The sequence below is a fragment of the Vicia villosa genome, unplaced genomic scaffold (genome assembly GCF_029867415.1).
Source record: "Vicia villosa cultivar HV-30 ecotype Madison, WI unplaced genomic scaffold, Vvil1.0 ctg.005136F_1_1, whole genome shotgun sequence".
NCBI classification, from domain to species: Eukaryota; Viridiplantae; Streptophyta; class Magnoliopsida; order Fabales; family Fabaceae; genus Vicia; species Vicia villosa.
This window is the reverse complement of record NW_026706580.1, coordinates 51,540-123,628: the sequence shown is the minus strand read 5'-3', so window position 1 is coordinate 123,628 and position 72,089 is coordinate 51,540. Positions and strand designations below refer to the sequence as shown.

The window sequence follows — 72,089 nt, the reverse complement described above, 5'->3', positions numbered from 1 at the left end:
GCACAAGGCTCAAATTTATTTAATAGGATGGTAATCAGCTAAAGGCGTGATTCCATGGAGTATTTACAAAAGTTGGAAATGGTAATTATGCGGAAAAGGCTACATTGAAAGCAATAACCACTATTCCCCCTAACAACTTTGAGTTCCAACTGTGCTTGTCGCTTCAGATTGACAATGATTTGTTTGAAGATCCTTTGATGAGAAAGACTCCTCAGGTGACGAAGTATGGACTGATGCAGTTACTTTGTCATAAATCCTTAATTTTTGCCTAGATTGCCCTTTCAGGTTTTCAATCTACCAGGATGAATTTTTTCTGTTTATTGTCTCTAATTTTTGCCTGGACCGCCCTTTCGGGTTTTCAGTCCACCGAGACGCTCATTTTTGCCTAAGTCGCCCTTTGCGGGTTTTCGACTTACCGAGCTGTTCTTTTGTATTTTTTTAGACAAAGTATTTCTTGACTGCATCAGCATTCACAGGATGTGGGAGTTCATCACCATCCATGGTTGCAAGAGTCATGGCGCCGCCAGAAAATGTTCTTTTGACAACATACGGGCCTTCGTAATTAGGAGACCATTTGCCCCTAGAATCTGGTTGAAAAGACAAGATCTTTTTAAGCACGAGGTCGCCTTCTCGAAATTCACGAGGTCGAACCTTTTTGTTGAAGGCTTGTTTCATCCTTGCTTGGTATAACTGTCCATGGCATAGAGCAGTCATACGTTTTTCTTCGATTAAGTTCAATTGATCGTATCTGTTTTGACACCATTCAGCCTCTGATAACTTGGTCTCAATGAGGACTCTCATTGATGGAATTTCAACTTCTACGGGGAGCACAGCTTCCATGCCGTATACTAGAGAAAAGGGAGTTGCCCTTGTTGAAGTACGCACTGAAGTACGGTACCCATGTAAAGCAAATGGCAGCATCTCATGCCAGTCTTTGTAAGTGACGACCATTTTCTGGACAATCTTCTTAATGTTCTTGTTGGCAGCTTCAACGGCGCCGTTCATTTTTGGTCTGTAAGGAGAAGAGTTATGATGCTCAATCTTGAATTCCTCACACAATTCTTTCATCATTTTGTTATTCAAGTTTGAACCATTGTCAGTAATGATCTTGCTGGGAACACCATATCGGCAAATGATGTTATTCTTGATAAACCTCACAACCACTTGTCTTGTAACGTTGGCGTAAGATGCTGCTTCGACCCATTTGGTGAAGTAATCAATTGCTACTAAGATGAAACGATGACCGTTTGAAGCTTTTGGTTCGATCATTCCAATCATGTCGATACCCCACATGGAGAAAGGCCATGGAGATGAGAGAACGTTGAGTAGAGTCCGTGGCACATGGATCTTATCTGCGTAGATCTGGCACTTGTGACATCTCTTCACATGTTTATAACAGTCAGATTCCATTGTCAACCAATAGTATCCTGCTCTTAAGATTTTCTTGGACATTGCATGCCCATTTGAATGAGTTCCAAAGGACCCTTCATGCACTTCATGCATTAACATGTCTGCTTCGTGTCTGTCCACGCATCTGAGCAAAACCATGTCGAAGTTTCTTTTGTATAGCACATCTCCGTTCAGGAAGAAACTGCCAGAAAGTCTCCTTAGAGTTTTCTTATCTTTGTTTGATGCCCCAAGCGGGTATTCTTGAGTTTGAAGGAAGCGTTTGATGTCGTGGAACCACGGTTTATCATCGATGACTGCTTCAGTTGCAAACACATAGGCGGGCCTTTCAAGGCGCGTAATTCTGACTGTAGGCATATCGTTCCAATGATTGACTTTGAACATGGAAGATAGAGTAGCCAAGGCATCTGCCATTTGATTCTGATCTCGAGGTATATGATGCAATTCCACCTTGTTGAAGAAAGTCAACAGACGTCTTGCATAATCTCTGTAAGGAATCAAGCCGGGGTGGAAAGTTTCCCATTTGTCTTTGATTTGGTTGATCACGAGGGCTGAATCTCCATATATGTCAAGGATCTTGATCCTTAAGTCAATGGCTTCTTCGAGACCCATGATACAAGCTTCATATTCTGCGATGTTGTTGGTGCAATCAAATAGCAATCTGGCGGAGAATGGGATATGAGTACCCTTGGGAGTGATGATGATTGCCCCAATTCCATTGACAAAAGCGTTTACTGCTCCATCAAAAATTAGGCCCCATCTTGATCTAGGATCAGGACCTTCTTCAGGTAATGGTTCGTCACAATCTTTCATTTTCAAGTATAAGACATCTTCATCAGGAAAGTCAAACTTGAGAGATTGATATTCATTAATTGGTTGATGCGCCAAGTGATCGGCGAGAATGCTTCCTTTGACTGCTTTTTGAGCACGGTATTCAATGTCATATTCGGATAACAGCATTTGCCATCGGGCAATCCTTCCTATTAAGACAGGCTTTTCAAAGACGTACTTGATCGGATCCATTTTGGAGATTAACCAAGTAGTATTGTTGATCATGTATTGGCGGAGACGTTTTGAAGCCCAAGCCAAAGCACAACATGTTTTTTCGAGCATGGAGTAACGAGACTCACAGTCTGTGAATTTCTTACTCAAGTAATAGATGGCATGCTCCTTCTTACCGGTTTCATCTTGTTGTCCAAGCATACAACCCATGGATTCTTCTAACACGGTAAGGTACATGATTAATGGTCTTCCTTCAACTGGAGGAATCAATATCGGTGGTTCTAACAGGTATTCTTTGATACTGTCGAACGCTTTCTGGCAATCTTCAGTCCATACAACCCCTTGATCTTTGCGGAGAAGCTTGAAAATTGGCCCACAAGTAGCAGTCATTTGAGAGATAAATCTGGAGATATAGTTCAATCGTCCGAGAAATCCTCTTACTTGCTTTTCAGTTTTTGGTGCAGGCATCTCTTGAATAGCTCTGACTTTGTCGGGATCTACTTCAATACCTCTTTGGCTGACAATGAAACCCAAGAGTTTTCCAGATCTAACCCCAAAAGTACATTTGTTAGGATTCAAGCGAAGCTGATATTTCCTTAGTCGTTGAAACAATTTCAAAAGGTATTCAATATGTTCTTCTTCTGTGCTGGACTTGGCTATCATGTCGTCCACATAAACTTCGATTTCTTTATGCATCATGTCATGAAAGAGAGTAGTCATTGCCCTTTGGTAAGTTGCACCTGCATTCTTTAATCCAAACGGCATCACTTTGTAGCAAAATGTACCCCATGGGGTGATGAAAGATGTCTTCTCCATGTCTTCAGGAGCCATCTTAATCTGATTATAACCGGAGAACCCGTCCATGAAGGAAAAGACGTTGAACTTAGCGGTGTTATCAACCAGCATGTCGATATGTGGTAAGGGAAAGTCATCTTTTGGACTGGCCTTATTCAGGTCACGGTAGTCAATACACATTCTGACTTTGCCATCTTTCTTCGGAACTGGCACTATGTTGGCCAACCATTGAGGATACTCAGAGGTGACTAGAAAACCTGCGTCGAGTTGCTTTTGAACCTCCACTTTGATCTTGTTAGCCATATCAGGGTGAGTCCTTCGCAATTTCTGCTTAACTGGCGGACATTCTGGCTTCAATGGCAAGTAATGCTGAACAATATTGGTATCCAACCCAGGCATGTCTTGGTAGGACCAGGCAAACACGTCAACATATTCTTTGAGAAGGTCTGTCAACTTACTCTTGATATCAGCATCAAGCAGCGATCCAATGGTCACTTCTTTTTTGTCTTCTTCAGAACCCAAATTGATCTTTTCTAAAGGCTCTTTGTGAGGCAGAATGGCTCTTTCCTCGTGCTTAAGTAATCGAGAGATCTCGTCCGGGATCTCCTCTTCTTCCTCTTCTTCGGCTTCGAACACAGGAAACTCAAAGTTGGGAGAGGGCATAGGGTTATTGCATTCAATGGGTTTATCAATAGTAAATCTGCACATGTGATTTATATTTATTTCAGAAAATTTATGAATGCAAGAGTGTATGCAGATTTTTTTTTGAAAAGTTTTTTTTTATTTTGGTTTTTTAGGATTACCATTTCCAGAAAAAGCAAAAATAAAACATATAATGTAGGGAATTCAAAATGACACTTTATTTATGATTCATTTTTGAAACAAAGCCCTAAACACAAACTCATTTGTCTTGGGCAGGACAAAGAGGGAAACTTTTAAAACAAAGCCCTATACACAAAGTTATTTGGGCAGAACATTTAAAAGCAAAGCCCTATAAAACATCTCTCTGCTTTGGGCAAGGCAGGAGGTCAAAATAACAGCGAGGTGATTACTTTGAGCGGCGAACAACATTCGGAACGTCGACAGCCTTCCAGTAGCAACGAACTCCTCTGTGCATTATGTATTCAGGAAAATTCTCCCCAGAATTATCTTCAGTTTTGACATTGACCGCTGGTCGAGCAGGATTTGAAGGTCCTGGTTTGTCAACCTTGTTCTTTGTAGAGTTGAAACGGTCTTCTTCTATTTCTTGAAGAGCATAAGATGAGTCACAATCTTCAGAATCTTCAGGATGTAATTCCCAATCTTTAGGATGAAGAGACTCATTGTCAGCGACACTTTCCGAGTCAGTTGCGGGGCCATCTCCCCCTTCATCTTCAAAAATGGCATTTACGTGATAATAACCATCTTCAGGATTATGAACCTTGGCAGATGCATTGAAGCTGAAACCTTCAGTAATTTCAAGCTGCTGAGGAAATTGACAGGGCTGATAAGCCTCTTCTGGTTGACTATTATATTCGAAGGAATCTCCCCATCCAGTTGGTTGGATATCCTCAATCGCAATCTTGTAACTTTCAGGTGCAGTGTATTTCACCATATAATCAAATTTTCCACTTGGTTGTCCCAAGGTGTCCCAAACCTCTACAGGAATAGGCGGAATTTCTTTAGCGCTTGTTTTCTCTGAAGGAGGATATGGTTCTTCCTGAGATATGTATCCCGAGTCATTGAGATAACATTTCCATTCTTCTTCAGGATCAGGTAGACCTTCTTCAATGCATTCTTCAATAAGGACATTAACCTCTTGAGGAATTGGGTTAAGGAACCCTCCACTATGGAACGTTTCTTTGATCGGACGAAGGATTTCATCCTTCTTGGTGCAGTTTGAGGATGTTGGTGAACATCCGAGACCTGCTCTAGTTTCATTCTTGGTAGGGATCACAACTTGCCCCCAGCCAGTGGTAGTTCCATCTTTCACTACTTTCACTGCCTCTTTGTAAGAAGAGATCGATGCTTTCTTCTTGGAAGATTCGTCTTCTAAAGAGAGACCTTGGAACTGAGTTCCTTCCACATCATCAGCACTGATGAAAGAGAAATTAGATAAATGGCTCACCATCAAGGCTTGTTCTCCACTTATTATTACCAATTTTCCATTTGTTACAAATTTTAACTTTTGATGGAGCGTAGAAGTTACTGCCCCTGCTTCGTGGATCCATGGTCGTCCTAACAGACAGCTATAAGCAGCTTGAATGTCCATGACCTGGAAAGTGATTTGAAATGTATGTGGACCAATTGTCATGGGAAGGTTGACTTCGCCGATAACAGATTTTCGCGATCCATCAAATGCTTTGACAACTACACCACTGAACTTCATAGGCATTCCTTGGTAAGACAAGCGAGCAAGAGTCGTCCTTGGCATCACATTCAAGGAAGATCCGGTGTCTACCAACACATTGGACAAAGAGTCTGACTGACAGTTCATAGAAATGTGCAAAGCAAGATTGTGATTTCTGCCCTCCTCGGGGAGTTCTTCATCACAGAAGCTTAAATTGTTGCAAGCAGTTATGTTGGCTATTATCCCATCAAAATGGTCAACAGTCACATCATGATCTACAAAAGCCTGATCCAAGACCTTCATCAGGGCTTCCCTGTGGGCTTCTGAGTTTAACAGCAATGAAAGTATTGAGATTTTTGAAGGAGTCTGCATAAGCTGATCCACAATCTTGTATTCACTTCTTTTGATAAGCTTCAAAATTTCATCAAAATCTGGATTGACATTGGTTCCACTGGATTGACCAATATCAGTGTTTGTATTACTGACAAGAGTTTCCACAGGATTCCCCACTGGTGTATTAACAGGATTTTGCCCAGTTACAGGAGCAACAGGCTGCTTTGGAGGTAGTGGAGTATACACACGTCCACTTCTTGTTACTCGACTCACATCAGCGATGTTTACGACAGATGAGAGAGTTGGTAAAGGAACTTCTTGTCCATCCTTTATCATTGTTGCATTGTAGTTGTATGGAATTGCCTTGTCAGAGCCATAAGGAACAGGTCCAGGTAGACAAATGATCAAAGGAGCAACAGGAACCCTTGGCTTGTTGTAAGTAACTTCTATGCGCTCAGGCATGTTGAAATGAGGAACGATGACGTTAACTGTAGGCATTTCCGAGTTGATATCTGAGACTAAAAGCTCATGCGGATAACATCCTATCATGTTAACTTCATTTTCATCCCTATTTCTGTAGATCTCAATAGTACCATTATCTAGCAAAACTTGGAGATCTCTTCTCACAATCGAACACCCGTGAGGATCCACACAACATATTCTACAGGAACCGTATTGATGCTGGCGAAAATTCTGCCCTCGACAGAGAGTGGCGTGCATTTGTACCAAATCTGCTCTTGAGAAATTGATATTATAGACTCGATATGGACCAGGACATCCATACACCATGTTTACAACATGCCCTCCATGATTGGGCAGCGGATTTTCTTGCACATTTGGATTCAAATTTCTGAAAGAGAGGAGATTAGATCTAACCAACCTCTGAACTTCATATCTCAAAGCTATGCAATGCTCAAGATCATGGTCAGGTGCTCCTTGATGATAAGGGCATGAGACCTCAGCTTTGTACCACCATGGGAGTTTCTCAGGTACTGGTGGTGGTGCTCTAGTTTGAACGAGACCTTTTTCAATCAAAGCAGGGTACAATTCTGTATAGGTCATCGGAATCGGATCAAACTGTGGAGCTCTTTGCACACGATTCTGATTGTTGTTAAGTTGTTGAGCCTGTTGTCGAGGCTGTTGTTGTTGAAACTGCGGGGTAAATCCCGGATTTGGCGCTGTATTAACGACTGGCGCAATAGCAGCAATCTGTTGTCGACGATTGACGTTTCCTCTTGGCTTCCCTTGGGACACCATGTCAACACTTTGTTCTTTCTTCTTTGGGAAACCACTTCCGAACTTTTTGGTTCCACTCGAAGATCCACCTTCTTTAGTTAGACGTCCGGTTCGGACCCCTTCTTCTAGACGCATCCCCATGTTTACCATTTCGGTGAAATCACTTGGAGCACTAGCAATCATGCGTTCATAATAAAAGGGACTGAGAGTATTCAAGAAGATCTTTGTCATCTCTTTCTCTTTTAACGGTGGATTAATCTGAGCAGCAGTTTCTCTCCATCGTTGGGCATATTCTTTGAAAGCTTCATGGTCTTTCTGAGCCATGGACCGAAGCTGATCTCTGTCCGGAGCCATATCCGAGTTATACTTGTATTGTCGGACAAAGGCCTCACCTAGGTCATTGAATGTTCGAATATTAGTGCTATCCAAGCCTGTGTACCACTTCAGTGCGGCACCAGTCAAATTGTCTTGAAAGTAATGGATAAGCAACTGATGATTATCTGCATAAGTAGACATCTTTCTGGCATACATCACGAGATGACTTTGTGGACAAGAACTACCTCTGTACTTCTCAAAGTCTGGGACCTTGAATTTAGCTGGTATTTGTACACTGGGAACCAAACATAGCTCCTGGGCATTCTTTCCAAACAAATCTTTGCCACGAATAGCTTTGACTTCCAGTTGAATCTTGTTGAACTGTTCTTGGAGATCTTCCACAAGGTTACGCTGATTTGTGCTATCACCTTGATCATGATAAATCTCATTGCCATCATAAGGAACAGTGTGAACCGTAGGGGTCGGAACTGTCATAGTGGGTTGAGAAAGTGCCATAGTGATTTGGGAAAAAGTTACCCCTGAATGTGGAATAAATGCTGAACCTTGTGCAGCAGGTGCTTCAGTTGTAGCTGTTTGAACCCCAGAGAAATTATGGCGGAAACTTGTACCAAAACTGAAAGGCGGGCCCCAACCTTCTGGCATGGAGAAAGATGGAATGCTGAATGCAACTGTAGAAACTGGAGTAGTGACTTCAGATGTTACCGCTGCTTGACTGTTGGGTGGTGGCGGCTGATTCTGTGCGGCCATTAAAGAGTCAACCAGAGTAGTGAGACTTTCCAACTTTTCCTGAAGGGTGGTCACTGTACCACGGAGCTCAATATTCTCTTGTTCAGAGTGTTCCATTACTCTTCTTCTGCTTGAACGAGTATTGTATCTGTGATCTGATTGCGAGCGCGGTCGAGAAACTTTGAGACGCGACAGCTTGACGATCTATTGGAGAAAGATCCAAAAGATGAGACTCTATACAACAGACTCGATATGCAGAATGATGTATGCAAAAAGAAATTTATGATTTTTCCAAACATTTTAAAGATTATTTCCTTGCAAACATTTGAACACAAACAATTCTTTTATTGAAATAATGGGAAATGTTACAACATTGGAGCGTAGCTCCTTACAGAATCAAATGATACATGAAAATCTAAACAAATCCTAAACATCTTCATCAGACGAAGAACCAAATGCGTTGTGCAGCTTGAGCTTCATGATTTCTTTCCCATAGTAAGCTTTCAACTCGGCCTTTTCAGCTCTCAGCTTGTCAACAACATTCTTCCAATTGTCAGGCATCGGAGCGTTGCTTGTCGAGGCTTCAGGATTTTTCTTGCTTTCTTTGATGTATCTTCTGATTGCGGCGTCTTTCCGACGGATCTTCTCATCTTTGCTCATGAGCCATCCATCCTGATAATAGAGAGTTTCTTCGTGATCTTTCACCCTTTTCTTCAACTTCCTATTTTCCTCATCAACTTTACGAAACTTTTCTTCCCAAGAGTCCTTTTCTAACCTTATCTTGGCTAAGATTTCCTGGTACTCTTCTACAGTGTTAATGGGAACATTGGGTAGTTGAGACACTACAGGGAACATGGGTTTTTCATAATCATAAGGCATTCGAAACTCCTTTGCTCTTTTCTTCACCCAGCTGGTGTAGGCGTTCGTAGCAATGCAGTTCCTTATCTCACCTTTTCCTTTCCATCGGACGTCGTACCAAGCTCTCACCATTCTTGTTTTCAACCCTTGAGGATCCTCCCCTTCTTGGTAGAAGTAGCTTTCCACTGCGAGACCAACAGGTTTAACTGAATTTGCATACCCGAGTTGTCGTCGGGCTAGGACCGGATTGTAGTTAATTCCTCCTTGTGTACCAATGAGGAGTACATTGGCGAATTCTCCACAACTATCAATGATTTCTGTGCCGCAGCGAGCCAGAGCATACCAATGGATATCATTATTAGTAAGGGACATAAGTCTTCGAGGCCAATGCAAACCTTCTCGGTTTTCCGTGAAAATAGGAGACTTAGGTAAGTGTGAAACAATCCATTTGTACAAAAGAGGTGCACAACATACAATGATTCCACCACCTTGGCGATTTTTGTGATGAATAGAGAAATACATGTCACCAAGCAAAGTCGGAACAGGATTTCCATTCAGAAAGATCTTTATGGCGTTGATATCAACAAAGTCGTTGATGTTGGGAAACAGAACCAACCCATAGATGAGCAAGGCTAATACAGCTTCAAAAGCTATCATGCTACCAGTGTCAATGAAATCAAAAGCTTTCTTTATTAGAAACTGCGAAGTCAAACCCGGAAGGTTTCCTTTGGTAGTCCAATTACTTTCTATTTCAGATTTCTTCAAGTGGATACCTGCTGCAATGGCTGGTGACTTAGGAATGGCTTCCAAACCATTGAAAGGTATTTTGTCAGACACAGGAATACCCAAAAGATTGGCATATTCTTCCAAGGTTGGTACCAACTGATAGTCTGGAAAGGTGAAACACCGGTAGACGGGATCATAGAACTGAACCAGAGTTTTGAGAAGTCCTTCATCAACATGAGTGTTCAAGATAGGCAAAAGCTTTCCATGGCTTTTCCTAAAATCAGAAGGATCTTGTACAAAAGATGCTAACTCTTTCAGTCTTTCTACATTAGGAGCTTTGAAACCGTACTTCTTGGTATGCCTTTTTACCCATTCCATAACTTAATCCTATAATGTTTGCAAGGAAAATTTCTAAATTTTTTTTTGGAAAAATCATGTTTTTATGGAAAAAGATGGGTTTTTTAATGAATGTATGAATGCATGGATGCATGGATGCCACATATTCAAACATGGTAAAGCAAACATGGTAGTTCAAACATGGTAACGCAAACATGGTACTACAAACATGGTAACACACACAAGTTCAACGGTCCAGCGTCACGAGCATGAGGTCAGAGAACCAAACATGGGATAGTACTAGGGTTTATCACCTGCAAAACATGTTCTACTGATACGTCAGAGTCCACATTTTTCTTTCGGATATTACCGGCTTGCACAACTGAACTTGTGAGCCAGCAATATTCTCAAGAAAAACTCGTCTGAGTGTGGTTCTCCGCATGACAACTAATCCAAGTCTACACCTGAATAGTTTCTGCACCACAACCTAATAAGGCCAGGATGGGTTGGGGTTCTACAGCCAACTCAGCTTCTACAGTTCAATGAAAGCAATAATGTCTTCGCAACTGAACTTGCTAAACATATACTACCAACAAGGAACCTCCACTGAGCGGAAGGATTCTCATGCTGACTTTTTAAGGACTGAACTCCTTGTATGCCATACATGACTATACCCTCCACCTAATTCTTATGTGTACTTAATCCGGGTTAGGATTTGTCCATAATGTATCACTTGTAACAGAATCACACAAGTAACAGGACCAAGGAACCACACATGTAAATAAAATAAAAACAAAACAAATAGAAATAACCCTTTCTTTGGAAACAACAAAAAGTACTTCTCCCCAGTGAAGTCGCCATTTTTCTGTCGCGGGGAAAAATCGTTCGTCCTTTTTCGGGATGAGACACCTGATGCCTTCTTTGGGCTCGAGTGCTCAAAAAATGATTTTTCTTTTGTACCGACCAAACTTTTTATTGTTTCCAAAGTAGGAAAAGGAAAAAAGCTGCAATAACCTAAAAAGTGGGGGAGAAATTCCGGGTAAGAGGGTTGGTTATACGAAGGGAAGGTATTAGCACCCAACGTATCTATAGTACTCTATAGGTTTCTTTGTTTTGTTTATTCCATTCTTGTTGTGGTGGAGGTTCTTGTGAAATAGGTGGGACCTAAGGTGTTTGTTTGATTATGCTCGCAAAGATCATCGCGATCCTCTGCATACATATCCCTTAGAGGGAATCAGAGCATCTGTAGCTCGGGGTCTACGGGTGCTAAGGTTTGAGTGGTTTTTTGTTTTGTTTTGCTCGCCAAGGATCGACTTTGTGCCTACGTATTCTCAAAGGGATGTTGAGAAAGTCAGAGCAATCGTAGTTCCCACTTATGCTAGTGGAAGCAAAGGAAAAGAGACAAATGTCATCTAAATGTTCGATGTATCTAATCTATATCATCACATACATCTGTTTGATTTTTGTTTGAAAATCTTTTCATTATAAGCCCGGGGCCATGCCACTTAGGGTGCTTAGAATGATAAAGATGTTTTTGTTGTTTAACCAGCCTTGTGGCAAAAACTTTCAATGAAGTCAGCCTTGTGACAAAAAGTTTTGATTAATCAGCCAGCCTTGTGGCAAAAGTTTCAATGAAGTCAGCCTTGTGACAAAAACTTTGATTAATCATCCAGTACGGTGGTAAAACAGTTTGATTGATTAGCCAGCCTTGTGGCAAAAAAAAGTTTGATTGATTGATTGATTGATTGCTTGTGATGATATAGAAGAGATACTCCTATCATAGAGATGATAAATGTCTAATCTCCTAGGGTATTTGATTTGGATATTGGGGATGCTTATAAGAAGCCCGTGGGTCCTTGTACGAAGCCCAAGAGGAGGCTATCCGAGGGTCCTTGCATTGTAAGCCCAAGAGGAGGCTATGGGAGGGACAATCCAGGGTCCTTGCATTGTAAGCCCAAGAGGAGGCTATGGGAGGGTCACTCGTTTGTACAAAGCCCAAGGGGAGGCATGGTATAGTTGGTTTGAGCTCTTAGAGCGATTTCACCGGGAAACCATACTCTATGTCCTAACCTAAACTAGGGAGATTCTTTGCACGAAGCCCAATAGGAGGCTATGGGGAACCTAGTGTTGTACTAAGTTGAATAAGCACACATATCACACATATGAACAAACATGAACAAGTATGAACAAACATGAACAAGTATGAACAAGCACATATATATGACAAAGTATGTGTATATAATGGAGTTTATGAAGGAAATATACCTGTAAGCATGATCCATTTGTATACACAGGGCTCGGGACTCATACTCGGGGAGAGGTCCACTTGAGTTTATTCAAAGCTATGTAAACCGGTATTTACAAAAGGGCTTGGGACTTATACCTACATGGAGGCCCATGGTATTTTTGGGAAGATTTAAAGAAACCTTCATTTTTGGTTTGTTATTCAAAGTTTAAAAAACACAGATTGAGATATGTACAAAAATGTGTGTGTACAATGAAATACCTAATTTCATGTACTGGAATGGGTATGTACAAAAGGGGCTTGGGACTTATACCTACATGGAGGCCCGTGGTATTTTTGAAAAGTTTTGTTTCTTTGAAGTTTTGAAAATGATTTGAAAATGATTTGAAAACTGTTTTGAAAATTGTTTGAAATGATTTTATTTTGAAAAAAAGTTTTATTGTTTAAAAAACTGTACAAAAAGAAAAGAAATGGTACTTACACTCTCTAATATTCGAGAGGCCCCACTTCATTTTGAAAATCGATTGATTAATCAAAAAGGATTTAAAAAAGAAGTGGTTTATCGTTTTGAAAAAGAATCGCGATTGCTCGTCTTAAAACGATTTGAATTTGAAAGAAAACAACTTAATTAAGTTAAAACAAGTTTCAATACTCAATTAAGACCTAAATGATTAGGGTTTGATCACAAAAAATATTTACAAGTGATTAGGTTAAAAATTAAATGAAAAACAATATTTAAAGTATTTAAAAACACTTAAAAATGTATCACTTTAAACCTAATTAAAAGCATATTAAATAAATCTTTTTTTGTGATTTTTTTTGATATTGTCAAAATATGTATATTAAATAAGAGGTGTGTAAAAAATGAATCAAAAATAAGTTGATTTGATTGGTTAAATTAAAGGATGAATTTGTGAAAAATAATGAACAAAATAAGTGATTAAAAAAATGGTTTTGTCTTCACTAAGACTTGAACCCACGCCCTTGTGTTCACCAGCCAAAACACTTGCCAACCCAGCTGCGCGCGCAGCTTGTTACTATAACAACTCCATTTAATTATATTTGAAAATTAACATTTGAAATTTCTGAACAGAAAATGGCGCCAAGAACACCATCCCCATTTGATTTTGAAAATTCTTGAAACTGAACCAAATTGATCAAGTAAAGGGTCTATCTTGCTCGGTTTTGGACGAGGAACATGATGATAGCATTTAATTTCATTTATTTTAACCCTAAGGCCATTGATTCTCTGATGAACACGAAGAACCCTAATTCTATGATTCATTCTAAAATCGTGTATGTGCAAGTTAAGATGCAATTGATTGAGGGTTAATGATCCTCATAGGTGCAGAAACAAGATGGTATGCTCACATTTCATTTATGATGCGTGCAAGTATGAGTTTGAAGTTCATGAGGCTTACCTTCAAAAACGGCCAAAGTGGAGATTGAATTCTTCAGTAGAGGTGTTACAGATGCTTTGCAATGATCTGGATAGCTTCAATGGTGATTATGGAACATGTCTGGATGCTTGGAGTGAACTGAATTCATCTGAGCATAGCCATGAGACCCGATCTGCAGTTGCTTGGAGTGAGGATCGAATTTGATGATGGAGGTGTTTCAGATCATGGATGATGATTGGTATAGCTCATATATGATATATGGAATGTGTTTGGATGATTAACTTGGACAGATATGGGCTAGTGTGAATTTTGGCATGATAAGGCTCTCTTTATGCAAACATGGTGGTTGAAGAGTGATTCTGAGATTTAGGTGTTTTTGGGGTGTGTGGATGGATCAAACACATCACATTTGATGTTTATGAGATGTTAGAACGCTCACTTTGGCCAGAAATTGCAAGAGATGGAAATTGCAATTCTCCCTCTTTGAAACTCATGAAACTTGCAACTTAAGAAAGAAGAGAGAAAACCTATGATTATGAGGTTTTGGTGTGAATTGAAGAGTGGAAATGACCTCTATTTATAGGCCAAAGTTTCTGAATACAAAGCTCTTGCAAGTTGATCAAGAATGATGATTTGGCTTAAGAGATAAAATGGAATCTTTCACATTAAATGCAAATGGTTAAAGTAACTAAACCATGGTTATTTTGGCCAAGCTTCTTATCTCTTTCCATTCTGATCTCAAATCAGAAAATATCATTCAATCATTGCTTTGGTGTGTCATTGCTTGAATTATAGGCCATATAGTATTGAACTTAGTGAAAATGGCTTGTAATTTCATGCATAATGACCTCTAATTGCAAAATTCAAAACCATAGCTACACTCCATATTTTTTCATGCTCTTGGACATTTTGGAAAGCTCATATTACACACTTCAAAACCCTAGTTGAAAGTTTCTTCAAGATCCTTAAGGAAGTGGGTGAAAAAGATCCATGAACTTTGAGAAAAATGAAGTTTCAAGTGAAATTTTCCAAAGATGCCAACTTTGAAGCTCCATATCTCTTAAATGGTTGATCTTATGGAAAACATTTATATGTGTCAAAGTTGTTTATTGGATCAAAATCTACAACTTTCATGTTGGAAGTTTTTTTCAGTTTGTAGGTGAAATTTTGAGTTATTCCCCTCCAAAGTTTGGAAAAAACCATGAAAAACACTTAGAAAAATTTTCTAAGTATGAAAGTCAAACTTTTGACTTTTTGATTCTTGATTGATTTTCTTGATTTTTCTTGATCAAATAACTTCTCATATCATATATTGATGATTTAAAACTTCAAAAGTCATGGTTAACCAAAATTCCCCAAAAGTCAATGGCGATCTTGTACAGTTGACTTTTTCAGACGAATCGCGTTTCTGGAGATTTCAAATGAAACAGGCTACCCTCATCAAATGAATGGTATGAATGGATCACATTGAAGCATTAGAGGATATTGAGCCATGGTTTGAGTTGTGGCACCATGTCCTGATTAAAAAGTCAGTGGTTCAGTGAATTAGGTCAAAAACCCTAATTGTCGATCTGATGAAATTGATGACTGTGGATCTTGAATTGAGACACAATCTTCATTGGATATTGTCATAGGGATTATTTGAAGATGATTGAAACCTTTGATTGACTTCCTGGGGATTTTTAGGGTTTCCCAAATGTGATCCCTGATTTCAGTCCCTGATAGTTCAAAACCCTGATCTGAGGATTTGTCTGATCAATCTTTGTGTAGGAGATGTTATGATCCAATGGATTAGGTCAAAATGATGCACTTGAGGTCTTGAGGTCATGTCCCAAGTCATTAGGTCAAGTCCTGAGCAAAAGTCAGGAGTGTGCTATCTTCAGTCAAAACCCTAATTCAGTCGATTCAGAGCCTTTGAGCTTGTTGAAATGAATCTCTGAGGACCAAATGTTGATTGTTGATGAAGATGGTTCATTTGAGATGAAGGGGGAACAAAACCCTAATTGATTGTTACTTGTACTGATGAGTGATTTCCTGATTAAATCCTGCTGAGTCACAAGTAGCAAACACAAGCTATGCAATTTGTTAGGGATGCAAATGATGCATATGCTAATGATATGAGGTGGTATCTTAGGTCAAAAATTGGGGTATGACACTTAGCAATTGGGACAATCATCATGTTTTACCGAGGCAACTTCGAGGGACAAGATTGATGATTTCAATGATTAAGGCGACCTTTGCTTTGGGTATCCTCGGAATTGAGGGACTTGACTATTTTAAGGCATAATTAATAAGGCAACAAGGCAACAGTAATAAGGCAACAAGGAAACTAGAGGGATTACCCTAAAGGTGTGTGGGTGCACAATCACGTGGTTAACTTCGATTACATTTATCTTGTAAAGTTAGTGATTCTATGTTCAATTCATGGCTTGCACTCCCTAAGATTACTAACCACGCAGTTTAAAAATGCAGGAATTAAAGGCAGAAAAATAAAAGTCCTACGCTATTACAATAAACACCTGCGGGATGGGGGAAATTAAAAGGCAGAAAATAAAAGGGAGCGATAATTAGTTTTAAACATCTTTGAATGCCTTGATCTTCCTGAACCCTCGATTGATCTGAAACTTAAAATGAAAATAATAGGAGTGAGTGCAGGAGAGATTCATTGACTATTTGAAGTAAACCCTATTTTGATCCTCAGGGCAAAAATAAAGGTAAAATGATATTTAAATGAGAAAATAATTAGAAACTTAGATTTTCGATTGGTACGACGCGTGGCTGGGGATCTTTGATTAACCCTGAAAATTAGGTACGAAGAAGAAAAATGTTAGTGCATTAAAGATCTCAACAATCATAATGTAACATATCAAAAATTAAAATTAATCAGGCGAAACCCCAAATGGGGAACAAGTTAATCAGGGTTAATGGGCAACACCTGCCAGCGAACCTAAGGCTATTAGGGTTTATAAATGAATCGAGGTTAACAAACCTAAATATTAATTATTGGTTTTCAACCTAATTAATTAAATCGACAAGATATATTTTCGATTAAATTACCTAACCCTAATTAAATAATTAAACATCTTTACTAACAACTAAATTAATCTAATTTAAGTTAATTATTAAATATATAAATAAAAATAATAAACAAAAAAATTTAATCTTACTTAAGTAGAAGAAATATTTTTATTATTAAGTAAAAAGGATTTTAAAGAAAAAAGAAAAGAATTTGGGTGAAAATTAAATAAAATAGTAATAAATAAATAAATAAATAGTAGAAATTGAATTAAATAAATAAAAAAGAGGAAGGAACATAGCGTTCAATCTGGTGTGTATGCATCCTGAGGGTTCAGGGTGGGGCATCATCTTGGATGCGTCAGATTTGAATTAGTGAAGATCCAATGGTGACTGAATAAAGGCGCATCATGAACCCTGGATGGCCGTGAGTACTGGATCTGTGAGTGAACAATTTGTAAAAATTAAAGGCCCTGAGCAGAATCGAACCCATGCCCTATGATTTACAATCCTTCCACAATTACCAAGTGTGCTGTACGCATTAGTTGACATATATATGAAAAGAATAAGATAAATATTTATCAATGAAACAAATGGAAAAGTCAAACTATGATCAATCTGGGCCCACGCGCAGCCAATGGAAGTGAGAAAGAGGAAATTCATGTTGACCGGCGAATGAACACGCGACATCTCATCATCTTCTACCTCCAGCAGTGGTATTAGGTGCCTGGGTTATAGCGACGGTTGTGGCTCCGTTGCCATAGATCCTGAAAATTAAAACTAAAAAAATTCGACCGATCCAATAACCAAAGGTACCCTTCCCCCATGTTTTGGACCTCCTAAATCCATTGATGATATTTTCATGGCCTAAAAAAACCTGCAAACATGAACCCGAAGCCAAAACTTTTCGCCCTAAAGATGGCGAATCGAGATTTTTACGTGAAACTTCATCACCAACGCATCAAAATCAGGCTAAACATTCATAAAAACATATATGTAAACATTTCATGGACTGGAACGGAGAAAACATGAGGTTTCACGTTTGAGAAAAAACTTACCGAAAACGGAAAGCTCGAGGGAGTGTGATCCTGGGCGTCTTGTCCTCTGATAACGACTGGGAATTCCTGCTACAGCCCTCTGGAGTAAGGAACGATGTCTGGAATGGAAGGAGAATGGCTCTGGAGATATGTCCGAGTTGCGCTAGCTTTGAATGTTTTTCTCTCTTCTTGAAACCCTAGCCTCTTCACCTGATTTTTTTCGTCCCCTAAAACTCTGAGCATGTTTGGTATATATAGTAGCATGAATTAGGTTAAAATATTGGAAGGAGATCACATATATTGGCCCATGGAAATTTGATTGAAAATATATGAAAAAAACCTTCTATTTTTGATTCAATCACATGCCAATTAAATCTTAATGAGTTCCTTGGACCTCAATATCCTATTTTATTGATTATATTCTGATTCATGCATTAAACAAGATTTATTTGTGGTTTATTTAATTTATTTTGATTTAATTTGATTTTATGTGAATAAATTCAAAGTTAAATAAAATAAAATCACAAAATAGATGGGGATTGACTCATGGGCTTCCTATAAGGTTATGATCACGTGGAAATCCCAAAGTTATAGGCCCATTACTCAAAAACACAAAAATCACCAATTAGGATTTTATGCAATTCTCAAAAATCGACCAACTTGTGCAAGCCATAACTAATTCAATTTTTATCATAAGGAGATGATATAGGACTTTTTGGAAAGCCCAAGATGTCCTCTAAAAGCCACTTTGGAACATATTTTCCATTTGGAGATTTTATCTTGATGATATTGCTCCTGGAAAAAAATAGCTTTTGCAATCTTCAAGAAGGACCTGTAATGTTTTGGCTCATATCTCTTATGCGTAAGCATTTATTGACCTTGGGCCCGACATAAAAGTTGTAGAGAATGAAATTTCCTTGAGAATAGGCTTCGGTTGGGGATTTTTTCTGAGAAAATATGAGAGAGATATGATCAATCAAAGTTCAGTTGACTTTTGGTTCAAAACCCTAATTTAGAAACTTGGACTTTTGAGGATTTCTGAGCTTTCCTTGATGAATCATGATCAAACCTTGATCAAATGATGAATATAACATTTGAATGTTGATGTTGACCAAAAATCAGGAATTTTGACTGCAATTTGACCATAGTTGACTTTTAGGTCAAACTAGTCGACTATTGATCATTTGAGTAGTTGACTGAGCAATCCTATGAATCAGAGCTTGAAACTTGGCATGAGGATTATTTGAATCATGTGAGAGGCCAAGAGGTCCACTTGAGGGGTCAGAACCTGATTTTACCTTGAGAGGTGCAAAACCCTAGTTGGAGGGTTGTTGTTTAAGAGAGAGAGAGTGCATGCCTCCTTCTTGTGTATCTTTGAGTATTTGAAAGCCAGAGGGACTGAAATATGAATAAATATGATGGGAAAATTTTGGGGTATGACAGCTGCCCCTATTCAATCTTCTTACACTTGAAGATGTAGATTGTGCCTGTCGGAATCTCAAGGTGGAAGAGGATTGAACACTAGAATACCAAGAAATTTGCCCTTGCTGATGGTGAAGGGACTTTTCGGAGATGGGACTGGAGACACCATCCAGTCAGAGTATAATCGGAGATGGGCTTGAAGATGCCATCCGGATGTTGAGAGACTTGATTTAGATGGGCTTAAAGATACCATCTAGATGTTAGGAGTGTGAAGTGAATTAATTGTAGTGACTCTATTGTCATGACTCCATTGTCGTATTGTTGTAACTCGATTGCCGTGACTTCATCGTCGTGACTCCATTGTCATGATCGCTTCTGAACTGAATACTGGGATTAGATATGTGACTCAATCGTCGTGACTCCATTGTCGTGATTCCATTATGGTGAATCAGTTGTCGTGATTCCGTCATCGTGACTCAGTTGTCGTGACTTCATTGTCGTGACTCAGTTGTCGTGATTCCATTATGGTGACTCAGTTGTCGTGATTCCGTCATCGTGACTCAGTTGTCGTGACTTTATTGTCGTGACTTTATTGTCGTGACTCAGTTGTCGTGATTCCATTATGGTGACTCAGTTGTCGTGATTTCATTATCGTGACTCAGTCGTCGTGATTCCATTATCGTGACTCAGTTGTCGTGATTCCATTATCGTGACTCAGTTGTCGTGATTCCCTTATCGTGACTCAGTTGTCGTGATTCCATTATCGTGACTCAGTTGTCGTGATTCCCTTATCGTGACTCAGTTGTCGTGATTCCATTATCGTGACTCAGTTGTCGTGATTCCATTATCGTGACTCAGGTTTCGTGATTCCATTATCGTGACTCAGTTGTCGTGAGTCCATTATCGTGACTCAGTTGTCGTGACTCTATTATCGTGACTCAGTTGTCGTGACTCCATTGTCATGTTCTTTTTTGAATTGAGTGTTAAGTATGTCTCTTTCGTTGACCGTGTTAGTACCGTTCATGGTGACCGAATTAGATCTTTGAAGGATGATCCTGTTTACACCGTTCGTGGTGATAGAATTAGATCTTCGAATGTTGATCGTGTCAGCACTGTTCGTAGTAACCGAATTAGACATTGGAAGATTGGAGATTTTGTTTGTCTACTTGTACCTGTATCCTGAAAAAGGTAAAGTTAGTACTTATGCAATGTCATGATGCATGTATTACGTGACGAGTCTCTCAAAATAAATGAGAAACTTGTATGTTTATTATGAAGTAATGTATGCAATGTATGAATATGTTTATGCTGTTTGGAGTATATTAATGATTTTTCTTGATTGAGAAAATAAATCTCTATATCATTGTGAATCCGATGCCTGAGCTGGGGATTTATGATTTCTGTTTGGGGATGAAAGCAATTTGAATGATTGATCTGGACGTACCCTGACTGGGGATAAGAGAGATGAATAACCCTGTTTGAAAAAAGAAAAGTATCGGGAACCGGCAGTGTCGAAGATGTAAACTCCGTTGGGGAGCTAAATCTCTGTTGGAAAGAGAACATTTGAAGATATCTTCTCGAGGACTACTCTGTGGGGATATGATCCTGTGAAACCGACACTGTGAGAAGGCATGGATGCTTTGAACGTTGCCCCCTAGTATTATAGTAGGTGCCATTCCTGGATTTGTAATGAATGTTGGTTGAAGTGTCAAACAGGTTTTGCACAGCTTTGCCTCTAGTAGTAGGGAATTTGAATAGATTCGCCTTGTGAGGACCTTATGAGATGTGTACTATGGAAGACCTGCCCCTAGTAATGATAAACTGAGGATGATGCCCCTGACTGATCGAGAGGTAGCTTCAGACCCACTTGGGTGCATGCCCCTGATTTATTTGTATTCTTTGAGAGATTCTCGGAATTTTGACCTGATTGCCCCAGATTGATTGGACAAAGCACGTCGTGCCCCTTGTATTCATTAATTTCTAATCAACTGAGTCAGTGTAAGAGATGTTATTGCTGAAGTGGATTCGTCCGTCGGGATGATTTTTAGTCATTAGTTGTACCATGTGCAGAATCTTCCTGATGCTAACATTCGAAATTATGTAGCAGAATATGTTTAATAATGAATTCATGAGATGCAATGCATATGTCTGTCTTGGGTTTTTTTTTAAAAACATTAAAACAGGAGATGTAAAAGCGTGATATTTGTAAAAGCGCGATGTTTGTAAAAACGAGATATCAACTCAGTATTTTTGGTAAACCTTAAGGAGTCAGGATACCTTTTTTGGGATAGTATGCTTTCGAACTAACCATGCTTCAGTTAGGACTTTCAAGGGTTGTAACGTGGCTTAGTTCACGGTTTAAGAAACAAAGGATAACGGCTCAAAATTTATTTGTACCCATCCCAATCTTCGTGATGTTCTTCGATCCTATGCTCAGTTAATTTTGCGTTTAAGCCTTAGCAAAGCTTTGAAGTTGTAACATTGATGTTTGATGATGGTTGAAGCACCAGAAGTTCATTTGGACAGTCAGTCATCCTTCTTTGTAATTCCTTTTTCTTTGGTCGAGGATTTGTAGTGACCTCTTTTTTTACTTTGATTTTTTTTATCCCTAACTTTTGCCTGAACTGCTTATTTTGTGATTACAGTCAGCGGGATGTTTCGACTTTTCGATAAGTCTCCTTCATAGGTTTTGACTTAACAGCTTTTTCTTTTTGGTGGATATTGACTGCATGACTTACTGGTTGCGGGAACCCATCATTATTTGTATAAACAACAACTAGTACAATTGAGTTAACTGAGTAACAACCCTGCCCCAGGTTGTGATTAAGGGTTTAATTTGTATGAGAAAGAAACTTCTACTTCTTAGGCTCAAAGGGGTTTACAAGGGATTAACATCCTTATATCTCCAGTGTATGGGAATTGAAACAATGCCTGTACATCATCAGCATAGTCTGTTCAAAAGCATTACTGTATGTGATTGCGGTATCATTTTCGTCATCCTCCCTCGAAAGGCGTACAACTTTAGCAGGAGTTGAGTATAACAAAACATATGCGAACTAAAGACACAATTTAAAATGAGTGATAGCAAAATAATTTATTCAAGACAAACATATGCAATGCACTGATGATGATTATTGAAACAGATAATGTCTATCATAATTTGAATGTTTAAACAAACAGAATAGAAATTTGCAAATGAAAGTAAAACTAATGATCTGAAAGTCCCTCCTTCTAGCCATCCACAACATTAGCAGTTACGTTAGGAGTCTCAGGAGGATCAAATTCAATTTCCCCAGCATCGATCATATCTTGGATCTTGTTCCTCAATGTCCAGCAACTATTCATATCGTGACCAGGACTATCAGAGTGATATGCACACCTCACATTGGGATTATAGCTACGAACAAAAGTACTAGGATTCTTAGGGGGATCCTTTAAAGTGATCAACTCTGACTTCAATAGGTGCTGTAATGCTTGAGCCAATGACATATTGATCTTTGTGAATTGTCTTTTAGGCGCGTCTTGCTTATTTTGACGACCTTTTTGAGGCGCCGGTGTGGAGATCAAAACTGCCCCAAAAGATTGGTCATGGTTACTCCTTTTCTGACCATACACCTCATTTGAAACTGACTTCCCATTGAAATGCTTCTTTGTAACACCTGGGGATGTAGCAGCTTGAATCTTTCCACTTCGGATGTGTTCTTGACACGTTCCCCAGTTAGTATAAGCTCAGTGAATCCAGATGATGAACTTCCCAGCAAATGACTATATAAAGGACCAGTAAGTGTTCTCTGTCTACACATCCATTCAGCACCGTTTCAAATCTTTCCGATTCTTCAGCGAAGTGTTATTTCAGCAACAAGAACAACTCAACAGATTGAATCCCACTCCCTCCTAAATGCTCTCTCCAGCAACTGTAGCCTACGACTATAAAAGCAGAAGCAACCAACTTGATTAGGTTCGCCGTTTTCAACCCAGATTTGAGTGCAGAGCTTTTGTTTTTCCATTCCTGCTTTTGATTTCTACACCGGAAATCAAAAGCAATTTAGTTTGTTTCTAGACTTTAGAATTCCTTAGGTTTTACTGTTAGCTTTAATTTTTCTTCAATTGTTTGTTCTCTGAGAGATAAAGAAGCAAAAGCCTACCGGTCTGTGGAGGATTTGCGTCTGATACTCAAAGCTTATTTCAACCGTCAATTTAATTTCCAGGTTTTTAAATTTACATGCTTCTAATATTAATTTTAAATTCAGTTGTTATGCCGGAGTTTATGTCTACTTATTACTATTATTATTATTTTGGAACTGTTATTTATACCATGTCTAGCTAAACGTATTAATACCGGTATGTAATCTTAAACGAAGGAATTCAGTAACGAATTGACATAAATATATTTTTACAATCAAATCTATTTTCTTGTTCGATTCTTAATTCGAATATTATAACTGTTTATTACGAGAGTAAAAGCAATATAGAGGTTAGAATTAATAAGAACGAGAGTTTGCAATTTTAACTAGACAGTGAGAATGAAACGTTGGTTTTAAATACAGCGAGAGCGCTTTAAGATTAACTTAATTTTATTTGTTTTCAAAAAGAATTTTTGAAGTGTTAAGTGATACAGCGAGAGCGCTCATTTAGGTTCAATTTTGTAGTCGGAGTCAATAAACACGAGAGTGTGAGATAAATATTTTTAAACAAATAAATTTCACTGAAAAAGGATTTGTAATATTAGGACTCAAATGCCAATAAGTTAACGAATCCCTGAAGTTAGATAATTACATACCGGTGTTTCCCTTAATTAATTTTAGACTCTATTAAATCACTTCGCCCACCTTATTTGTTAACCGAACATCATTAGCCTTAGATTTACACCGCAACATTAGATAAAGGTAGGTTGATTATTAGTCCTTTGGGTTCGATAATCTTTAAAGCTACGCGGTACGACTGTGCTCTTACAGTCACGAATCTATAGACATACTAAGTCGCGATCAAGTTTTTGGCGCCGTTGCCGGGGATTAATTTAGTCAATATCGTAACTCCGCTGTTGCACCGTATAGACTAAGGCAACATTTTTCCTTTCTTTGAATGATTGTATCCCAAATACTCGTTTAATAGGAGGGGAATTAATACAACGAATTAACGAAATCGAACATTTTAATAACTTAAGGCATCGAATTCATCATCTTCCCGAAGTACAAACGATTCCAGTTTCTCAGGAATTGATTATTTCTAATCAACAAACTCTGAAGTTAGAGATGGCTACCGCTCGTCCTCTTAGGGACTACGCCACTCCTTCACGAGCTGAACCGCACTCAAGTATCGCACCACCCGCGATTGAGGCAAACAACTTCGAACTAAAAACTTTGTTGGTACAAGCTGTCCAGCAGAACCAATTCTCTGGAAGCCCTGCAGACGATCCAAATCTCCATTTATCCATGTTCGTGCAATACGCCGACATCGTCAAAGCTAACAATGTCAGTCCCGAAGCAATTCAATTACGTCTTTTTCCTTTCTCCTTGAGAGATTGAGCTAGAGCGTGGCTTCAATCTTTACCCTCTAACTCCATAACTACCTGGGACGAATTGAAGAGAGTTTTCTTAGCGAGATATTTCTCGCCCAGTAAAACCGCTATGCTAAGAGGTCAAATCAACGGATTTACCCAAAGAGACAACGAATCACTCTTCGAGGCCTGGGAGCGATATAAAGATATGCTAAGACTTTGTCCTCATCATGGGCTTGAGCCAGGTTGATCATCCATACTTTCTATGGTGGTATATTATATAACACCAAAATGACTATAGATGTCGCTGCTGGCGGAGCTCTAATGGACAAACCTCACGACAAAGCCTATAACCTCATAGAGAACATGGCACAAAACCATTACCAATGGGGAGGAGAACGAACCGCTGTAGAAAAATCCCAAACCAAAGGAGGAATGTACGAAGTCAGTGGTATAGACCGCGTTAACGCCAAAGTAGACGCCTTGACTCAAAATATCGAGAACTTAACCATAACTCTTGCAGCCACCGCGGCTGCTGTAACTCCTAATTGCGAGATATGCGGATTAACTGGACATGTCATTGCTGAATGTCAATTGTTGACAGGTGTTCCACCTGATTAAGTGAATTACGCTCAAGGAAACCCTTACTCAAACACGTACAACCCTAGATGGAAGAATCATCCTAACTTTTCATACAAGAACAACAATGCGTTATACGCACCTGGACAAGCACCTGCTGTTCCACCTGGATACCAAAAAGCACTTGTAGCTGCTCCAAATGCCCCTAGGAAGTCGAATATAGAAATCATGATGGAAAACTTTATAGCTTCCCAGCAGCAAACTAACAAAGACTTCCTAAATCAAAACATTCACAATAGTGAGCAACTAAAACAATTAGCAAATAAAGTAGACGCTTTAGCTACGCATAAAAAAATGCTCGAAACACAAATTTCTCAAGTAGCTCAACAACAAGCGCCTACTGCTACCCCTGTTGGCACATTTCCTAGTCAACCACAACCTAACCCAAAAGGTCATGCTAATGCCATTTCATTACAAAGTGGGACTGAATTAGATGGACCAGTAGATCCAAGAACCCTAACTAAACCGATGGCCTAACAAAAGGAAAATGAAACCAAAAAGCCAAAAAGTAATGATGAATCGGATAAACCTGCAGAGCCAGAAACCGTCGTTAGAGATGAAGCTGAAAAGGAAAAACCTTACGTACCTCCACCACCATATAAGCCATCTATTCCATTTCCTCAAAGATTAGCTAAGTCTAAAACTGAAGGACAATTTAAGAAATTTGTAGAACTTCTGAAGCAATTAAACATAACAATACCTTTTACAGAAGCCATAACACAAATGCCATCTTATGCCAAATTTCTTAAAGAGATATTGTCTAACAAAAAGAAACTTGAGGACAATGAAACAATGATGCTTACTGCGGAATGTAGCGCTATTATCCAAAACAATATGCCACCTAAGCTGAAAGACCCTGGCAGTTTCTCCATACCTTGTGTAATAGGAAAATTCGTCATAGGCAAAGCACTCTGCGATTTAGGAGCTAGCGTGACTTTAATGTCCCTCTCAATCTATGAAAAACTTCAATTAGGCGAACTAAGACCAACTAGAATGTCCTTACAATTAGTCGATCGCTCTGTTAAATATCTTGTAGGTATGCTAGAAAACATTCCCGTTAGGATAGGTCAATTCTATATTCCCACAGATTTCATCATTATGGATATTCAAGAAGACTCAAACATTCCTATCATACTGGGAAGACCTTTCTGAGCCACTGTTGGTGCCATCATCGATGTGAAACGAGGAAAGCTTACCTTCGAAGTCGGAGAAGAGAAGATTGAATTCATTATTTCTCAATTCCTCAAAGCACCTTCCATAGTTGATACATGCTGTTTTGTTGATGTAACACCCTTCTAAAAACCCCCGCGAAATATATAATAAAGATCAGAGTAATTATACAATAAGGATGTTACAATTAATAAAATAAATAAAACTCCAAGTCGTTTGTCATGCTTTATTAGGAATGATCCAAAAATATCAAAACATATGTTCAGCACAGCGGAAACTTATTCAATAATGTTATAAAACATCTCCAATAAAATCAACGGTACATAAATCAATAATGGCAAAACACTGAATCACAAGTAACTCTAAGACTATCGATCCCAGTGTTACAAATCAGAGCATGACTCGACACGAACTACGGAATAGCCTACGAGCTATCCTCACCCAATCAAGATGCCGCTACTCCTTAATTTGAAATCATCAAAGTAAGGGTGAGTTTCATTCGAATTAATAAGCATTATGAAGTCATAAGCATTAAAATATCATAGCAATTATCCTTCACCCAACCATACATGTATTCAGATCTACTACAACCAAACAAGTACCAATTCACATGTATTACACATCACATTATACAATCATTTAGTTATATCACATTATTATGCACATGAATGGACTGACGCTAATGCATGTGGTACTAAAATTTGTGAATCACATTCACAAGACTTCTCTCTGTGATACTGCCCTTCAAGTCGCTCACACCCTACATGGGCACACGACTAACCTCATCGCTCACACCCCACATGGGCACACGATGACTTCTTACTAATCTCCGCACAATGGGAATTAGCCACCAACGATCCACTCATCAACGCGATCTAATGCAAATGATTTATGAATGAATGCACACATATCACATACATATATCATCACCGATCCGATGCTTAACATCATCTCATTTCATCTCACCAATATCATCACAACAAGTATGTACATGTCCAAGCATCATTCAATCATTCACATACGTTCATCACAATCAACATATTAATTTTAACAGCATATTAATATTCACAAATCATCAACAATTAAATAGAGTTTTAAAAATAAGGTCGGCCACTGCCCATTTGATCGTATCAAATAACATACCTAATTAGCTTCGCAACATCCAAAACGGCACATAAATCAGATACTCGGATCAAAAGTTATGGGTTTTTAAAATAAAAATGATTTTTTTCAAAAACACACAGTGGAACCCGGTTCCTCCCACACAGGAACCGGTTTCTGACTGCTTCCCAAAACTCGTCTCTGATTTTTACTATGGGGAACCGGGTTGTCCCTATCTGGGAACCGGTTCCCAGCAACCAAGAATTCCCACGCCTTTGTTTTTATAATGGGAACCCGGTTCCTCCCACACAGGAACCGGTTCCTACGTACCTGCAACAGCAATATTCACAGTTTTGACAACAAAATGCTTTACCCCATCCAACCAATTCATCCACACACGAATATTACACACAAACATCACCAAATTACACATTATAACATATTTCAAACAAGTTTTAAACATCTAATAACAACATATATCATGGCTATTATCAAAATCATGTCAAATTATGAAGGTTTAACAAAACCTAACAAAATCCCCAAACCCGACACGTTCGATTGAACTAAACGACAATCCTAATCAATCCTACTACCCATAACCGCATAAGGATTATTAACCCGAAGAATCCCCCCTTACCTCAGAGTCGAATCTTCGAAGGTTCTCTTCCTCTTTGGTTCTTCTCCTTTTCACGTACTTCTCAGTTCCTCAGACTTCTGCCCTTTTGCCTCTCCCTTCTCTTTTCCCAATTTCCTTTATTTTTATGAAAAAATAGAAATTGTCTTAATAGGCTTACATAGTTAACACCCCCCCTTTTGCTAACTACCACACTAGGCCCAATAACCAATATTTCCTCATTTTCCAAATAATTCCCAATAAAATATTAATTCCAATAATTTAATTAAAAACTTAATTAAATTAATAAATAAGAATTAATAGGGTGTTACAACTCTCCCCCACTAAAAGAGTTTTCGTCCTCGAAAACATACCTCAAACGAAGAGTTCGGGATAGGAGTCCTTCATCTGACTCTCCAGTTCCCACGTAACATTCCCACCTGCAGCTCCTCCCCAAGCCACTCGGACCAAAGCTATTTCTTTACCACGCAGTTGCTTTAACTTCCGATCTTCAATCCTCATAGGCAAAGCCTCAACTGTCATATTATCTCTCACTTGCATATCATCCACCTGGATTACATGAGACAGATCCAAATGTATTTCCTCAATTGAGACACATGGAATACGTCATGTAGGTTTGAAAGTGTTGGTGGTAAAGCAATACGATAGGCCACTTCTCCTACTCTTTCCGTGATCTGAAACGGACCAATAAAACGCGGCGTTAACTTCTTTGACTTTAGTTCTCGACCAACACCCGTCGTAGGGGTTACCCTCAGAAACACATGATCTCCCTCTTGAAATTCAAGTGTCCTCCGCCTCTTATCATGATAGCTTTTCTGACGACTTTGAGAAGTCTTCATCTTCTCCTGAATCATCTTAATCTTTTCTGTCGTCTCTTGAACAATCTCTGGTCCAATCACTGCACTTTCACCAGATTCATACCAACACAATGGTGTCCTACACCTCCTACCATAGAAAGCTTCAAATGGAGCCATCCCAATACTCGAATGGTAGCTGTTGTTGTAAGTAAATTCAATCAACGGCAAATGACTATCCCATGTACCACCTTTTTCCAATACACAAGCACGCAACAGATCTTCCAACGATTGAATTGTCCTTTCAGTTTGACCATCAGTCTGCGGATAATAAGCAGAACTCAACCTTAACTTAGTACCCAAGGCTCTCTGCAACCCTTCCCAGAATCTAGATGTAAATCTTGGATCTCTATCTGATACGATACTCGAAGGAATACCATGTAGACTCACTATTTTCTCAATGTACAACTATACCAACCTTTCCATGGAATAATTCATTCTAATCGGTATGAAGTGAGCTGACTTCGTCAATCTATCTACAATAACCCAGATGGCTTCATAGCTCTTAGTTGTTCTTGGAAACCCAGAAACAAAGTCCATGGATATACTATCCTACTTCCACTCATGAATAAACAAAGGTTGCATAGCTCCATATGGCTTTTTATGTTCGATCTTTGACTTCTGGCAAGTCAAACGAGAACAAACAAATTCAGCTATTTCCTTTTTCATTCCAGGCCACCAGAATAACATCTTCAAGTCATGGTACATCTTAGTAGCACCGGGGTGAATACTCAATCCGCTACGATGTCCTTCTTCCAAAATACTCTTCCTTAGTTCGGCAACATCAGGAACACAAACGCGGTCACCAAATCTCATTATGCCATTCTCGTCAATTCTGAATTCACCTCCTTTTCCTTGGTTAATCAAAGTCAGTCTGTTAACCAGCTCAACATCAGTCTTCTGTATTTCTCTAACCTCATCAAGAATTCCACTTGTCAGCTTTAGCATATCCAACTTAATGCTATTCGAAGTGCCTTCACATACTAAACTTAAATCCCGAAATTGTTCAATCAGATCTAGTTCTCGCACCATCAACATAGACATATGCAAGGACTTCCTACTCAAAGCGTCAGCAACAACATTCGCCTTACCTGGGTGGTAATTCAGCCCAAAATCATAGTCTTTAAGGAACTCTAACCACCTCCTCTGCCTCATATTAAGTTCTTTCTGATCAAAGAGGTATTTCAGACTCTTATGATCGCTAAACACTTCGAACCGTGAACCATAAAGGTAATGTCTCCATAATTTCAACACAAATACCACTGCTGCCAACTCTAAGTCATGAGTCGGGTAATTCTTCTCATGCACTTTGAGTTGTCTCGACGCATAAGCTACTACCTGTTGGTTCTGCATTAGTACACCTCCAAGTCCCATTAATGAAGCATCACAATACACAACGAAAGGTTTCGCCGGATTTGGCAGAATCAAAATAGGAGCACTAGTCAACCTCTTCTTTAACTCTTGGAATCCTTCTTCGCACTTCGAATCCCAAATGAACGCTTGACCCTTCCTAGTCAACTTTGTCAACGGTAACACTAACTTCGAAAATCCTTCTATATGTTCCATAATCAAACAGACCCTTAATACTGAAGCTTCCAACATGCTTCATAGTTTGGTTAAAAATATATGTTCCATAATCAAACTTTGCCTTTGTTCCTACAACATACAGAAATCTGCCAAGCACAGTTGAGATAGTGGACTTGTGATTTGTTGGAACCCAATTGGCTGCTCCTATCTTGTGAAGCATTGCATACTTGGTGGTCAGCTTACTTGCAGTTAGCTTCTCTTTCAGGAGCCAGCTGTTTACCTGCTTGGCTGTGATCACTTGGCAGACTTTGTTGTCTGTTACTTCCATCTCAGTTTGAGCTTCATCTGTTCTTCCCAAGAATTTATTAATCACAGACGGAGAGAATGATACACACTTACCTCTCACAAACACCTTTCTGTAGTCCACACTCCTGTTGTTTTCACAGTCTTCAGATAAGTTCACCAGAAATTCTTTGACCAGCTTCTCATAAAATTTGGGAATATTGCAAACAGTCTTTAATAGTCTGGCTTCTTGAATTAGTTCTAATATCTCCTTGTTCTCAAGAGCATTTGTAGCCAAGTCCCTTTCCACAACCAATCTCTTCTGGAGTACATACTTCCACCTGCTGGCACTAGAGGCATAGTGGAATGACACATTATCAATAGGAACTTCAGGAATACTAGCAATAAGCTTACTGGTTGTAGGCTTCTTCCTTGATGGGATGTCAGGGACATTCACTTCAGCATCAGACTCAGGTTCAACAATTTCCCGTTCCTTTCTTTTCTTTGGAATGACCTTGCTCCAAGATTTTGATGGACCAACCCCTGTACTCTTGGTTATAGCTTTGCTCTTGATAGGACCAGCAGAAGTACTCTTCTTCCTGACAGGGATTTTCACTTGTGTGCTCTTTTTAGGGGATCTTTGGACAAAAACTTTGTCTTTTCTTCTTGTCATTAGCCTGTTGGATACACTAGGATTCAAAGAGGTAAGTGATTCGTTGTCAGAGTACTCATCTAGGTCTACCACATTAGTATCAGTTTCAGTATTGGCCTTGGGGTGCTCATTATCTTCAATGTCATTGACATCTGCAGTAACATTGGCATTATTGGCAATCCCTTGTCCATCCTTGTTGATCTCCTTTTCAGTTGGGTCACTATCAACAGTGTGAACAGCTTCAGTCTTACTGGTGTTTTTGAGGGGATCAGCCATTATGGTTTGAAGAGGAACAGATATTCTAGGCACTTGATGATTTTCCTTCATAATGCGAGTAACAATCCTGGTAATTATGCTATTGACATATTTGGATCCTTCTTTAGTAAGTTCTTCCATGGTAGCAGATGAAGAGGGTTTGGTTCCCTTGTTACGAATACCCTCCTTGGGCCGTTTTGCATGTGTCGTTTTAGGCTTTGTGGCCTTTACTTCGTCACTGCTAATCGTCCTTAAAGGGACAACCTTAAGAATCCTATTAGGGTTAGAGGAATCTTCCGGTGTTGCCGAGCCAGATACGGAAGATCCATCACTCGATTGCTGAGACATTCTGAAACTTTTTGAGACAGAGCCTGTGTCACGCCTGTGAGCACAATTCGAGTAGTTCAACCTTAGTAAGTAGCAAGAAGAACTAATAGGAAAGTTTTCCGTTTTTAGAAGACTAGGAGAGCGAGGGAGCTTTATATGCACAATGAGTGAGGGAAATTTCAAATCGTGGATTTTTAAAAAGCCCAAAAAATATTCCCCCACATGGGTTAATTGCTATAATATGTTTTGGTAGCATACCTAACATACCCTTTTCCTTCACAATGTTTTCAGATGTTGTTGCAACTTTCTCTATGACATTACTTTCAGATAGACATTTAAGATCGTTGCTCACATTTGACTTTTCTAGTTTTCTTTCCCGATCTGTAATGTCTATCACAAGGCTTACTCTTTCTTCTAGCACAAATCTATTGATACTTCTATACTACCTTACTTTTGCTCACAGTTTCTCATTCATTAAACAGGTCTCAGTAAAACCAGCAGATAGTTCACTTATGGTGAAATCTCCAACATATGATTCTTCATTAGATCTATCAGACTCATCAGATTCATCAGAATCTTGACAATAAACTTTTAATTCTTCTCTGATCATGGAGTAGTCAGAGGGGTAGACAGGGGTGTTAGGCTTCCATAGATAGCAATTATCCTTAGACCTAAATCCCTTCATGACTTCCTCATTTGCTTCATTCGTGATAATGCACTCCTCTTTGGTGAACCTGACATTGAATCCTTCATCACACAGCTGACTGATGCTTATAAGGTTTGCAGCCAGTCCTTGTACAAGTAGAACATTGTTTAGATTAGGGATTCCCTGCCCTTCTGTCTTCCCAACACCTTATTTCTCCATCACCCAGAGTCACATAGTTGTTTCCTTCCAATTTGAGGTCTACTAGAGATTTCTTCCTACCAGTCATATGATTTGAGCAACCACTGTCAAGGTACCAATCTTCTTTTGCAGGCATCCTTAGAGAAGTGGGTGCTACTAGAGCAACATTCTTAGCTGCCCACTGTTGCTTTCTGTTACAGGTATTATATTCAAGTTTGGCTTGATGAGTTTGGTCTGGTTATCCAAATAGTCGGTGTAATACGGTGGGAGAACTGACATTTTGTAAATGTTGCGAATAGCAAGAGTCGCCACCGACTTTTATTTTATTCAATATATAGAAAGGCTAAAAGAACAGAAAAAGACCTTTTAAAAGAGATTGAGTTCGAGGGGTAAGTTATACAAAGGGAAGGTGTAAGCACCCTTTGTATCCATGGTTATCCATGGGCTCTTAATTGCTTAGCTCACTTTTATTTTCAAAATGTTTGAAGTGTAGTGTGTGAATAAGAAAATGTTTGAATAAGAACTTTAGCTTGTAAATAAGCGTAGTCTTTTTGAAAAGATTCTTTGAAAAGAAGTGGGAAAAGATTTTGAATTTTGAATTTGAATTTGAATAGAGCAAGCAATCAGGAGCACCTACCCTAAGTTAGAAAAATCGTCCTTTTAGCTTTTTAGTTTAAGAAGACTATCCATACCATAAGAGGGTAGGTAGTTTTTCATTAGATGTAAAGGGTCATCGAGAAAGTATCGTTCGCCATAAAACTGTCCCTACCATATAGAGGGTAGGTAGTCTTTAGGGAAGGATAGAATAGTCATTTAGGCAACAGGCGAGGATACCTTAGCAATTTGGACAATCATCATATTACCGAGGCAACATCGAGGGACTAGATCATTTTTCTGTTAGGCAACTTCGAAGGGACAATGATCTTTATATCGAGGGACTATGATGATTTGAATTGAAGGCAACAGGTGCTAAGTTATCCTCGTATCCAAGGGACTTGACTATTTTTAATCAAAAGGCAGCAATAAGAGGGATCACCTTAAAGGTGTGTGGGTGTATCAATCACGTGATTGTGTTCAGATATTTATCTTTGAGTTAGTGAGCTATATCCAGTTATTAGTCTTGCCACTCCCTATTTTACTAACCACGCAATTAATATATTGACAAGGCTTCGGGATGGGGATTACATAACCAAAAACGGGGGAAGTGCAGAAAAGTAAAGTGCGGAAATTAAAATCCTACGCTATTACATGGCTTTGGGAGAGATACATAATTATAAAACCTTTGCAGAAAATAAAATGCGGAAAATAAATCCTAATTACTATTAACATCCCATAGGCAGTTACATAATTTGTAAAAAAAAATAATGCGAGGAAATTAAAATAGCGGATGAATTGAAAAGTCGAGAAAATGTGGAAAGAGAATGAAAAGATTTAGGGTTAAAAAAGATTTACTTGTTAATGTTAATCTAAATCTAATTTAATTAATGAAAATAAATATAATTATCTAATTATGTACAAATTAAATCTAACCTAATTAAACCTCTAATTGATTTTAATTATTTAAATCTAAAAAATCTAATCAAATCTTAGTTACTAAATCAATCAAAATTATGTTAAAAATAAAATCAATAAAACCTAAATCTAATTATTTTAAAAAAATATTCTAATTACTAAATCTAATCTAATCTAATTAAATTTTAAATTGTAAATTAATCCTAATTATTAAATCCAATCAAATCCTAAATCTAATCAAATAAAATTAATGTTAGGGAAAAAATCAAATCAAATTAGAACTAATATTTTTGTATTTTTTATGATTTTGTAATGATTAAACTAATTAAAATATCCTAATTAAATTAAAATAAATTAGTTGAAGAAAGAAAGAAAAAAAATTAATCGGTTAAAAAAACCCTAATCCTAATTAATTAACGGAAATCAAGGGTTAATAAATAATTAAAAGTTAAAAGGTTAATTAATAAAATAAGAGAAATAGTGAAAAGGTGGTGAAAATTGGGAGAAAAAAAGATTGAGGGACGTCGATGTTACCGGCACGACGGTTGTTGGGTTGCTGCATTTTGTGGTGCCGTTGGTGGGATCGTCGACGGTTGAGGTGTGAAGGAGTGATGCGGACCCGGTTGATTCGGTGATTCTGACTGAGTTCCACTTCTCTTTGGTTTTCCTCTTCTACGTCTTTGGTAGATTATTTTCCATGTGATTTTATCTTCTTCCCCATATGTATTCTCTCTTCTCCATTCACACAAACAAAATCAAATCAAAAGAAAAAAACACTTTCAAAACAATAATCATGGCCATCAATTGAACCAATAAAAAGCTAGCAAAAATAAAAAAAATAAACAACACCACATGACGGCTCCGATGGCGGTTTATGGAGGAAAGATGGGCGTTGAACCGCTCAATTCTACGGTGAGAGGAAGATATAAGTTCTTGAGTTTTTTTTTTGAATGTGTTCTTGATGTTCTTCAACAAGCTATGAAGTTATTATGTTATTCATGAGAGAAAGTGAAGTTTGATCTTAGAGAGAAGGAAGAGAAAATATTTTGTGTTTGTGAGAAGAGAAAGTGGGAATAAGGGTTAGAATTGTTGTCTGTCCCTAATTTGTAAAAACCAGTGATATTTATAATGTAACTTAGGTCAACAAATATGGAACAAAAAAAATCAAATATTAACTATTTATTAAAAGCTTAAATCAAAAATAATTTGATTGTGATCTTTTAAATGATTAACTAATATTTTCTTAAAAAGATCTTTACTTGTTACCCAAGTTGTGAAAAATGTTAAAAATGGAACAAATAAAATTAAAAACTTCCTTTTTTGGAATTTTTTGAATATTTTATGATTTTTGGTGATTTTTTGACTAAAAAATGCATAAAAGTGAAAATTGACTATTTTAAAAAATGCCTATTTAATTAGTGCGGAAATTAAATTAAAATAATAAAAAAAATGCAATTTTTATGATTTTTGAATAATGGAAATAAAGTTAGAATTAAAATTAGAAAACAAATATAAAAGGACAAATGTTAGAAGTGAGATTCGAGCCCGGGACCTCTCGCTCATGTACCTTTTAACCTCAAATCCTTACCAACTGTGCTATGTCACTTATTCGAAATAAAATGACGTTTGCAAATGTATGAGGGCAAATTTTGGGGTATGAAAGTCTGAAACAGAATGGCTTTATGTGACCAAATCTTCCACAGTGATGACACCTCCATTTATGGAATTTCTTCTTTGAATCCCTCCTTCTTCTGTTGTCTTGATGTTGTGACATTGGCGCTGACATCTGGTTAGTCACACAAGTCTCGGGCTTTGCTCTCCTGAATCCAGAGATGAATTCCTCTTTAGCCAAAAATCCCACTCCAGACATGTCTCCAGTTCTTTGTCCAGTTTCCAGAATTTCTTCTAGAGTATCAGTTCCAATGTTCAGCATTTTGAACGACTTGGTCATTTGATCAAGTTTGTAGTTCAACATGCTTACTTCACTACTGAGGGAGTCTATGGTTGCAAGATGTTTATTCTTCTCAATTTCTATCTCTCTTATGATTATCTCTTGCTTCTCCACTTGTTTGCAGACTTCAGCATTCTTCATACACAATTTTTTGTACGAGGCAGCTAGTTCCTCAAAGATTAGCTTATCATCACTGGAATCATCATCAGATTCATAGATTCTTGTTGAAACTGTGACATGTCTTGCAGTTTCTTCTTCTGAATCTGAGTCTTCATCAGACTAAGCAATAGTTAGTCCTTTCTTTTGCTCCTTGTGGAAGGTAGGACATTCACCTCTTATGTGTCCAAATCCTTTACATCCATGACACTGAACCCCTTTCCCTTGATTGGGCTTCTCCTCAGCTTTGAATCTTCTGCTTGGATCATATGTCTGGTTGATGTCATTGGAAGTGTTCTTGACATTTGGTCTGGACTTCTGATCGACCCTCTTAATAAGTTTGTTGAATTGTTTTCCAATCATGGCTATGGCGTCTGATAAATTTTCATCACCTGTGTTGGTGACAAAGGCTATTCTTTTGTTCTTCTTTTCAACCGGCTAACAGATGCTTGACTCAAAGGTTTGTAGAGACCCTATGAGTTTGTCCATCTTCATGTTGCTGATGTCTTGGGCTTCCTCTATGGCAGTTACCTTCATATCAAATCGCTTAGGCAGTGATCTGAGGATCTTTCTTACCAATTTTTTAAGGTAATTTTTTCTCCTAAGGCTCCTGAGTTGTTTGATATCTCAAGGACATTCATATAGAATTCATAAATGGTTTCATCCTCTTTCATCTTGAGATTTTCAAACTTAGTGGTAAGCATTTGAAGTCTCGACATATTTACCTTGGATGTGCCTTCATGTGCTGTTTTAAGGATATCCCAAGCTTCTTTAGCTAGCTAACAGTGTTGCACAAGCCTAAATATGTTCTTGTCAATCCCATTGAATAAGGAACTTAGGGCCTTGGAATTTCCCAAAGCTAGTTCTTCTTCATTTTTTCTCCAGTGAGTTTCAGGTGTTAGAATAAGAATTGTTCTGATCAATATTCTGTGTTTTGATGATAACATTATGTATGAATTTTGTATAAGACAATGTGGTACTCTAATCCTTTGCATTTTCCATTTCAGGAAATATATAAAGAGTATGCACAAGTCAGCGCTCAGAAGCAACTAACTCTGGAAGTTTTGGACGGCTTCATCAGAACATGCTCTGGCAAGACATCAGAAGATGGTCAAGCGGAATCAGAACATGAACTGAAAGCATCAGAAGAATGAAAGTCAGAAGAACAAGCTCTGAAGTTCTGAATGGTATCATGCTCAAGCTCTTCAAAGTCAGAAGACAGAAGATGCTCTGCACCAAGCTGATTCACTCTGATATTCAAACGTTTTTATCTACAAAATCTGAGCCCAAAAGAAAGTACAAGATGAAAGGCCGAAACATCTAATCTCTGACTGACAAAAGGAACGTAAGAATCTACAAAAGGCAAAGTCAGTAAAAGCAGCAAAAGCAAGGCTCGAGGTAGTTGACAAAAGTGTGAAACATTAAATGCAACGTTGTACTATTCACGCAAAGCATTAAATGCTCCCAACGGTCATTTCCTCTCCGCGCCTATAAATAGAAGTTCTGATCAGAAGCAAAGGAGAACACTTGTGCAAATATATTGAAACGCTGTCAAATTCAAAAGCTTACGAACTTCATCGTCAACCTCACAAACTCTTGTAATATTTAGTGAGTGTTAAGTTTAAAACTTAATAGAAATATCACAGTTGTGATTACAGCTTTATTAGAAGCATTTAAACTCTTGTAAACTTTATTTTTACATTGATTGTAAAAGGATTCCTAGAGTGATCAAGTTGTGATCAGGATAATCTAGAAGACTTAGAGAGTTTCTAAGTGAATAACCATTGTAATCAGTTGGATTAGTGGATTAAATCCTTAGTTGAGGTAAATCACTATAAGGGGGTGGACTGGAGTAGTTTGGTTAACAACGAACTAGGATAAAGATCATTGTGTTGATTTTTTTTATCTTCTAAGTTTTTGAGATACACTTATTCCATCCTCCCCTTTCTAAGTGTTTTCTGTCCTTCCATTGGCATCAGAGCGCCGGTTCTATGTGCAAGCACTTAACCGTGTTAGACAAAAGATTCAGGGAGAAAAACAAAGTCAAACTGGTTGAAACAACTTCATCTACTCCTACTCCTGAACAAAAAAACAATGGTAATGGAAGCAATAGTTTCAAAGGCTATAATAGACCACCAGTTTTTGATGGTGAAAACTTTGAGTACTGGAAAGATAGACTCGAAAGTTACTTTCTTTATCAAGATGGTGACTTATTGGATCTAGTGCTGGATGGTTACACACATCCTGTAAATGCTCAAGGTGTCAAAGTTTCTAGATAAGCCATGAGTGATGCTCAAAAGAAAGACTTCAAGAATCATCACAAGTCAAGGACTATATTGCTAAATGCTATCTCTCATGCTGAGTATGAGAAGATAACAAATAGAGAAACAGCTCATGACATCTTTGAATCTATAAAGATGACTCATGAGGGTAATGCTCAAGTTAAGGAGACCAAGGCTTTAGCTCTAATCTAGAAATATGAAGCATTCAAGATGGAGGAAGATGTGAACATTGAAGCAATGTTTTCAAGGGTCCAGACTCTGACTGCTGGATTGAGAGTGCTTGATAAAGGCTACACCAAAGCTGATCATGTGAAGAAGATCATCAAAAGCTTACCAAGAAGATGGGGTCCCATGGTGACTGCATTCAAGATTGCCAAGAATCTGAATGAAGTCTCTCTTGAAGAGCTGATCAGTGCCCTGAGGAGTCATGAAATAGAGATGGATGCAAATGAACCTCAGAAGAAAGGTAAGTCCATTGCATTAAAATCTAATAATAAAAAATGCACTAACGCTTTTTCAGGCGGAAGAAGAAGATTCTGAAGAGTCAAAATCAGAAGAAGAAGAAGAAGAAGAAGATGAACTATCTCTGATATCCAGAAGAGTAAATCAACTTTGGAAAAACAAGTAGAGAAAGTTCAAGAACTTCAAGAACTTCAAAAGGCCTAAGAAAGGTGAATCTTCTGGACACATAAGATCTGACAAGAAGAAGGTGACGTGCTATGAATGCAAAGAGCCTGGACACTACAAGAATGAGTGCCCAAAGCTTCAAAGGGAAAAGCCCAAGAAGATATTTGAAAAGAAGAAAGGCTTAATGGCTACTTGGGATGACTCAGATTCTTCTGATCAAGAGTCAGACTCAGAAGATGAGCAGGCAAACATAGCTTTGATGGCCACTATTGATGATGAATCAGAATCTACATCAGACTCAGACTCTGAAGAGGTATTTTCTGAACTTTCTAGAGATGAGCTAGTTTCCAGCTTAACTGAACTTTTGGAAATCAAGGCTAAACTTAGTATCAAATACAAAAAGCTGAGAAAGCTATTTGCATCTGAAACTAAGAAGCTTGAAATAGAAAATGCTGAACTTAAAGAAAAAGTTTTAAAACTATCTAAAGATGCTGAGTCATCTTCAAGTTCAGAAAATTCTATTCCAAGTGTGAACAATATTCTTAAGAAATATGACTTGAGTTTCAGGAAGTTTCTATCTAGAGGTATTGGCAGAAGTCAACTTGCCTCTATGATATATGGTGTAAGTGGAAACAAGAGAATGGGCATAGGCTATGAGGGTGAACCCCATATAAACTTGAACTAGTTGATGAGATGGTCATTACATACAAACCTTTGTATGATCAGTTCAAGTTTTTCCATTCTCATGATATAAAGCACACATCTAATTCTAAGAGTTTCCACATAACACACACCAAGAAATTTGTTGCACACACCAGAAAATCCTATGATAAATCTTTTGCTAAACCTCAGTTCAATCAGAACTTGAGGAGAACTAACCTAAAAGGACCCAAGAAAATGTCGGTACCTAAGGAAAAGATTATCCCTGTTTCAGATCTCCTTCAAAGCTCAAAGGACAAAGGAAAACATGTCATGGTACCTGGACTCTAGGTGCTCGCGACACATGACAGGAAAAAGGTCTATGTTTCAAGACCTGGAGTTTAAATCTGCTGGAGAAGTCAAGTTTGGAGGGACCCAAAAAGGCAAGATCATTGGTTCTGGAACCATTTGCATTGGTAACTCTCCCTCTATAACTAATGTACTTTTAGTAGATGGATTAGTTCATAACTTATTGTCCATAAGTCAATTAAGTGACAATGGTTATGACATTATCTTCAATCAAAAGTCCTGCAAAGCTATTAGTCAGAAGGATAGCTCTATCCTATTTACAGGAAAGAGAAAGAACAACATTTACAAGTTTGATCTTCAAGATCTTAAGAATCAAAAGGTTACTTGCCTTATGTCTGTTAATGAAAAGCAGTGGGTCTGGCACAGAAGATTAGGTCATGCTAGCTTGAGAAAGATTTCTCAGATTAACAAACTTAATCTAGTCAGAGGACTCCCTAATTTGAAATACAAATCATATGCTCTTTGTGAAGCATGTCAGAAAGGGAAGTTTTCAAAACCTGCATTCAAGTCTAAAAATGTTGTCTCTTCCTCTAGGCCGATACAACTTCTGCACATTGATCTTTTTGGCCCTGTCAAAACAACATCAAGCAGAGGGAAGAAATATGGATTAGTTATCATAGACGACTATAGAAAATGGACGTGGGTAAAGTTCTTGAAACACAAGGATGAGTCTCATACTGTGTTCTTTGACTTCTGCACTCAGATTAAATCTGAGAAGGAATGCAAAATCATAAAGGTCAGAAGTGATCATGGTGGGGAATTTGAGAACAGATTCTTTGAGATTTATTTCAAAGAAAATGGTATTGTCCATGATTTCTCTTGTCCTAGAACTCCACAGCAAAATGGAGTTGTAGAACGAAAGAATAGGACTCTACAAGAAATGGCCAAAACCATGATCAATGAAACCAATATGGCTAAGCATTTCTGGGCAGAAGCAATTAACACAGCATGCTATATTCAGAATAGAATCTCCATAAGACCTATTCTAAATAAGACTCCTTATGAATTGTGGAAGAACGGAAAGCCCAACATTTCTTATTTCCATCCATTTGGATGTGTATGCTATATTCTGAACACTAAAGATCATCTGCATAAGTTTGATTCTAAAGCTCAGAAGTGCTTTCTATTTGGATATTCTGAACGCTCAAAAGGCTACAGAGTATACAATACTGAAACTCTTGTAGTTGAAGAATCAATCAATATCATATTTGATGATAAGCTTGGTCTTGAAAAGCCAAAGCAGTTTGAGAATTTTGCAGATATTGAAATCTCTAACTCAGATCATGAAGAACCCAGAAGCAAAGTTTCAGAAGATCAAGTTGCTGCCTCTTTAGAGAATCTCAGAATATCTGAAGAGCCAACACCCAGAAGATCTTCTAGACTCAACTCTGCTCATCCTGAAGATGTTATCATTGGAAAGAAGGATGATCCTATCAGAACAAGATCATTCCTTAAGAACAATGCAGAATGCCAATTTAGTCTAGTATCTCTGATCGAGCCAACTTCTTTGATCAAGCTCTAGAGGATGCTGACTGGATAATTTCCATGCAAGAAGAACTTAATCAGTTTACAAGGAATGATTTTTGGGATCTGGTTCCAAGACCAAAAGGATTTAACATCATTGGAACTAAGTGGGTCTTCAGAAATAAGCTAAGTGAAAAAGGAGAAGTTGTAAGAAACAAAGCCATTGACTATACAGAAACCTTTGCACCAGTGGCCAGGTTAGAATCTATTCGCTTATTAATTTCATTTGCCACTCAGCATAACATCACTCTATATCAGATGGATGTTAAGAGTGCCTTCTTAAATGGTTATATAGATGATGAAGTATATGTCCACCAACCTCCTGGTTTTGAAGACTCTAAGTCTTCAGAACATGTTTTCAAATTAAAGAAATCATTATATGGCCTGAAGCAAGCTCCCAGAGCTTGGTATGAAAGATTAAGTTCTTTCCTTCTGGATAATGGTTTCACTAGAGGACAAGTGGATACAACTCTCTTCTGTAAAACATTTAAAAAGGATATTTTAATTTTCCAAATTTATGTTGATGATATCATATTTGGAACATCTAATACTACACTTGGAAAGGAGTTTGCTATGTCTATGCAGGCTGAGTTTGAAATGAGCATGATGGGAGAACTCAAGTATTTCCTTGGGATCCAGATCAATCAAACTTCTGAAGGAACTTATGTTCATCAGACCAAGTATGTGAAAGAACTTCTAAAGAAGTTTAATTTTTCAGAAAGCAAAGAAGCAAAGACTCCTATGCATCCAACGTATGTTTTAGGTAAGGATGAGGTAAGTAAGAAGGTAGATCAGAAGCTCTACAGAGGTATGATTGGATCTCTTCTATATCTTACTGCTTCTAGACCTGATATTTTATTTAGTGTATGTCTGTGTGCTAGATTCCAATCAGATCCTAGAGAATCTCACTTAACAACTGTTAAGAGAATTCTGAGGTATCTGAAAGGTACTACTAATGTTGGTTTAGTCTACAAAAGATCTGAAGATTACAACCTAGTAGGATTTTGTGATGCTGATTACGCTAGAGATAGAGATGAAAGGAAAAGTACTTCTGGAAGCTGTCAGTTTCTGGGAAGTCATCTGATCTCTTGGTACAGCAAGAAGCAAGCCACAATTGCCCTCTTTACAACAGAAGCAGAATATGTTACTGTTGCTGGATGTAGTATATAGATGCTCTAGATGAAGAGTCAGCTAAAAAATTATCAGATATATGAGAGTAACATTCCTATCTTCTGTGATAATACTTCTGCTATTTGTTTATCTAAGAATCCTATCTTACATTCCAAAGCTAAACATATTGAGATTAAACATCACTTCATTAGGGACTATGTTCAGAAGGGTGTTCTCTCTTTAAATTTTGTGGATACAGAACATCAATGGGCTGATATCTTCACAAAACCCCTTGCTGAAGATAGGTTTAAGTTCATTCAGAAGAATATCAGTATGGATTTATGCCCAGAATGAAAAGATGAGAATATATGATATATGGATTAGATTTGAAATGCTTATTTATTTTCTTATCAAATGTTCTGAAATCGTTGATCAATTAGATATTATGATTATGTTATTGCTAACGTTTCATATGTCTAAGTTGATTCAAAATTTCTTTTAAAGCAAAACAGCTGTCACCAGCTATTCTTGATGATGAACACGTGTTCAGTCTGAAGGGACAAGCATGCGTACAGTTGATGAGTCGCCGCCCTAGGTAATTGTGCAAATCATTTCAAATATCACATTTTCTCCTAACGTCACTCAACATTAAATGCTAATTGATTCATTGTCTGTAACCTTTCTCATTCAGAATCTTATTGCATATCATTTCAAATCCGTGCCTATATAAACGCATCTCTATATCATTTCATCTCTTTCCATTCATCTTCATTGTTCATTGTTTGTGCACTTTTGCCTCTTTCTCTCTCTCTCTCTCTCTCTCTCTCTCTCTCTCTCTCTCTCTCTCTCTCTCTCTCTCTCTTTCTCTCTCTTTTCATAAACCCTAGTTACGTAACCCAGTAATCTTAGTTGTGAATCAATGGCTTCTTCATCAAATGTTCAACGCAAGGTTTCGTCTACAAAACAAGAACAACAAAAGAAATATGCAAATACTCCATTGAAGACGTGTTTGATTCCTTACGAAGAATTGGAAGTTCTCTGTGAAACTATGGTGGATTTTGAAAACCTTCTTGCTCATGATTTCAAAATCAAAACTGGAATGTTGGTATAAGGATGGGCAAACTTCTTTGAACGTTTGATTGGACCAGTTTACCCTATTTTGGTTAAGGAATTCTTGACTCATGCCACTGTTACTCCAACTGCTATCATCTCCTTCGTGCTAGGTCATGAAGTGGTTATCTCTGAGAAACTGTTAAGGAAACTGTACAGTCTTGAAGGTATGGGTGGAATCACTGGTGCTCTCCCTGGTAGAACTGATTGGGATAAAGTTGAACTAGTGTTGTTTACTTCTGGAAAAAGCTCTCCTCACACCACAGATTTGAAGCCTTCTTATAGAGTTTGGGCGAAGATCATGCTGGGATATTTATATCACACGAAATCAACAAACTCTGCAACCTACATCAGTCAAGATCAGAAATTCACTTTGTTCTGCATTGGAAAAGGCATGAGAGTCAACCTTCTTCATATTCTGTTTCAACATCTGAAGACTAATGTTGAAGAATCAAGGGAAGAAGAACATCTAAAGTATCCCAAGCTTAAGAAGAATACTATTCCCTTTGGAATAATGATATCAGATATTCTGATTGAGAGTGGTCTGATAGATACTCTGAGAGCAGCTGGCTCTTCTCAATGTCTGACTGTTATTCGTGGGAGTATTCTGACTGCACAGTCTTTGAGAAGAATGCAATTGATTGAGAAGGTGACTACCCCTCCAAAGGTGTTTCCAGATATTCTGACCAGAAGAACCCCTGTTGCTGGTTTCTATCAAATGTACAAGGAAGAATTATCAAAATCAGTTAAACGCTATCTGAAATCCTGTGTTAGAGCACAATCTACTGTTGATCCTGCTTGGATTCATGGAAGAACTCTTCCCTCTTTAGATGAGTTAAGGAAAAAGGATAAGAAGAAGAAACAGAAGAAGCTGAAGAGAAAGGTCACAGAAGAAGGTCCTGATGCTAAGAAAGCCAAGAAGTAGAAGAAACCTTCAGGTATTGTTATCTCTGACTCTGTACCTGTTAATAATTCTGAACGCATATCAACAGATTCCCTCAAAGTTCCTAGAACTTTTGAACAGCTTCAGAAGCTCATAGAAGATATAGATAATGCAGACACATCTAGTTTGCAGTCTACCTCTGACCTTCCCTCTCAGAAAAGACCACCTCCTTCTGATCTTCCATCCTCTTCCACCACCACTAAAAGAAGCCGTCCACTTCATTCTGAACCAACTCTTGACCCCTAACCTCTAAATACTGTCTTTCCACTAATTCCTTCTGAAAATATCTTCTCAACCACCTCTATTCATTGTGCAATCTCACAATTAATTGATCATTCAACCACCTCCATAGTAGATTCTTCATTCTCTCTATTCTCTTCTACCACCTCTGTTTTGTTATCTAGAGAACCTGAACCCTATTTTGTTCTTAATCCAGACTCTCCAATCACCTATTTCAGAATCAACCATCCTGAAACCTCTGTTGATATTCGTTTTGAACTATTAAAGTATAAGGTACGGACAGGGTTAGATGCTCTGAAGGTTGCTCATGACTCCAAGTTGGATCATGTAGCTGCTGGGAAGCTCTGGAGAGCTTTCAGAAGGGAGATTCAGTCTGATCTTCTGGATCTTCAGAAGGACTGTCTAGTTGCTGCTCCTGGACCTTTTGGATTGCTTCTGGAGTATGATGATGGAAGATACTACCATCCCATCACCAGCTGGAAGCCTCTTGAAGAGAAGGAGTTTGTTGATGAGCTTGCAGAAGAGAATCCTCTGGCAATCATTGTATGTCAGCCACACCCATACAAGGTTCTAACTAGAGATTTTCAGTTTTTATTCAACTGGCTAAGGGAGAACCCATATGATAAGGCACCAAATATGGTATATCCAGAAGTTGAATACCCTCCAGAACCAGAGACTCCAACCCCTCCAGAAAATCTAGCTATAATTCTTGAAGGCCTAGAACATCCTGCTGGAGAAATTCCTGTTGAGGAAAATCATGAAGATGTTCTTATGGTTGAAGCTGATGCTGCAATCCTCCTGTTTTGGACAACATCTTTGATGCTGCTTCTGCTGGTCCTTCTGCTTATGTGCTGATAAACACTATGAAGGAGCTCCAACAGAATCAAGCTAACTAGGCTCTTCGTCTGGACAAGCAAGAGGATACAAATGCTAAGTTCAGATCTTTTATGCAGACTCAAAAAGAAGCTACCAGGAAGCAAGTTGAAGACACTGCTGAGATTAAGAACCTTCTAGCCGTCTTAGCTTCTAAGTTTAGCCAGTCGTAGTTTGTCTTGTGTCTTAATGTGTTTTCTTTGTCTTTTTTTTGCATTTGCTTGAATTGCATCTGTTTCTGTATTGATTATCTTTTGATTCTACCAATGAAAAATTCTCTATTCTTTCTTCACTCAGTGTGTCTTTTTCATCTGAATCTTTTATGTTTTTTGATGTTATGATAAAAAGGGGGAGAAATGTGATAATTGATTTGGTTTATTATATCAGTTGCTGGGATTAAGTCTCAACATTTCCTAACATTATTTGCAAGTTTTTTGTCTTTGATAGATTTTGCAGGAATATGACATTATGGAAAAGCTCAAAGTGAGAAGGAAATACATGGGGAAAAGCAATTCTAAAGCTCCTGAAGATTTGAAGCACGCTGAGTGCTCTGAAGTTTCAAATCCAGAAGCAAGAAATGCTGAGATCAGAAGCAAGAAGAATGCTCTGATACAATATACAATTGACTACAAAGAGAAATTCAAGGCTCTGCAGCTATCCAATGGAAGCTCTGAATGTTCTGAAGTTCTATTCAACGTTAAAGTCTCAACTGAAATGGAAAAATACTCAGGGAAGTCTTTTATTTATAAATTCTTCTATTATTAATTTCAGGGGGAGATTGTTAATCTCGGGGGGGGGCATATTCACACACTCTGATTATATGCTTATGCTATATCTGTGTATTTGTCTTCAATCATCTTATATTCTGGATACAAATTCATATCAATTATATATGTTTTTGTCATCATCAAAAAGGGGGAGATTGTTAGAACAAGAAATGTTCTGATCAATATTTTGTGTTTTGATGATAACATTATGTATGAATTTTGTATAAGATAATGTGGTACTCTAATCCTTTGCATTTTCCATTTCAGGAAATATATAAAGAGTATGCACAAATCAGCGCTCAGGAGCAACTGACTCTGGAAGTTCTGGATGGCTTCATCAGAACATGCTCTGGCAAGACATCAGAAGATGGTCAAGCAGAATCAGAACATGAACTGAAAGCATCAGAAGAATGAAAGTCAGAAGAACAAGCTCTGAAGTTCTGAATGGTATCACGCTCAAGCTCTTCAAAGTCAGAAGACAGAAGATGCTCTGCACCAAGCTGATTGACTCTGATATTCAAACATTGTTATCTACAAAATCTGAGTCCAGAAGAAAGTACAAGATGAAAGGCTGAAACATCTAATCTCTGACTGACAAAAGGAACGTTAGAAGCTACAAAAGGCAAAGTCAGTAAAAGCAGCAAAAGCAAGGCTCGAGGTAGTTGACAAAAGTGTGAAACATTAAATGCAGCGTTGTACTATTCACGCAAAGCATTAAATGCTCCCAACGGTCATTTCCTCTCAGCGCCTATAAATAGAAGTTCTGATCAGAAGCAAAGGAGAACACTTATGCAAATATATTGAAACGCTGTCAAATTCAAAAGCTTACGAACTTCATCATCAACCTCACAAACTCTTGTAATATTTAGTGAGTGTTAAGTTTAGAACTTAAGAAAAATGTCACAGTTGTGATTACAGCTTTATTAGAAGCATTTAAACTCTTGTAAACTTTATTTTTACATTGATTGTAAAAGGATTCCTAGAGTGATCAAGTTGTGATCAGGATACTCTAGAAGACTTAGAGAGTTTCTAAGTGGATAACCATTGTTATCAGTTGGATTAGTGGATTAAATCCTCTGTTGAGGTAAATCACTCTAAGGGGGTGGACTGGAGTAGTTTGGTTAACAATGAACCAGGATAAAAATCATTGTGTTGATTGTTTTTATCTTCTAAGTTTTTGAGATACACTTATTCAATCCCCCACCCTTTTATAATTCTTTTTCTATCCTTCATTAGGAATTAGAACAGTGGTTCCATCTTCCATAATCTTCTCAGAATGTTTCCATCCGCTTTCCATAGCTCTCCAGGCCTTGCTGTCCACAGACTTTATGACTGCTACCATACGAGGTTTCCAGTAGTCATAGTTAGAGCCATCCAGGATAGGTGGTCTATTCCCAAACACCAACAGTTCCTTCTCCATAGTACCAGAATTTTGTTATCCCTAGATCTTCCCCGTTTAAAACTCCTCAGTTAAAAGCTACCCAATGCAATTCCATCCTATTCCTAGACATGAGTATCTCCACTCACTCCCCCTCAATCACAGTAGTGATTACACATAAACATAAACAATTACAGAGAGAAGAAACTCTTCAAAAACACACCTTGATCTTCTTAAAAGCTTCAATCAAGAGACACGTACTCGTGCTTAAAAGCTTAAAGTGACAATAAACTCACACAACCTATTCCAACGCAATCATCAAGGACAATTGCTTGGATCACAAGAGACAACTACAGAACTACGGTTCTTCACAATACACAAAATCTTCTGTCTGCGTTCCAAATTAGGATTGCAGTATTTTTATATGCAGCTCTTGGGCCTTGGGCTTCTTTTAGAAACAAATTAGGGTTAACCAAATTAACCTAATTTACACGCCATCTAGTTGTTTACAAATTGTGTTGTTAGTAAGATCTTCTGGACGAAATATTCTGCACCCAATAAAAGGTTTCCTAAACTGATAATTGAGAGAAATCAGGAAACACATTTAATAAACAATAACAGCTCCTGCTGTCACACACGGATGTCATGACATCGGTCATGACATTCACTACAGAACCTGTATTAGCTTCACACATATGTAGCCTGCATAAACAATATTAACCAGGTATGTTTTACCACAGATGCAGCCAATCATGAAAATACCTTCAAAGCGTTTACAGCCACTGGCTGAATCAAATGACTAATTGCTTACTAAAATTATGTCGAGCTTGCGACATTAAACAAAGCGCTTTGTGGGAGACAACCCACCGTTTTTATGTTTTTCTTTATCTTTAAATTTTATATTTCACGTAATTTTATTATTATTATTATCATTTCAATTTCATTTTTTCTTATTTCTATTTTATTTTGTTTCTCTTATTTTTTCTTTTTTCTTTTACTCAAAAATGCATTTGGCCATTGCTAACTAGTTATTTCTATAATTTACTCTAATTTCTGGCTAATTTACATTTTTAGCTAGTGAATGACTGTAGTAATGGCACGAGTAGATTATATGAGTTTCACGTTCAGCGGATGAGGTCAGAGGAGGAGGTTTGAGGACTTAGTCGATAGGGATATGATACCCACCATTTATGCTGATGACCGTGCTACGAATGCCTTAGGCATTAGAGAGAGTATGCTGTACTGGCTACACCAGATAGGTTGGGATACTTCCCTCATTAGGAGGAGATTTAGTACCTACTGTAGGATTACCCTTGAGTTCCTTAGTTCTCTGAACTATCTGCCTAACCACGGTTTAGGATTTAACCGTGGTCTGATCCGATTTAGGTTGTTTGGTATTGATTACCGCTATACCCATAACGAGTTTGCTAACCTTTTAGGTTTTCCTAGTGGCCTTGATGTATTCTGTGTCACCTAAGAGAAGCTTCTCCAATACCGTGAGCTTGACTATTTATGGGATAGTGTAACTGGTAACTACAACCCTGAACCTGAAGATATGTACTCTGAGAGCATCCATAACCCTGCTATTAGGTATTTCTATAAGATCCTAGCCCATACCCTGTTTAGAAAAGAGCAACACATTTCCTTGGTATCCCGTGATGAGCTTTTCATTATGTTCTGCGCTTCACAAGGCCGTCCTGTAAATGCGGCTACCTTTATGGTAGCCAATTTTACTCGTATCATAGACACTCCTCACACACCTATCCTTATAGGAGGCCTAGTTACCATGATAGCCAATGCCGTTGGTATGCGTCAACCACTTATAGGATTAAATCCTTATGGAGGTATTTGACCTATGAATATCCGTTTTCGTTTCAACACTCACCTGATAGGCGACCTTGGACCACTTGAGTTTGAATTGGTCATTAACCATCATAGTGTGTACAAGTTTGTTTTACCTAACCCTATCACGAGTGTGCACGACAGAAACAACTGGCTTTTTGACCTGAATCACCCACCTACACCTCCCTCACCTGAAACACCTTAAATCTATGACATCCCAGCTGATTATGATCCCGAGACTCCTCCTCACTATTATAATGAACCTCCCCCTGATCGTTCTATTGTTTCACCTGATGCATCTCCCGTTTCTGCTCACTCTGCTACTCCGGCTAATGCTGGACCCTCGCCTCCACCTCCTAACTTTACTACCGCTATAGCTAATTTAGAGGCTCAGATTGAAGGCCTACGCGGTGAGTTTTCCACCTTGCGTACGGACTTTCACGGTTTTATGGATATCATCACGGAGCAGATGGATCACTTGTATCAGCATTTCTTTTCACCGAAAAATGGCTGAATTGACCTTTTTGAGATTTTATTTTTTTCGGAACCTCGACACTAAAACAGTGTGGACACTGTTTACTCTAAGTGTGGGGGGGAAGAAAATTAGATTTTCCAGCTTTTAGTAGTTTATTTTTCAGTTTTTAGTATTCTAGGATTTAACATTCTAACTCAGTTTTGGTATTTCAATTTTCAGAATTTTAACTTTCAGTATTTTTGGTTCCGTTAAGTAATTCAATTCAGCATTTTCATTTGATTTCGGTTGGTTTTTTTAGTTGTATGGTTTAATTTATCTGTGATGATGTTGCATTAATACTACCTGTGTGGTTTGGTTTGTTGGTCTGACTTCCTTTCTAAATAATATAAATTCTTCTGCATGTTCTATCCCTCTGCTGCTATATACTGTGTTGAATATGAATTTACAATTGCTTGCTATCTACACTTTCAATAATTATGGTGAAGGACTGGTATAACATATAGTAATAATTATGCATTCTGCCTCTGGTTCGTATTTTATATACCTGCTATTAAAAAACAAAATTGACTGAATAAATTGTATTGAACTTAGATACTCCACTGATATGTCACATAGCTGCAGTAGAATCTTTACTTTCTTGTGTTAACTTTGCTACTGTGCTAGTCAAAAAAATTTGTTTGAGTAAATTGAATCTGAACTTATGCATGTGATTCAATGCTATAGTCTGAAAAAGTATGGAAATAGGTTCAATAAGATAACAATAGTAGATAGAAATGGCAGACAAAGATAAGAGATAAGTTTGGAAATAATTTTTTTTCTTATTGGTATTAGTAAGGGGCCGCCCGTCCCTACCCCTGGGACCCCCGTCCCCACTATCATCCACTAGGGACCACCGTCCCATCTTTCCACAACAAGGGACCACTGTCCCTCCCCTGGTGGCCCCCACCCCACCTTTTCTTTTCCTCACTCTCACGTTTTCCTTCTCTCTCACGTGCACTCTTTTCTCTCTTTTCCTTTTCAACTCCTTTGTCTTATTCACCCTTGCATGTATTCCAATTGGACCACAATTTTGGTCAAAGAATTGAAGTGTCTCACCAACACATAAGACATGCATGCACCACACAAATTAATTTCTCTACATAACATTTACTCCCCTTTAATTTTTTCACTAGCCTCATTCTTCCACTCACTCGTTTCTCACTCTCTCCTTTCATTCATCATTTATTCCACCTTTATTTCATCACTCCACTTCTACTCTTTCTATTTCTTTTCAAAATTCGTAAACCTTTCTCTCTTCCATTCATTCAACTAAATAACTTAAACCTTCCACCTCTTCATTACCATTCTACCACAACTTTCTTAAACTCTGTCTTTTCAGAAAACCAGTACCATACCAATTTATCAACTATGACTTCTAGAGCTCACAACCAAAACAAACCCGTTAGACCACCACCGGATGTATCACGAATAACTTCTCGATAGTTTACACCTGATGCTGGAGCAAGTCGGTTTATCCACTCTCTGCTTCAGAAATGATCCCACTTACGAGCCGATGGTGCTTGAATTTCTGAGTTCTTTTATTTACGGATACCAATCAGATGCACCTACTTCTGGACCCGCCCGATTCAGAATGTTCAATAAAGAATATGCATTGGAACAAGATCAAATTGCTCAAATGCTACAATTCACACAAGGAGAAAATGCTCTCTGTCAAATTAGAGCACCTGAAGGACACTGGGACACTTTAGGATTTAGGCTCTGGCGAAATATAATTGGTCAAGTAATCGAAGGCTGGAAAGACCTCTACACTACACGCATCCAAAATCCAGCCATTCGATACTTCCATCGCCTCTTGGCGCACACTATTTTCGGTTGAACTAACAACAACAAGGTAAACCAAACAGAAACGTTCTTCCTGGCCTGTGCATTCTTCGACAGAAGAATTAATGCAGCTCCATTTTTTCTTGACCACCTTCATGCGTGCACTTTGACAAAAGGAACCAATCCTTTTATTTTCGGTGGTATAATTACTTTGATAGCCATCACTTTAGGCTTAAACAACGAGCTAGCGACCATTTCTAACTTCGCCATGCCCGCACAAACTCTAGACATCGCCTACTGCCGAGGCTCTCATTTGATTTCTCCAAGAGCATATGGAAGGTTCAACTTGGTTATTTATGGCAGAAAAGTGGAAAGTGTCATTCTACCTTGTCCTGATCGCGTTGATGTGAGATCCATAACACGATGGCGCTTTAATATTGACGCACCTGCTCCTTATGAAAACCAAGAACAAGTGCCATAGAACCTCCCACCATTCCATCCTCCTCCGCCTAGGGCCCCCGGAAATGTCCCACCGCAAATCACTATGAACACCCTCTACGGAGCCATCATGCAACAAAATGTAGTAGCAAACCAAAGGCACAATGAAATGTTGCAACTGGTCCAACAATTTTAGAGTCAAAATGCCCACAACTATCAGGATATGACCAACCGCAAGTTAGGTTTAAGCGATGAAATGCAAGAGTTGTCACTTCATGTGGACAACATTCATAACTACTTTCAACAATCTAACGCTCCAACTGACTCGAATAGGCGTAGAAGGGTTCGAACTAGAGGACGTAGAAGGATGCCCGAACAAAGTGAGGAGTAGGAGTTGCCTTTCTTTCGACCTTTTTGCATTGGGGACAATGCACACTTCAAGTGTAGGGGAGGAGTTTTCTATGTTTCTATTATTTATCTTTGTCGCAATTTCCATTCAATAAAAAGTTTATGTTAGTCAAATCCTACGTATGCGATTTTTCGTACTTATTTTAATTCCTCAATTTCTTGAGCCATAACAAAATTTTTAGCATGATTAGATGCATAGCTCTACACGCCCAAAAGTACGAAGGTTACTCATCTTTAAGATATGTTAGAAACTTGAGTGAAATTGAGACAATATTATTACCGTCTCGACACTCTAAAACCCCCGAGTATGCAAGACCGATTTGAGTACCTATTATACCGAAACCTCAAACTTTAGTTTAAAGTAACCCTAAGTAGTTTATTTAGCAGTCGGCACCGTTTTAAACACAAACTACGTAGAGAGTCGATGAATATAAGTGAACAATCCTTTAATTTATGAAAATAATATTCTATGCTATAGGGAATGTACCAATTAAGTTAGGTGACCCTCACCCGGTCATTTAACCCAACGGCCACAGAACCTAAGTTTTTAATATAAGAAACTCATTGTTGGCTGGTTCAAATATATTCTGGTATTGAACTTGGTAGGGCGAACTACGGTTCCATCCCCCGCAACCTACAATTGAGTAAATAAAAGAAGTATACCACGTAATTATGCCAGAACTCCGTGCTAAAAAGGATCATAGTCACTAACCGACTACTCTACTACGTGCGTGATAAGATAACGGGCTTAATGTGATTGCGCACGAATGAAAATGGGTAAAACAAGCGAAAAGGATAAGGTTAAACTATGATGGCATGATTCGGATTGGTATGCATATGGCGGAGTTGTCTAGTGTCGTTACTGTATTTTTGGTGTTGAGATTGATCTCATGATATTCTAACAATAACATTTCGTAACCTAGTACAACTCGAGGTGTGTCATGAGTTTGCATTTAATCTGTATTGTCCAACTGTTTTAATGATTATTTGCTTGAGGACAAGCAAAGGTTCGAGTATAGGGGAGTTTGATAACACGAAAATATATCATATTATTTGACTAAATTAACATAAATTATGTCTTTATTATATATTAATTATATTGTTTTCTTTTAGTATTATGTTGGTATTCTCATTTTATTTCAGGTATTTAATTTCTCCGAGTTCGATTAAAAAGAAGAAGAAATAAAGTATTTTTGAAGAATTATTCGGTGGAAATATGAAGAAATGAAAAAGCCCAATTGGAAGCCCATTTACAAAAAATGAAAATAAGAAATGAAAAGAAATGAAGAAAAAATATATATAACAAGGTGGGGGCGCCCACCCTCTAGAAGGGACCCCCGCCCCCACGTTGCATCATGAAGAAGGAAGGAAAGGAAGGGGACCCCCGTCCCTCACCAAGAAAAAATAATAATAAAAAGGAACGAAAATAAAAAGGGACGTTCGTTCCTTAGCAAGTGGCCCCCGCCACTTGCGTTATTTTCTCAATCTACACAGCCATTCAGCACCATTTCAAATCTTTCCGATTCTTCAGCGAAGTCTTCCGTTGTTTCAGCAACACGAACAACTCAACAGACTGAATCCCACTCCCTCCTAAATTCTCTCTTTAGCAACTGCAGCCTACGACTATAAAAGCAGAAGCAACCAACTTAATTAGGTTAGCCATTTTCAACCCAGATTTGAGTGCAGAGCTTTTGTTTTTCCATTCAGCAAGTTTTCATTCTGTTCCATTTTTTTCTGTTTTCCATTACCGTTTCCAGATTTTGATTTCTACACCGGAAATCAAAAGCAATTTAGTTTGTTTCTAGACTTTCAGAATTCCTTAGGTTTTACTGTTAGCTTTAATTATTCTTCAATTGTTTGTTCTCTGAGAGATAAAGAAGCAAAAGCCTACCGGTCTGTGGAGGATTTGCGTCTGATACTCAAAGCTTATTTCAACCGTCAATTTAATTTCTAGGTTTTTAAATTTACATGCTTCTGATATTAATTTTTAATTCAGTTATTATGCCTGAGTTTATGCCTGCTTATTATTACTATTCTGGAATTGTTATTTATACCATGTCTAGCTAAACATATTAATACTGGTATGTAATCTTAAACGAAGGAATTCAGTAACGAATTGGCATAAATATATTTTTTAATCAAATCTATTTCTGGTTCGATTCTTAATTTGAATATTATAACTGTTTATTACGAGAGTAAAAGCAATATAGAGGTTAGAATTAATAAGAACGAGAGTTTGCAATTTTAACTAGACAGTGAGAATGAAACATTGGTTTTAAATACAGCGAGAGCGCTTTAAGATTAACTGAATTTTATTTGTTTTCAAAAAGAATTTTTGAAGTGTTAAGTGATACAGCGAGAGCGCTCATTTAGGTTCAATTTTGTAGTCGGAGTCAATAAACACGAGAGTGTGAGATAAAGATTTTTTAACAAATAAATTTCACTGAAAAAGGATTTGTAATATTAGGAACCAAATGCCAGTAAGTTACCGAATCCCTGAAGTTAGATAATTACATATCGGTGTTTCCCTTAACTAATTTTAGACTCTATGAAGTCACTTCGCTCACCTTATCCGTTAACCGAACATCATTAGCCTTAGATTTACACCGCAACATTAGATAACAGTAGGTTGATTATTAGTCCTTTGGGTTCGATAATCCTTAAAGCTACGCGATACGATTGTGCACTTGCAGTCACGAATCTATAGACATACTAAGTCGCGACCAATAAGCCCTAAAGGAGTTAGGATACCCTCTTGTAACAATATGCTTTCGAACTAACCATGCTTCAGTTAGGACTTTTAAAGGTTTTTAACGTGGCCTAGTTCACTATTTAAGAAATAAAGGATAATGGCTTGAAGTTTATTTGTACCCAACCCAATCTCCGTGATGTTCTTCAGTCCTATGTTTAGTTAACTATGCATTTAAGCTCGAAAAGAATTTGGAATTGTAACACTGACATTTGCGATGGTTTAGAAATCGGTAGATTATTAGAAAAGGCAATCATAATTTTTGTAACATTTTTATTTTGTTGAGGATTTGTAGTGACCTCTTTTTTACTTTGTTATCCCTCACTTTTGCCTGAACTGTTTATTTCGAGATTACAGTCAGCGGGATGTCTCAATTTTCACTAAGTCTCCTTCATAGGTTTTGACTTAGCGGTCTTTTCCTTTGATAGATATTGACTTTCTGACTTAATTATTACATGGAACTATCACTACTTGTGTACAAACGAACAACTGGCATAATTGAATTAATTGAGGAACTACCCTGCCCCAGGTTATAGTTAAGGGTTTTAATTTGCATGAGAAAGAAAACTCCTACTTCTTAGGCTCAAAGGGGTTGACTAAGGATTAACTTTCTTATATCTCCACTGTTTAGGAATTGAAACAATTCCTGTACGTCGTCAGCACAGTCTGTTCAAAAGCATCATGTATGACATCATGGTATCATCTTTGTCATCCTCCCTCTAAAGGCTTACAACTTTATTGAGAGTTAAGTATCATAAAAAGAAATAAGAAACACAGTTTAAATATAGTGATAACGAATGAATTAATTCAAAACAAACATATGTAATGCATTAATGAGAAAACAAAGTCTAACATAATAGTAAGCGTTTAAGCCAACAGAAGAAATTACAAATGAAAATTCACATGATCTCAAAGCTTCCCTTCCTGAACCTGTCACTTTAGATGATGTATCTTGCAGCTTCGATATTTGATTGAAGATAGAAAAACTCCTTCTGACCATCTGGTGTGAACTCGAAAACTCCTTCATCAATTAGATCTTGGATCACAGTCCTCAGTATCATGACTAGGACTATTTGAATGATAAGCACATATTGTGTTATGTTCGTAACCAAGAGCAGGGTTGGCTGGAGCTAAGTATGGAGGCAACAGAGTTATCAAGTTCTGATTGAGCAATTGTTGCAAAGCTTGAGACAGCGGCATGTGCCACCGGGTAAATGGTTGTTTAGGTTTGGATTTCCAAGTATGTTGACCACCTTGCTGCCTACGCTGATCTTTCTGTTATTGAACTGGTGGTGCAATGACCCTATAAGGCCTTCTTCCTTAAATTAAAAGGCTATCAGTAGTAACCTGTCTCTTGCTTTCTCTTATCCTCATCTTTCTCTCAACCAAGTCAATTTGTTTTACCGGAGGTTGGCTGATGATTGGATCCCCGACTCTGTTGTCTTTAAGTTTTTTAACGATGACTCTTAGCTCTTCTTGCCCCCGAGCTAAGTTTTGGATAAGAGCCATCTGACCGTTCACCTGGATTCTCATCTCTGCCATCTCGGCTTGCAGTTGTTCCAACTGATCATCCTTGTTGTCTTTAGGACTTTCCTTTTTCATGTCCTTAGTGAGGAGGGCTTTCAAATCTTCTTGCCCCTTGAATAGGTTTAGAACCAATTCCTGGAATTGAGCATTTTGGGACTGAAGATCCTTCATTGTTGGTTCAAGAGCCATTTTTACTGAAATAAATAGCAAGAAAATGAGAAACCTGTTGTGGAATCCTGGTATGCAATGTTATGTATGTAAATGCATATGCAATGTTTTCAAGGATCTTTATGGAATATAGTTTGCAACATTAGAAATTGAATTTGGTTGCAACTTTGTCTGAAGAAATTTGACTTTTCATCTTTGAACGTCGTTCTATAAGAATCAAGCTCACCATATCAAGTGGGTCATATCCTCTAATTCAGGATAATGTACTTTTGAGTTTGAAGGCATCTGGCTAGAGGAAAATAATTCCTATTGCCCCTTGATAGAAATTTGGCTCTTGATAATCCTTCCATAATAGCACCTAGAAATTGTGCGCCATAAATCCCTAAGATCCTTGAAAAAGGTTAGTTAACATGCTATGTTATGATGATATGATGGTATGCGGATGTTATGTATTAAGTAAAAGCATAAGGTTATGAGGACAAGTAAGTCATGCAAAGAGTTCAAGTTGTTAGAGTACAAACAAATCCTGCAAGGAATTCAAGTTGTTAGACAACGAATACAAACAAGTCACACCAGAGTCTTAGGTTTAAAGGCTTGCATGAAGTCCATAGGTAAGTACCCTTCCCCACTGAGGTTTAGTTGGATCAACCTGTCCTAAAATAGAAACCGGGTTCTAGAAGTCTCAATATCATGGATCTTTTTTGCAGGCTTTATTTCAGCTCGGCAATTGTATCGCCAACCAAAACATCCCGAAAGTTTGATCTCAATGAATGTAGCCTCGAGTATCGACCAACTTTGGTCTAAACCAAAGACGGCCATCTCACTACATTCAAATGGCCAAAGATGAGTTAACTAGGGTTCTAAAAGCCAGTTGGTGCTAATGACATCATGCGGCAACTTAATGTTATCCTCGATACAAGCCTCAAGGAACATTAGTATAAACCAAATTGTCGCACCAACCGTGTCCACCATATCAACCATAGTAGTGTACGCCGTATAGTCTCCTTGGTCTATTGCCACTTACCTAAGGTATCACTAGATTCGGGTGTAGGATCTTTCACACAAGTAACTCCTAAGAAAAAACCCTTAAAAGTAAATAAGACAATTCAATCAAATAAACAAATAAAATTATCTAAACTCTAAGGTAAAACCCTCTTTTTAAGTTCTCCCCAGTAGAGTTGCCAGTTCTGTAATACGGTGGGAGAACTGACTTTTTGTTTTGTTTTTTGCAAAACATGTTGGGGTTAGCAAGAGTCGCCACCGATTTTTATTTTACCCAATTTTATTAGGAAAGGCAAACAAGAATAGGAAAGACCTTTAAAAGATTTTGAGTTCGGGGGGTAGGTTATACAAAGGGAAAATGTTAGCACCCTTTGTATCCATGGTTATAAATGGGCTCTTAATTGCTTAGCTCACTTTGTTTGACTTGTGTGTGTGTGCTTGAAAATACTTTGAAAAAGTTTAACTTTGTAATGATTCTCGTATGAATATATACAATGTGTTATTTTTGAAAATATTTGTGTTTGGAAATATTTGGAGTGTCATTAGTAAGGCATAATTTGTAATGATTCTTGCACGAATGTATACAAAGTGTTGTCTGAAAATATTTTGTTTGAAAAAGTGAAGTGTTGAAATGAATTTGAGAGTGAGCAAGCATTTAGGAGAACCTAACCACTAAGTAATAGTCTTTCCTATTCTATGTATTTTCTATTTTGGAGATAGTATTATCCATACCATGAGTTCGTAGGGAATCTTATCTATTGGATGTGAAGGGACAGGAGTAGAGTCATCGATTGGTCACAGAAGGCAACATGTAAGGATACCTTAGCAATTCGAAGGGACTATCATCATTTTATCATAGCGTCATCGAGGGACAAGATCATCTTATCGTAGGCAACTCGAAGGGTCTATGATCTTTATATCGGAGGGACTATGATGATTTATTCGTAGGCAACTTTGCTAGGATATCCCTACGCTCGAGGGACATGACCATGTTAATCGTAAGGAAACAAGAGAGATCACCCTATAGGTGAGTTTGTGAGAAGTGTTTTGATTTCATATATTTAATCTTGAGATTAGGTTAGCTATGTTCAATTTTAATCTTGCCATACAATCCTACTAACATACATCTTACAGTGATAGCAGTTATGAGGTGCGGAAAGTAAAGTCCTACGCTATTACAAAGCCTCGGGATGGGGGATTACAATAAAAACCTTGCGGGAAAATAAAGTGCAGAAAAATAAAAGATCCTACTTAAACTATTACATCCCATGAACAGTTACATAATTGGTAAAAATTGTGCGAGAAAATAAATAGCGGACTAATCGAAAAGTCGAGAAAATATTAAAGGGGAGAAGGAAAAGATTTAAGTTTAGAAAAAAAGATTTTAAGTTAATGTTAATTGAAAACCTAATTCTAAATAAATAATCAAGTTAACCTAATTAAATCCTAAATTGATTTTAATTATTAAATCCTAAAATATATTTATACAAATCCTAATCAAATTAAAAAAGGAAAGGCTAAATTAAAGTTTTGGTCCCCCTATTTTGGTCAATTCACGAAATCAGTCCCCCTGTTTATTTTTTAGACAATTTTCGTCCAAAAAATGTTGATTTTTCGGTTTCTTGTATTCGTGGGATATTTTCTGAACGAGAGAGCATAGAGAGCGTTTTTTGGAGAATGAAATAGATGAACGAACAAGCTGGGAGAAAAAGACGACGATTAGAAAAGACGATTAAAGGAAGAAAACATCATCAATAATTAATATTTCTTATTCCAAGTCAATAAAAGTATGCTACGTATCTAAAAAATAGTACACAATAGTGTTTTTTGAATGAAAAATGGACATGGTGGACCAAAATTGTTTAAAAAATAAATAGGGGGACCGCTTTCATGAGTTGGCCAAATTAGGGGGACCAAAATTGTAATTTAGCCAAAAGGAAACTATATCAAAATTGATTTAAATTAAAATCTAAACTAATTGTTTTTTGTGTTTTGGTGATTTAAATGATTAAAGTTAAATTAAAATCCTATTTGAATTAAATAACTACGAATTAGCTACGGATTTGCTGCAACCTAACTATGATTTAACTACGACCTTTTGGTAGCTAATACCTACAAATTTCAGAATTTAGCCTGTAGCTAAAAATTAGCTACAATTTTGCTACGGTTTTAGCGTAGCTATTCCTACAAAAGTCAAACCTGCAAAACACGATCCAAACAACAATTCTAAGAGCCCAGATCCACTAAAGAACGTATCCTGATCATGAATATGTCCTTCGTTTGGCTTGAAACGCCCTAGAAATATGAATACGAAGGCGCACGACCTTCTTGCCCTAACCACGGTGAACGTTCATACTTGCATCAAATCTCAAGAACGATTGCTCCACACAACTCTAAACATGATTATGAACAAGTATGCGTGCGTAAAACTTATTTAAATTGCATGAATTGGAAGTTTAAAATTTAAAAAATATTATGCAAACCGTGATGATGAAGAGGATGAATGAGCGTGCTTAGAGCTTCGAGAGTGGCGTGGTTGCATTCCTAGGACTTTCAGGAGTATGAATGGATGCTTGGAACTCGTTGAGACTTGCTGAAGAACACTATAGCTCGTTCACCCCAAAATTTGCCCACTTATTTATTCCCCAATTGGCTCTTATATCACATTCATATGCATACCTCATGTAGGTCATTCACACAATACTTTCATGCATATCATTGTTACTGTTCAAGAAAATTGATAAAAAGGGGGGTGAGGTTGAGGAGATTCTTGGTTAAGAAGAATCAGATCTGAGGGCTTATTGAAAGGGATCATCTCCACTAACATACTCCTAGAATCAGGGTTTTATCCTCTCCAAGTCAAAGCTCTTATTAAAAGATACAATCCCCAGGTTCATCAGGATTTCCAGATTAGGTTTTTGACCAAAGCCAACCCTGTTGACTTTACGGTCAAAATTTAATCAGGAGACGATTTTGAGTGAGAAATGTGTTGGCCTTTAAGAAATATTCACTGGCGCTTCTTTGGTTGAAAATTGATTGAGAATTAGATCGGAAACGGATTAATCGTGAAATTCATCTGGATTTGGAAAAATTAGGAAATGTTGACTTTTGGGTCAAAATCAGGGTCAATATGTAAATGTTGACTTTTGGTGGAAAATCGGTCAAAGAAAGTCAATGAAATGAGAGAAATCGAGAAATAACTAAAACCTGCCCAAAATGGAAAGTAGTTGAAATGGGAATATCCAAAAGAGGAAAGTTCTACACTTAGAGAATTTTTGGGTAAATTTCAAATTGGCTGGGCAGCTGACTTCAAGTCCAATTATAACGTGGAAAATGGCAACATTTCAAGACAATCTCAACATGAAAAATGTTAATTTCATGGCCCTCTACAACTTTGTAGTTGTGCATTTTCTCAATTGAGGCTTGGATCAAAAGATACAGGAGCTTGAAGATGGAAGATTCTCACCGACTCAAGTTACATTGCTGGGCAGATTTCCAGTCCCAGCGTATGCAAATGAGCAAACATGTGGTGTGCCAGTTTGAATGCAATTTCTAGGGAATTACACGCATATTATGGATTCCATATTGACATAAATCTCTTCTCTCTCATGTCCTATATCCAACAAGAAAAGAACCAAGCCAAGTGGTGGTGTATTGAGGGAGATATAAAGCCTTAAAGTCAGGCCTTGAGAGAGGTGTCGTGATGAGGGCCTCAGGCCAGACATGAGCCAATTTTTGCTGCACGCGTGCAGGTACCAGTGCAATGGAATACCTTCATATTCCAAACAAACTTAAGAAAGTTCCAAGTATTATCTCTCAATAATTCCAACACCAAAGTTGATCTACTCCATGCTCTCTTTCATTTGATCACAAGTTTGGACAAATTGGATGCTCATACATAGAGTTATGTCAGCACAAAGTTCATTACTTGAAGTTGTCAACACACATGCCAGTCACTAGTTTCCATCATCTTCCTTTATATAGCCAGGCAATTCACCCACACGTAAAAAGTAAAAGAAAAATCACCACAAATGAATACACTTGCATATTAAGTCTTGTAGAGAAACTTTCCAATACAAGCATCCCCACCATAACACTTATACACCATCCTATATAAATCATGAGCCTTCACAATAAGAGAGACACACATTCATGTTATTCTTTTTTTCAGTTTTCAGATTTTACTTCATTCATTCTTCACAATTTTCAGAGTCTCATTACTCTCTCATCTCTCAAACTTTCTCTCTAACAAAAATGTAACAAACTTGCAACTACCTCCATCTTCATCATCACCATCACACACCACCGACCTTCATCATCAACCTCCACTCTCTTCAACAAACTTCACCATCACTGCACCATAATCAGTAATCTGAATCAATCTTCAGCACCTTCATCTCATCGCGATATCGGTTTTCTGAAAAAGTTTCATCACCTTCAAATCTCAGAAACCTTTGAGTTTATTTCTCAAAGGCTAGCATCGGTTTTCAAAGATTATCTGCTGTGCATTCAAGACTCAAGGAGGATCTCAGCTAAGTGGAGTTTTCTTTACATCTTTGTTAGAACAAGATTTGTTCTGATCAATATTCTTAGTTTTGATGATAACAAGGATATGAATTTTGTGTGAGATAATGTGGTACTCTAATACATTGCAATTTCCATTTCAAGAAATATATAAAGAGTATGCACAAATCAGCGCTCAGAAGCTTTGTCTCAGAAGGTTCAGCATGCAACATCAGAACATGGTCTGGCAAGACATCAGAAGATGGTCAAGGCAGAATCAGAACATGGGTCTATGGAAGCATCAGAAGAACTTGAGATCAGAAGCAGAAGCACTGAAGTTCTAATGGTATCACGCTCAGAAGCACTTCAAGGTCAGAAGACAAGAAGATGCTATGCACCAAGCTGTTTGACTCTGATGATATTCAAATATTTTATTCAAACATCAGATCAGAAGAAAGTAAAGGTGGCAGGCTACGCTGACTTACAAAAGGAACGTTGGAAGCTATTAAAGGCAACGTCAGTAGACACAGCGTGAACAAGGCTCGAGGTAGTTGACAAAAGCGTGAAACATTAAATGGAATGCTGTATGGAACACGCAAAGCATTAAATGCGCCCAACGGTCATCTTCTCAAACGCCTATAAGTATGAAGTTCTGATGAGAAGCAAGATTAATAACGCTGAACCAAATTCTGTGAATATTAACTTGCTGAAACGCTGTTCAATCCAAAGCTCAGAAACTTCATCTTCATCAAAGCTCACTACATTGTTGTTGTAATATATTAGTGAGATTAAGCTTAAACGTTAAGAGAAATATCACTATTGTGATTATAGCTTTTCAGAAGCATTTGTAATACTCTTAGAATTGATTACATTAATTTGTAAGGAACTAGAGTGATCAAGTGTTGATCAGGATACTCTAGGAAGTCTTAGCTTGTGTCTAAGCAGTTGTAATTAGAGTGATCACGTGGTGGTCAGGATACTCTAAGAAAGTCTTAGCTTGTGTCTAAGCATTTGTTCCTGGAGTGATCAGGTTGTGATCAGGAGACTCTAGAAGACTTGGTCGCGGACTAAGTGGAAAACCATTGTAATCTGTTGCGATTAGTGGATTAAATCCTCAGGTGAGGTAAATCACTCCGTGGGGGTGGACTGGAGTAGTTTAGTTAACAACGAACCAGGATAAAAATAACTGTGCATATTGTTTTTATCGTTCAAGTTTTTAGACTACACTTATTCAAACCCCCCCTTTCTAAGTGTTTTTCTATCCTTCAATTTGCATCAGAGCGCCGGTTCTAAGGTGCAAGCACTTAACCGTGTTTAGAAAAGATTCAGGAAGAGAAAAACGCTTCAGTAAAAGATGGCTGGTGAAATTCCAACAAATCCAGCTGCATCTACATCTGGCTCTGCTGAGCAATACAATGGTAACAATGGTTATACTAGACCACCAATATTCGATGGTGAAAACTTTTAATATTGGAAAGATAAACTGGAAAGTTACTTTCTTGGTCTAGATGCTGATCTATGGGATCTTCTGTTGGATGGTTACAAACATCCTGTTAAAGCTACTGGTGTAAGGCTCACGAGAAGTGAAATGACTGATGATCAAAAGAAAGATTTCAAGAATCATCATAAATGCAGGACTGTTTTGCTGAATGCTATCTCTCATGCTGAGTATGAGAAGATATCTAACAGGGAAACTGCCCATGATATATATGAGTCTTTGAAAATGACCCATGAGGGAAATGCTCAAGTCAAGGAGACTAAAGCTCTTGCTCTAATCCAGAAATATGAAGCCTTCAAGATGGAGGATGATGAAGACATTGAAAAGATGTTTTCAAGATTTCAAACTCTGACTGCTGGATTAAGAGTTCTCGACAAAGGCTACACCAAGGCTGATCACGTAAAGAAGATCATCAAAAGTTTGCCCAGAAGATGGGGCCCAATGGTGACTGCATTCAAGATTGCGAAGAATCTGAATGAAGTTTCTTTGGAAGAGCTGATCAGTGCCCTGAGGAGTCATGAGATTGAACTTGATGCTAATGAACCTCAGAAGAAAGGTAAGTCTATTGCATTAAAATCTAATATTAAAAAATGCACTAACGCTTTTCAGGCAAGAGAAGAAGATCCTGAAGAATCAGAATCTAAAGAAGAAGATGAACTGTTCATGATCTCCAGAAGTGTGAACCAACTCTGTAAGAGCAAGCAAAGGAAGTTCAGAGGCTTCAGAAGTTCAAAGAGATTTGAACGTGGAGAATCTTCTGGTGACAGAAGATCTGACAAGAAGAAGGCTGTCTGCTATGAGTGCAATGAGCCTGGACATTACAAGAATGAGTGTCCGAAACTTCAGAAGGAGAATCCCAAGAAGAAGTTTCATAAGAAGAAAGGTATTATGGCAACATGGGATGATTCTGAATCAGAGTCAGGATCAGACTCTGAAGGAGAGCAGGCAAACTTTGCGGTGATGGCGACAGAAGATGATGGATCAGAATCTACATCAGAATCAGATTCTGAAGAGGTATTTTCTGAACTATCTAGAGAAGAGTTAGTTTCCAGTCTAACAGAGCTTCTTGAATTAAAAGCTCATCTTAGTATCAAATACAAAAAGCTGAAAAAGCAATTTGAATTTGAAACTAAGAAGCTTGAGTTGGAAAATTCTGAATTAAAAGAAAAAGTTTTAAAATTATCCAATAATGTTGGATCTCCGTCTGATTCAGAAAAATCCACTCCCAGTCTGAATCATATTCTGAAAGAATATGATTTAAGTTTCAGGAAGTTCTTATCTAGAAGTATTGGCAGAAGTCAGCTAGCTTCTATGATATATGCTGTGTCTGGAAACAAGAGAGTTGGCATTGGTTATGAGGGTGAAATCCCATACAAGCTTGAATCTGTGGATGATATGAAAATATCATACAAGCCTTTGTATAACCAATTTAAATTTGGCCACTCCCATGATATTAAGCACACATCACATGCACAAAGTTTTCACATAACACACACCAAGAAGCATGTGACACAACCTAAGAAATATCATGGAACTCAGAATAAGAAGTATCATACTGTTCCTCCTGCTAAATATTTTGCTAAACCCAAGTTCAATCAGAACTTGAGGAGAACTAACAAGAAAGGACCCAAGAAATTGTGGGTACCTAAGGAGAAGATAATTTCTATTGCAGATATCCTTGGCGGCAAAGAGGACAGAAAGCAAAATGTCATGGTACCTGGACTCTGGGTGCTCGCGACACATGAAGGGAAGAAGGTCTACATTCCAAGACCTGGTGCTTAAACCAGGTGGAGAAGTCAAGTTTGGAGGAGATCAGAAGGGCAAAATCATTGGCTCTGGAACCATAAGTCTTGGCAACTCTCCTTCCATAACTAATGTACTTCTTGTAGAAGGATTAACGCATAACTTATCGTCCATAAGTCAATTAAGTGACAATGGTTATGATATAATCTTCAATCAAAAGTCTTGCAAGGCTGTAAGTCAGAAGGATGGCTCAATCCTATTTACAGGCAAGAGGAAGAACAACATTTATAAGATTGATCTTTCTGATCTTGAGAAGCAGAAGGTGACTTGTCTTATGTCTGTTTCTGAAGAGCAATGGGTCTGGCACAAAAGATTAGGACATGCTAGTTTGAGAAAGATTTCTAAGATTAACAAACTAAATCTGGTCAGTGGACTCCCATATCTGAAATACAAATCAGATGCTCTTTGTGAAGCATGTCAGAAGGGCAAGTTCTCCAGACCTGCATTCAAGTCTAAGAATGTTGTTTCTACCTCAAGGCCGTTAGAACTCTTGCACATTGATCTGTTTGGCCCAGTCAAAACAGCATCTGTCAGAGGGAAGAAATATGGATTAGTCATCGTTGATGATTATAGCCGCTGGACATGGGTAAAGTTCTTGAAACACAAGGATGAGTCTCATTCAGTGTTCTTTGAATTCTGCACTCAGATTCAATCTGAGAAAGAGTGTAAAATCATAAAGGTCAGAAGTGATCATGGTGGTGAATTTGAGAACAGATTCTTTGAGGAGTTCTTCAAAGAAAATGGTATTGCCCATGATTTCTCTTGTCCTAGAACTCCACAGCAAAATGGAGTTGTAGAGCGAAAGAATAGGACTCTACAAGAAATGGCCTGAACCATGATCAATGAAACCAATATGGCTAAGCATTTCTGGGCAGATGCAATAAACACTGCATGCTATATTCAGAATAGAATCTCTATCAGACCTATTCTAAATAAGACTCCTTATGAATTGTGGAAGAACAGAAAGCCCAAAATTTCATATTTCCATCCTTTTGGATGTGTATGTTTTATTTTGAATACTAAAGATCATCTTGGTAAGTTTGATTCCAAAGCACAAAAATGTTTCCTTCTTGGATATTCTGAACGCTCTAAAGGCTACAGAGTATACAATACTGAAACATTGGTTGTAGAAGAATCAATCAATATCAGGTTTGATGATAAGCTTGGTCTTGAAAAACCAAAGCAGTTTGAGAATTTTGCAGATTTTGATATTGATATATCAGAAGCAGTAGAACCAAGAAGCAAAGCTGCACAAGCTGGCAGTCTCAGAAGCAATGAATCAGAAGATCAAGTTGCTGCATCTTTAGAGAATCTTAGGATTTCTGAAGAACCAACTATCAGAAGATCACCTAGACTTGTATCAGCTCATTCAGAAGATGTGATCCTTGGGAAGAAAGATGATCCTATCAGAACCAGATCATTTCTTAAGAATGACAATCAGAAGCACTGATCAGAATCAAAAGGCGTAAAGTCTATTCATAATTTACAGCTGTCATCTATTATCTGATGGTGAACACGTGTCTGTGCAGTTTGTACAAAGCGTGCAGTTGAAAAGACACCGACCTAGGTAACTGTGTTAAATTATTTCATTTACCATGTTCTCTCTCCTAATGTCATTTCTCATTAAATGCATATTGATTTCTTTATTTTCAAATCTTTTAAATAACCCGCTTCATCTTCATTGCCTCTTTTTCTCTTCTTCTCTCTCTCTTGTGCATCCCCTTCGTTGCATTTTTTTTTCAAACCCTAGTTTTTGATTTGATCTCAAAGCATCATCATCATGTACTCATCTTCCTGTTCATCGAACTCAAAAGAAAAGCTCACCTCTACACAGATCCTTCTAAGCAAATATGAGTATGGTCCATTGAAAACATGCTTAATACCCACGAAAGAACTGGAAGTTCTATGTGAATCTGCTGTGGACATCAACAACCTAAAAGCAAATGGCTTTAAGTGTGATGCAAGAATCTTTGAGCAAGGATGGTCTAAGTATCTTGATAGATTGGTTGGTCCAATTTATCCTGAACTTGTGAAGGATTTCTGGGTACATGCAACGGTTACCCCAACTGCCATCATTTCATTTGTGCTAGGGCATGAAGTGGTTATCACTGAAAAGCTGATCAGGAAGCTGTACAATCTGAATGATGAAGAAGGCTGGACTGGTTTTCGACATGCATCAGTTGATTGGTCTAAAGTTGAACAACAAATCTCTCAGACTTTTGGAATTGACTCTAATAACACAGGCACCTTAAGGCCGTTTTATAAAGTATGGGCTGAGATTATTCTGGGTTCCCTTCACCATAGAAAGAGGATGCTCTCTTCCTCCTACATCAGTCCAGATCACAAGTATACTCTTTTCTGCATTGGCAAAAAGACTGAGATCAACATCTCCCATATTTTGTTTGAGAATCTGAAGACTTCTATCTTTGAGTCAAGAGCAGATGAAAGGGCGAAGTACCCTCATATTTCAAGAACGACTATTCCTTTTGGAAGAATGATTTCAGACATTCTGATTGAAAGCAAAGTGCTGGACTCCATCAGAAAACTCAATGCGTCCCATTTTCTTGGAGTAGTTCAAGGTCCCATTTTCAATGGCGTGGATTTGTTCAGACTGGAACTCATTCAAAATGTACCTTCTGTGTGCACAAGCTTTCTTGACATTCTGTCAAGAAGAGTTGCTGTTGAAGGTTTTGCATCTTTGTTTCAAAAAGAACTGCACCAGGTTGTCAAGCTTTACCTGGAAGATTGTGTTAGGAAGCAATCAGATATTGATCCTGCTTGGATCCATGGCAGAGTACTTCCGTCCAAGGCTGATCTTCTGAAGAAGGATCAGAAGGAACTAAAGGCTAGGCTAAAAAGAAAAGCCCAACAAGATGAGGCTAAGAAAGCCAAGAAGTTGAGAGTCACCTATGATCCTGACAAGGTGGACTCTGAAGAACGAAGAGATAAAAGGATCAGAGATTCCTTTCGCAGAACCAGATCTTCTTCTTCTGTACAAACCTCCAGGCAGGTTTTTACTCCACCTCCTTCTGTCCCTAAACCATCTTTCCAATCACCTCCATCTGAACCAAAAGTAAACTTCACCTTACCTAATCCGTCTCCATCATCCTTCTCCTCTCCCATTCTAAACCCCACACCTTTACGTATTCTTCCCCCAACTCCTTCTAATAAATCTTTCTCACCAATTCCCTTTACAAATACTCCATCCTCTTCTCAATCTATCATTTCTGATGTTCCATCTTCATCAATCATTCTCTCAGATATCCCTTCTTCCTCATCCACCGCACCTCCACCTTCTATATCCCATCCCTTACCTACCAGAAAATCCAAACCTTACTGTCTTCTCTACCCTGACTACAAATTCACCTTCAATCCGCCTGAACCTGAACCCTATACCTACCTGGAACTTTTCAGACATGAGGTGATTAGCAGTCTAGACCTTCTGAAGGATGCATTTCTAAATGGTCTGGATGATGTTTCTACAAGAAATCTCTGGAGAAGATTTCGCAAGGATTTTCAAGTAGAAGCAATGGGAGTACAGAAAAGACTAGCGGCTGCTGCTCCTGGTTATCCTGGTTACCATGTGGAGGATGATAATGGTATATACTACCATCCTCTCAGAAACTGTGTTGCTGCTGAGGAGAAGCCTTTTGTGGATGAATTGGAAGTAGCAAGATTGGCTGCTGCATTAGAAGCTAATCCATGCAGGGATATTGTTATCTGGATTCCTGATTATCCAGTTCTACTAGGGGATTTCAAAACCCTCTTTGACTTTCTGCGGGAAAAACCTTCTGAGAAAGACCCAAGCTTGGTCATTCCAGAAGTTGTTGACCCACCAGAAGTTGAAGGTCCTTCTGCTCCCAGGAATCTAGCTGCCATTCTTCAGGCACTTGAGAATGGAGATTCGGAAATTCCTGCTGCAGAATATGGAGATGCTTCTATGCAAGAAGCAGATGTAGAAGATCATGTTGCTGAATCAGTTCCTGTTGAGGAAATCCCTGCAAATGATCTATCTATGGAAGCTACAGACCACAATGCTATTCCTGTGGTTAGAAGCGGTGAAGCTTCTTCTGATGAACCTTCCCGTCTTACAAGAACTCTGGAAGTTCTTCAGAAGAACCAGGATGAGTTTAGAGCTTTCATGGAAAGGCAAGAAGGATACAACAATGGGGTTCAAGAGATGCTGGCCAAGATCTTGTCAAGGCTAGGGTCGTCTTAGATTGAGTCTGTGTTGTTTTGTTTTTGCTTTTGCTGCATCTGTTTTTTTTGTGCATCTTGTCTTCCTTCTCTTCGTGTACTTCTGTACCTGTTGTTTGAACTTCAATGAAATCATCCTTTTTCCTCCGTGTGTTTCTTTTTGTTTGTATCTGAATTTTTTCTCTTTTTTTGATGATATGACAAAAAGGGGGAGAAATATGTGATAAATGATTTGATTTAATCAGTTGCTTTACTAACAGAAGCTGCAAGCTTCATATGTTTTTAAGTTGTGTTGTTGCAGGAATCGAAGATTCAAGATCAACATAAGAAGCAACAAAGTGAATCAAGCTCTTGGATTTTTGAAGCAAGCTGAGTGCTAGGAAGCTTCAGAATCAGAAGCAAGAATGAAGAATGATCAGAAATTCTGATAATAGAATATGATCCAAATCATTGTCTATTTGCTCTGATACATTGTCTATTGGATCTGATATACTCTATATGGCTTATATGGCTCTGATACACATTTTGTGTTCTGATACACATTTTATGTTCTAACTCATTCATGCTGACTTTTGTCGTTTAGTTTTGTTCTGTAACATTTCAGGATGTAGAGATGCTCTGATGATGCTCTGGTACATTCAACAATGTTCTGATACAATCTAGCATGAAGTGATGTAAGAAGAAATTCAAAGCTCTGAAGCTATCCGAGGGAAGCAGAAATCAGAAGTTGTGAATGTTCTAAAGATCCAGAAAACTCAAGTTCTGAAGCTGTCCTGAGTGGAAGCAGGAATCTGAAGCTGTGAATGTTCTGAAGATCAAAGAAATTCAAGTTCTGAAGCTGTCCTAAATGGAAGCAGGAATCAGAAGCTGTGAGTGTTCTAGAAATCTAAAGAAATTCAAGTTCTGAAGCTGTCCAATGGAAGCAGAAGTCAGAAGCTATGAATTATTAGAAGACAAAAGCTTATGTGATCGTCTCTACCGAAATAATCAGGGAAGTCTTTTATTATTAAAGTTCTTCGAGTATTTATTTCAGGGGGAGATTATTCATCTCAGGGGGAGATTGTTAATCTCAGGGGGAGACATATTCACATGCTTATGCTATAGCTGTGTAATTTGTCTTTAGCCGCCTGCTCTTTCTGATCGCAAATTCATATCATTTATATTTGTTTTTGTCATCATCAAAAAGGGGGAG

At 38.0% G+C, this 72,089-nt stretch overlaps 2 protein-coding genes and 1 non-coding gene across 3 annotated transcripts; 1 reads left to right on the top strand and 2 right to left on the bottom strand.

The window, feature by feature from the left end:
* Positions 1-24,830: 24,830 nt before the first annotated feature.
* LOC131642500 (small nucleolar RNA R71) lies at positions 24,831-24,937 on the bottom strand. Its single transcript, XR_009295921.1, has one exon. It is a non-coding gene; the product is annotated as a small nucleolar RNA R71 (small nucleolar RNA).
* Positions 24,938-25,633: 696 nt separating this feature from the next.
* On the top strand, positions 25,634-26,491 carry LOC131642499 (uncharacterized). The gene is made up of 2 exons (XM_058912742.1): positions 25,634-25,780; positions 25,823-26,491. The coding sequence occupies exons 1-2, from the start codon at positions 25,634-25,636 to the stop codon at positions 26,489-26,491; spliced, it is 816 nt and encodes a 271-aa protein (XP_058768725.1).
* A 4,117-nt stretch (positions 26,492-30,608) lies between these two features.
* LOC131642498 (uncharacterized) lies at positions 30,609-33,073 on the bottom strand. Its single transcript, XM_058912741.1, has 3 exons — positions 32,994-33,073; positions 32,603-32,875; positions 30,609-32,196 (listed from the first exon to the last, which is right to left on the bottom strand). The coding sequence occupies exons 1-3, from the start codon at positions 33,071-33,073 to the stop codon at positions 30,609-30,611; spliced, it is 1,941 nt and encodes a 646-aa protein (XP_058768724.1).
* Positions 33,074-72,089: the final 39,016 nt, after the last annotated feature.

Bases quoted from the DNA above. Each gene is read 5' to 3' on its own strand.
- LOC131642498 (XM_058912741.1), bottom strand. From the start codon at position 33,073: ATGACTGGTAGGAAGAAATCTCTAGTAGACCTCAAATTGGAAGGAAAC. The intron at 32,876-32,993 runs GTGTTGGGAAGA...ATTCAATGTCAG, and splicing joins CTGGGTGATGGAGAAATAAG to GTTCACCAAAGAGGAGTGCA. The intron at 32,197-32,602 runs GTGAGCAAAAGT...TTGTGCTCACAG, and splicing joins TGTTTAATGAATGAGAAACT to GCGTGACACAGGCTCTGTCT.
- LOC131642499 (XM_058912742.1), top strand. From the start codon at position 25,634: ATGCTCGAAACACAAATTTCTCAAGTAGCTCAACAACAAGCGCCTACT. The intron at 25,781-25,822 runs GTAGATCCAAGA...GCCTAACAAAAG, and splicing joins GGACTGAATTAGATGGACCA to GAAAATGAAACCAAAAAGCC.